At 42.8% G+C, this 72,089-nt stretch overlaps 1 protein-coding gene across 1 annotated transcript; it reads left to right on the top strand.

Annotated features, from left to right (window-relative positions):
- The first annotated feature begins 13,786 nt into the window (after positions 1-13,786).
- On the top strand, positions 13,787-60,709 carry LOC140204541 (interleukin-20 receptor subunit alpha-like). The gene is made up of 8 exons (XM_072271253.1): positions 13,787-13,850; positions 19,472-19,572; positions 20,609-20,738; positions 28,408-28,583; positions 48,344-48,522; positions 56,011-56,173; positions 57,924-58,057; positions 58,911-60,709. Exons 2-8 carry the CDS (start codon positions 19,521-19,523, stop codon positions 59,742-59,744), a joined length of 1,668 nt encoding a protein of 555 aa, XP_072127354.1. The 5' UTR covers positions 13,787-13,850; positions 19,472-19,520; the 3' UTR covers positions 59,745-60,709.
- The last annotated feature ends 11,380 nt before the right edge of the window (positions 60,710-72,089 follow it).

The raw sequence follows: 72,089 nt of genomic DNA, 5'->3' as shown, positions 1-72,089 counted from the left end.
TCGCGCTAGGTTGCGCTTTAACAAGCTTGTAATCTTTCTGCTCTGACCTGTTTTCGTATTGTGGATTTTGGTTTTTGGATTACTCCCTTGGATTTGGTTGTCCTTGATCACTTCTGTAAGCAATGCTGTAAATATACTGCAGATACTATAAGTATATGGCAAATAGGACAGCCTGGGTCTGCCCTGTCCTTTTCCTATCACAAACAATGTACCACACTGAGGGTGGACTTGTTTTTATGTTGCTTCCCTGACACCCGTAGACTAGAGCCAAAACGGGATTTAACACCCTCACTTCTAACCAGCAAACTCCAAAACCTGGCCCTCTGCAAATGGATCTCTTATTTCTTCACTGGGAGAGCACAGTCAGGTTTGACTGGAAATAACATCTCCTCTTCACTAACAATCAACACTGGTGCACCTCAGAGATGTCTCCTTAGCCCACTGCTCTGCTCACTCTACACCCACAACTGTGTGCCTAGGCACAGCTCAAATACCATCTATAAATTTGCTGATGACACAACTATTGTTGGCAGAATTTCAGGAGGGATACAGGAGCAAGATAGATCAGCTGGTTGAGTGATGTCACAACAACAGTAAGACCAAGGAATTGATTGTGGACTTCAGGAAAGGGGAAGTTGGGGAAACACACAACAGTCCTCAGAGGGATCAGCAATGGAAAAGGTGAACAGCTTCTATTTCCTGGATGTCAACATCTCAGAAGTTCTATTTTGGGTCCAACATATTGATACAATTACAAAGAAGGCACAACAGTGGCTATATTTCATTAGGAGTTGAGGAGACTTGGCATGTCATCAAATGCATGCACAAATTTCTACAGGTGCATGGTGAAAAGCTCTCTAATGAGTTGCATCACCATCTGGTATGGAGGGGCCACTGCACAGGATCAGAAAATGCTGCAGAAAGTTATAAACTCATCCGGCTCCATCATACAGTAGGCACTAGCCTCCCCTGCACTGAGGACAGTTTTTAAAGCCAATGCCTTGTCACGGTCCCGATCGTTAATTCCCTATCTTGCTCCTAATTTCCTTTGATTGTGCCATGGTTCCGACTGTTAATTTCCCAATTGCTTCTAATTCTCTGTGATGACGGCACACCTGGTTTCCATCAAGACCTGCAGCATAAGAACCCCGGTGTTACAACCACTAGTCGCCAGACCGTTGGTTTTGCCTGTGTGGTGATTAACGTTTCCCAGCCGCTTAGAACCGTGTGTTCTAAGTTTTGCTCCAGTTTCAGGGTTTACCTGTGAAACCTGTCTCTCTGTGTCAAGGCTCCGTGTCAAGGTCCCTCCTGTTAGTTGTCCAATGTTCACATCTGCGTAAGCATCCTAACTCAATCTCCGTGCCTGTGTCCTACTCTTGAGTTCGCTTCATTCGCTCATTGCAACAGAACGATCTGGCCACTATGGACCCAGTGGACACCAATAACCTGCAACAAGCCCTCGCCAGCCAGGGCTCCCTACTGGGTCTGCATGATCAACTTCTCCGGGATGTCATGGAGAACCTCCGTTCCCTGTCTGTTAATGTAACCAACATGGGTGACCAGGTGGTCCATGTATCCACTCATTTTACCCCATGCACTCTTGGAACTGTCTAACTATCCCAGACAGCCTGGAGTGGCAACCCCCTACGTGTCAGCAACAGCCCTGCTAAGAGAGCCGCACGTACCTGAACCAGAACACTACGCTGGGGATTTGGGGAAGTGCCGGGCCTTCCTTCTGCAGTGCTCCTTGGTGTTCGAACAACAGTCATCCACGTACTCTACGGATAAGTCAAAGATAGCTTATATCATGGGGTTGTTGTGGGGAAGTGCCTTAGCGTGGGCTACAGCTGTTTGGGATAATCAACCAGATATCTGCTCTTCTTTCCCCACCTTTATCGTGGAAATGAGAAATATCTTTGAAGACCTCGTCCGTGGTGAAGATGACGCTAAGCGTTGACTCACTCTCCGTCAGGGCTTGCGTAGAGTTGCCAAATATTCCGTGGAGTTTCGGATGTTAGTGGCTGACTCGGGGTGGAACGATGAGGCACTCCAAGGGGTATTTCGGAATGGTCTCAGCGACAGGGTAAAGGACGAGTTCGCGGCAAGTGATGACATCGACAGCTTGGATTCCTTGATCTCCCGAGCCACCAGGTTGGACAATCATCTTCGAGAACACCATAGAGAGAAAGCTGGTCATTCACCACCTTTGGCCACTCCACGGCACTCATTACCATCTCCCACCAGCACAAGCCTCTCTTCTCCTCCTGCTCCTAGAATAGTTCCCAGCCCGGCCGTTTCCACCGCCCTAGGAGAGGAACCCATGCAGCTGGGACGGAACCGCCTTCCTCCCACAGAACGACTCTGGAGATTGAGAGCGGGGGAATGTCTCTATTGTGGCCAATCTGGCCACTTCCGTGCTACCTGTCTTCTTCAGCCAAAAGGGAAGACTCACCAGTAGAAAGGAGGACCCTGATGAGCCAGACAACATTCCCTTCCGTTCCCTGAACCCGGATGCGGATCCCAGCTACTTTACGTTACAACCAACAGTCCCTGCCTCTGTCAGCTCTAGTGGACTCTGGCGCTGAGGGAAACCTTCTGGATGAAAACATAGCTTCCCAGGCCGGAATTCCTTGGAAGTTGTTGAGTACCTCTCTGGAAGCCCGGGCACTGGACAGTAGACTTCTGGCCCGAGTCACACACTGCACACCACCCCTGTCTCTTATCCTCTCCAGGAACCATCGGGAGCAGGTATGATTTAACTTAGTTTCCTCTCCCCAAGCTCCTGTAGTCCTTGGGTACCCCTGGTTAAGCCGCCATAATCCCCACATTGACTGGTCCACCGGGAAGGTAGCCAGCTGGAGTCTGTTCTGTCACTCCACTTGTCTACAATCAGCCCTGTCCCCTGTAAAAGTCACCACAACCTCATCTGCCTCTAAAACCCCCGTCTTATCCAAAGTTCCAGCAGAGTATCATGACCTAGGAGAAGTGTTTAGTAAACAACGGGCTCTTTTCCTGCCTCCATACTGCCCTTACGATTATGCAATTGACCTTCTCCCCGGAGCCCCTCTACCCACCAGTCGGCTGTACAACTTGTCCCGGCCAGAAAGGGAAGTAATGGAGGTTTACCTAAATGACTCTCTCGTGGTGGGCATTATCCGACCCTTATCCTCCCCTGTAGGTGCAGGTTTCTTCTTAGTGGGGAAGAAAGACGGTTCACTGCACCCCTGCATTGACTACCGGGGCCTAAATAGCATAACCATAAAGAACAAGTATCCACTGCCCCTTATCAACTCTGCTTTCGAACCCCTTCACAGAGTCACCATCTTCTCCAAATTGGACCTACGAAGTGCATACCATCTGGTCAGGATAAGGGAGGGAGATGAGTGGAGAACAGCTCTTAGCACGCCGCTTGGACAGTTCGAGTACCTGGTCATGACATTTCATCTCACAAATGCCCCTGCCATCTTCCAAGCCCTGATCAACGAGGTACTTAGGGACTTTATTAACCATTTCATTTTTGTTTATTTGGATGACATCTTAATGTTCAGGAACACACCCTCCATGGCAGTCAGGTTCTGCAGAGACTTTAGAAGAACAAACTATTCATTAAGTCAGAGAAGTGTGAGTTCCATGTCCGTTCTGTCAGTGTCCTGGGGTACATCATTGAGAGCGGGCAAGTGAGGACGGATCCCGAAAAGATCCGGCTGGTGGTGGAGTGGCCAAAACCCACGACACTCAAGCAACCCCAGTGATTTCTGGGGTTCGCAAACTTCTACCGTTGTTTCATCAGGGATTACAGCCAGGTGGCAGCGCCCCTTACTCAGCTCAGCTCTCCTACGACCCCCTTTCACTGGGACCCTGAAGCAGACTCAGCCTTCTCAGAGCCGAAGAGGTATTTCACCTCTGCTCCCATCCTGTTCCAAACAGACCCCTCTCACCAATTCATTGTGGAAGTCAATGCCTCCGACTCTGTGGTGAGAGCAGTCAATTCCCAACGCTCCAGCCCAGACCAAAAACTCCATCCCTGCACCTCCTTTTCTCGCAGGCTGTCCCCCACTGAATGGAACTACAACGTAGGGAATCGGGAGTTACTGGCCGTCAAACTCGCTTTGGAGGGGTGGAGGCACTGGCTGGAGAGAGCAGAACATCTTTTTATTGTCTGGACAGATCACAAGAACCTTGCATACATCCAAACCGCCAAACGCCTGATTTTCTGCCAAGCCCGTTGGGCATTATTTTTTGGCTGTTTCAGATTCACACTCACCTGTCGTCCGGGGTCCAAGAATGTGAAGCCCATTGCTCTCTTCCATCAATACATCTCCGACGAGGGCCTTCCCAACCCCGAGACCTTCCTTCCACCATCCTGTGCAGTGGTTGCCTTCACCTGGGAGATCGAATCCATAGTCAAAGAGGCCCAACGGACTCAACCTGACCCAGGCAACGGACCCCCCAATCACCTCTTCGCGCTTGACTCAGTTCAGTCTCAGGTTCTCCAGTGGGGGCACACGTCTCGTTTCGCCTGCCATCCTGGGTTCGATCAGACTCTGTCCCTTCTGAAGAGACACTTCTGGTGGCCCTCCATGGATGCTGACACCCGTTCCTTCATCTCTGCCTGTTCTGTTTGTGCCCACAGAAAAACCTCCCACCGACCACCTGCTGGGTTGCTTCATCCCCTACCTGTCCCTGGCCGCCCTTGGTCTCACATTGCTCTGGATTTCATTACGGGACTACCCCCTTCACATGGGAACATGGCCAAACTCACCGTGGTGGACCACATCTCCAAAGCTGTGTACTTCGTAGCCCTTCCCAAACTCCCTACAGCCCGTGAGACAGCTGACCTCCTTGTCTTCCACCTTCATGGAATTCCCTCTGACATTATTTCCGACTGGGGCCCCCAATTCATCTCTCAAGTCTGGAGACCCTTTTGTCAAGCCCTTGGCGCCTCAGTGAGTCTGTCTTCCGGCTTCCATCTGCAGACTAACGGTCAAACAGAATGAGCAAACCAGGATTTGGAAGCAGCACTGTGCTGCGTAACCACCAACAACCCACATTTCTGGAGTACCTATCTCATTTGGGTCGAGTACACCCACAACTCCCTGGTCAGCACCACCACTGGAATGTCTCCCTTCAAATGCTCTCTTGGTAACCAACTCCCTCTGTTTCCCGCACTTGAAGATGACATTGCTGTGCCTTCTCTTCAGGCCCATCTCTGCTGGTGCCACATCACCATCAAATTTCTGCACCAAATTATCGGCCTGGGCAGAAAGTTTGGCTCTCATCAAAAGACATCCCCTCACGAATGAACCCAAGAAACTCGCCCCTCGCTATCTGGGACCATTCGAGATTGAGGGTGTCATCAACCCCTCGGTGGTCAGACTCAAACTGCCTGGATCCATGCACATTCATCCCACATTCCACATCTCCCAATTGAAACCTGTATCTGTCAGCCCTTTGTGCCCTCCAGCCGAACCCCCTCCACCCACCCGGATCATTGACGACCACCCAGCATACACTGTCAGCGAATACTGGATGTGCGCCGCCAAGGCAGAGGCCTCCAGTACCTGGTCGATTCGGAGGGATACGGCCTGGAGGAACACTCCTGGATTCCCCGCTCCTTCATCCTGGACCCTTCCCTCATCCGTGATTTCCATCGAGACAATCCAGACAAGCCTGGTGGTTCGCCTGGAGCCTCCCATTGAGGGGGCTACTATCACAGTCCCGATTGTTAATTCCCTATCTAGCTCCTAATTTTCTTTGATTGTGCCATGGTTCCGACCGTTAATTTCCTATTTACTTCTAATTCTCTCTGATGACGGCACTCCTGGTTTCCATCAAGACCTGCAGCATAAGAACCCCGGTGTTAAAAACAACTAGTCACCAGATCGTTGGTTTAGTCTGTGTGGTGATTAACGTTTCCTGGCCACCTAGAACCGTGTGTTCTAAGTTTTGCTCCAGTTTCAGGGTTTACCTATGAACCCCGTCTCTCTGTGTCAAGGCTCCGTGTCAAGACTCCATGTTAAGGTTCCTCCTGTTAGCTGTCCAACATTCACATCGTCCAACGTAAGCATCCTAACACAATTTCCGTAACTGTGTCCTACTCTTGGGTTTGCTTCATTTCCTCTTTGCAACATCCCTAAAGAAAGTGGCATCCATCATTAAGACTCCCATCACCCAGGACATGCCCTCTTTCCATTGCTACCATCAAGGAGGAGGTACAGGAGCCTGAAGACAAACACTCAATGTTTCAGCAACAACTTCTTTCTTTCTGCCATCAGATTTCTGAATAGATAATGATACCACGAACACTATCTTTGCTCTCTTTTTGTGCTACTTAATTACAGTAATTTAGTTTTTATATGTTTCTTATTGCTGTTTATAATTTAAAACATAATGTATTACAATGTACTGCTGCCGTAAAACAACAAATTTCATGACTTTTACCAGTGAGATTAGATCTGATCTTGATTCAGTTCTGGGCGATGAATTTAAGTGTAGTGTGACATAGATGTTTCTGACATCTTAATTTGGATAAAAGTCATTTCGAAAAAACAGCTGATTTCAGCAAGGGAGATGAAAAACTGCAGGTGACAGACATCTAAAACAAAATCAGAAAATGTTGTGCCAATATCTCAAAAATTTTTTTGTTTTCTCTTGAAGTGGAGTACATGCCCGCCTAAACCTGCCAGGCAAGGCTTCCTGCTCTGCATTTTTCATCTCCTGAATTCTTTTGTCCACATTCTTTTGCCTATATCCTCATTCACTATCTGCTCCCTTTCAGTTATTATCCAGATAAACAGTAAACAAATTTCTGACGAAGGGTTCCGGCCCGAAACGTCGACTCATCTTTTCCACTGATGCTGCCCGACCTGCTGAGTTCAACCAGTGTGCTGTAAGCAAAGTTATTTCCATGGCCATACTGATTTTAGGCTAAGAGAGATTAATCTATCCCATCATTCTGCTTGCATTTCCATCAAGACTCCTGTATCCTCCCTCCCTGCTTTTCCCAATTTTCCTGCTACCCACTTTGATAAGGTAGCCAATTAATCTATTAACTAGCACATCCTGGGATGAGGGAGGAAACCCATGCAGTTAAGTTCCACCTGGAGTTCACCCTAGGACAAGATTGAATCTAGGACTCTGGAGATCTGAGACAGCAATGCTAACCATTGCACCACATTGATCTTGCATCTATTCAGTCGAGAACTGTAGGAATAATGGATACTCAACTGACATCGCTTTCTTCTAAACACTGGCGTATCAGCCAATCTATGTATTTTCTTCTCATTATGAGCCCACCACGCCCAGAGGTGTTTTCAATTAAACTGTTTTTCATTCCATCTATCGCATGTATGAAGACCACACCTGAACGCACTATTCCAAATGGGGTTTACCCAGGCCATTGCACAAGGAAACAGCCAATAATTCAAAGATGTGCTCAAAGACACCTTGGGTAAAAGTGATTACTCAGTCTGGAGAGCTAGCATTCAAAAAGTGATGTGAGGACCTAATGTCCGTACATCAGGTGCATTCAGAATCTGGGTGTTGTCACGAACCCCGTGACAGGAATAAAGAACCAGCAGCGATAGAAAACACTTTGGAGTCCAGTATTGCTATTAACTAATAATATTTATTAGTAACTATGCAACACAGTAATATAAATGTAAATAAATCAAACAGGTTAGCAATGATTATATATGTAAGTAAGTATATCAGTAAGTGTGGAAATATATGTATAAAAAACCAAGCTTCTTCCAGTCTAGGAGTCAAAAGATACAGTCTTCCAATGATGAGTAAAGTTCAGTTCAATTCAGTTCGTGGTATTGAGTTGAGTAGTGATGGAGAGAGAGAGAGAGAGAGAGAGAGAGAGATTTGAGCTTTCAGGTGAGCTGACGCCATCGATCTTCTCGTTATCCTTCAAAATCCTTTCAAAGTCACTGACTGTGACTTTAACAAAAGGGACTGGTTTTCTGTGGTGGAGCTATCCCCCAGGCGAGGGTGGACACATGGACAACTCCCCACCAGTCAACCCTTTTCCTCTTTCCACTGCAAGAGCGATGGATCGATCTGCCTGATTGATCCTCCAAAACCCACTTTTCCTGCGGGCACAACAATGCTCATTCAGTGTCCAGATCATCTGTCTGAGGTTTGTATCATCTGACCTCCTATTTTATCTCACCGGACTGGGTACCACCTGTCATTCAAATAATCCCTCCTTCCTTTGTCTGTGTAAGAAATGCAAGCAGGCAAAAAGTCCTTGAAGAAAGTACCGACAACCTGCCTTCGGTCACCATAGCAACTTTCGAGCTGCTCGGTGCTGTCTCCAACTCCAGCAGAAACCCAACAGTTAACCAGTGCCTTAAAGTGACAGTCCAATCAGTTAATCTTCAACTCTCTCTCTCTTTTCAAAAGCACAGTTAATAGGGGTACTTCAGGATCCCCTCACAGTGTATATAACAGAAGGAGGGCACCACCTCAAATTAGCCACCCATTCACCTTACCAGGCATGGGGTAACAATGGGGCAGCATGGTTGCATAGCGGTCAGTGTGACCAGTGGCTGGGGTTCAACCCCTGCTGTTATATGTAAGGAGTTTGTTTGTTCTCCCCATGACCATGTGGGGTTCCTCCAGGTGCTCTGGTTTCCTCCCACATTCCAAAGACATACAGGTTAGGATTAGTAAGTTGCGGGCATGCTATGTTGGCTCTAGAGCATGGCAACACTTGTGGTCTGCCCCCGGCACATCCTTGGATTGTGTTGGCTGCTGATGAGCATTTCACTATGTTTTAATGTGTACGTGACAAATAAAGCCTATTTTAGTCTTTATTGCCTGCATCTGCTACAGGAAAAGCTTTTGATTCCCCCTTTGGTCCTGTTTGTCACCTCAGAACTCTCAAAGCCAACCGGAAGAAAGCCATCCTCAAATAAAATGCTGGAGGAATTCAATGCGTCAGACACCAGGTGTGGACTGAAATGCACAGTGATTTTTCATTCAACTAAAGGGGGTGATTGGGCATGTTTTGGAATGTTACGACTGGCATCATTATACTTGCAACTATTCCACTACTTCACAGTGTACCAAACAGAAACCACCATTATATAAACTATCATACATAAACTTTGATTACGAAGCTCCCAAGCATGAATTATGTAAAAAAAACCTTGAGTGTAAAGTAATAGAACTGGAATGGTTGGAATGTTTTAAAGGTAGAACTTACTTCAGTAATATGATGACTTTCATAGCATATCGCCACACCTTTGTATGATTTATGTTCCTTGAAGATGGTTAATTATGATAAAACTTAAACACATATCTTCAATTTCAACACTATCCTGGACAAGTGTTTAATACTGGCTTTCCCTAATAAAGATTATTTTAGGCAAATACCTGTGATTAGATGTGGATAAATAAGCAAGATTGCACAAATCTTTTGTTGTGCTTACAGTTTGCACTTCTAGACTTTTAATTAACATGTAAATCTTGAGGTCACTCAAACACTTACTGCATCAAAGTCAGTTGGGCTCAAGCAACTTTTCCAGTTGAAACCACTGTCCTGATTCATAATCCTTTATGCTCAGAAAACTATTAACTACCTCTAGATGTTGGTTAAGCTCAAACATGCTATCCTTGCATGTGATGGTGTGATGGTTGATTTAACCTCATTACATTTTATTCCGAAACTGGTTCTCTCTCTACCCCACTCACTTTCAAACTGAAGTGAGTCTAAACAGGTTTTGTACTAGATCATGAAGAGTATAACCATATAACAATTACAGCACGGAAACAGGCCATCCCGGCCCTTCTAGTCCATGCCGAACTCTTACTCTCACCTAGTCCCACCGACCTACACTCAGCCCATAACCCTCCATTCCTTTCCTGTCCATATAGTTGACCAATTTAACTTTAAACGACAACACCGAACCTGCCTCAACCACTCTTGAATTAGTAGAATGGATTGAATCTGCATTCTACTAATTCAAGAGTACCACAGACTGAAAAAGAAATCAATTAGTTTGCCAGAACATGGGAGCTTTTATTAACAGGTAATTTTGGCAGATATAAAGATATTTGGTGGTAGGGATCAATTGAAGATGGCGGAAGTTGCAAACAATGATGTGCCGATGTGAAGGCTCATGGGGTGATAGGTGAGGACAAGAAGAACTCTATTCCTGTCCAGGCAGTGGGAAGATGTGGTGTGGGTGGATATTGGGGAAAGGGAGGAGACGTGGGTGAGGGCACTATCAATAGTGGATATGGGAAACCTCGTTCTTTGAAAAAGGAGGATATCTCTGATGTTTTAGAAAGGAAAGCCTCATCCTGGAACAGATGCAGGAGAGATGAAGAAACTGAGGTATGAGGATAGCATTTTCAGAGGAGACAAGTTGGGAAGAGGTATTGTCAAGATAGCCAAGGGAATCTGTGGGTTTATTAAAGATATCAGTTGACATGGAGACAGAGATCAAGAAAGGGGACAGAATTGACAAAGTTCAAAGTAAGTTTTTCATCAAGGTACATAAATGTCACCATGAACAGCCCTGAGATTTTTTTTCTTGTGGGCATCCTCAATAAATCCAATAAAGATAGTAGAATCAATGAAGGACTGAAACAATTGCATGAACAATCAGTGTCCAAAAGACAACAAACTGCAAATACAAAATGAAAGAGGAAAAAATAATAATAATAAAATAAGCAATAAATATCAAGAACATGAGATGAAGAACCTTTGAAAGTAAATCCATAGGTTGTGGGAAAAGTTCAGTGATGGGACAGGTAAGTTGAGTGAAGTTATTCTCATTGGTTCAAGTGCCTGATGGTTGAGGGGTAATGACTGTCCCTGAACCTGGTGGTGTGAGTCCTGAGGCTCCTGTACCCTATGCCTGATGACAGCAGCAAGAAGAGAGCACGACCTGGGTTGCAGGGGTCCCTGATGATGGATGCTGCTTTCCTGCACCAAGGCTCTGTGTAGGTGTGTTAAATAGGGGGGAGGGTTTTACCCATGATGTTCTGAGCTGTATCCACTATTTTTTGTAGATTTTCCATTCAAGGACATTAGTGTTTCCAGATGAGGCTGTGATGCAGCTAGTAAATATACTTTTCACCACACATCTATAGAAGTTTATCAAAGTTTTTGATGTCATGCCAAATCTTCGCAAATGATAACACTGAGGAATTTAAAGTTGCTGACCCTCTCGGTCTCTGATTCCCCAGTGAGGAACGGCTCATGGACCTCTGGTTTCCTCCTCCTGAAGTCAATAATCAGCTCCTTGGTCTTCCTGGTGTTATGACACCACTCAGCCAGATTTTCAATCTCCTTCCTATACACTGATTCATCACCACCTCTGATTCAGCCTGCAACAGTGGTGTCATAAGCAAACTTAAATATGGCATTGGAGCTATGCTTAGCCACACAATCATCAGTGTAAAGTGAGTACAGCAGGGGTCTAAGCACACAGCCTTGTGGTGCAGCAGTGCTGATGAAGATTGTGGAGGAGATGTTGTTGCTAATCCAAACTGACTGGGTGCTGCAAGTGAGGAAATCAAGGATCCAATTGTACAAGTAGGTGTTGAGGCCAAGGTCTTGAAGCTTTTTGATTAATATTGAAGGGATTGTAATATTGAATGCTGAGCTGCAGTCAATAAAGAGCATCCTGATATGTGCACCTTTGCTGACAAGATGTTCCAGGGTTGAGTGAAAAGCAAATGAAATGGCATCTGCTGTGGGCCTATTGTACCAGCAGGCAAATTGGAGCAGATCCAAGTCACTTCTTCGGTGTCTGAATTGGACCAAGTGAATTTAAGGGCAGGTTGGAAATTGGAGGCAAAGTTGATGAAACTGATGAGCTCAGTATGGGTGCATGATACAGCAGCAGTTCAGTCATTAATTGTATCACAGAAACAGTTGGGGAGCATTACCATGGAAGGCTTGGAACATGGACTGTTCCAAGTAGCAGATAAAAAGGCAGGCATTACTGGGGCCCATGTGGATGCCTATGGCAACACGTTGAGTCTGGAGAAGGTGGGAGGAGCCAAAGGAGAAATTGTTGTGGATAAAGACTAGTTCCACCAGATGGAGAGAGTGGTGGCGGAGGGAAACTGGTCGGTTCTATTGTCAAAAAAGAAGAAGAGGCTTTAAGGGCTTTTTGATGGGGTATAGAAGTGTATAGAGACTGGACATCTATAATAAACATGAAACAATCAGGACCAGGGAATTGAGAGTTATTGAGGAGATCGAGAGATATGAAGTGGGAAGGGACTGAGCAACGTGGGATAAAATGTAGTTGAGCCTATGTGATAGGTGAGTCAGGAGCAGGCAGAAAGAATGGCCCTACCCAGACAGTCAGGTTTGTGGATCCTGGGCAGAGGATAGAAAAATCAGTGCAGGGTAAGGGAACTATGAGGCTGGTGGCAGTGAACGGGAGATCACCAGAATTAACGAGGTTGGTGATGGTTCTCAGTGGAGTCCTTTTCTAGGGATAAGCAAGAGGGTGTGTCTGAGACTTGTTGCCTAGGCTCACTAAGTTAGCCTTCAACCTGATGCCATGAACATTGATTTCTCCAACCTCAGATAATTTTTCTGCTTCCCCTTTCTTGCTTCTTTAATTCCCCAGTCTGCCTCCCTACCTCTTCTCGCCTGCCCATCACCTCCCCCAGGTGCTCCCTCTTTCCCTTTCTTCCATGGTCCACTCTGCAGACCTATCAAATTCCTTCATATCCAGCCCCTAACCTTTTTCATCTATCACCTCCTAGCTTCTTACTTCATTCCTCCCCCCCCCCACTTCTCCACTCACCTGGCTTCACCTATCATCTTCTAGTTATACTCCTTCCCCTTCCCCCTATTATCTGCTTCTGGCTTTTTCCCGCTCTCTTTCTAGTCCTGATGAAGGATCTCTGCCCGGTAAGTCTACTGTTTGTTTATTTCCAAGGACGTCCTCGGACCTGCAGAGCACCTGAGCATTTTGTGTTTGCGATGCTCGAGATTTCCAGCCTCTGCTTTATTGTTTTTAAGCAAATGGGCAAGTAGTTGAACTTGTTTTCATTGTAGTGAAACCGTGCTTGTGATCACCTGCTGCAAGAGTGAAATAAATTTAGCTTCAGAAATTGACATCAAAGAAACGAAAATCACCACAGGAGTGTTTTTGAGTATTAAGATTTACATATCTAGGATGGGGTAATATTGTGGCGAGCATTTGGTCCATAATGACAGACGAGGAAGCTCGTTAACGCAGCAACCATTTTACTGTGATAAACACGAAACAGAGAGTGCACTTTGACCCAGAGAGTGAACCCAAACAGTCTTTGAGTGAGTTTTTACGGCACCCGAATAGTCTCACACAGACGGGGAGGTGACCATCACCCACAGCGGTTACAGTTATGGGGACCCACAAATGCACAAGCAAATAACTGTATAGCGGCTATACTATAGCCCAAGCTAAAATGTAACAATAAATGAACTGGAACTTCCCACCACAATCCCTCAAAAGCATTTTAACACAAGAACAATGAACAGTACTGGTCATTAGAAATGCAGGGGCGGGCTATCGACCACGTCCTCCGAGCGTCACACTGTACCTCTTCCTAGAGATACCGCCTGGCCCGCTGCGTTTACCAGCAACTTTTGTGTGTTGTTGTTCAATATCATTGTTATTTCTATTCCGCCAAGGTGCCGCCTCCAGGTGCTTTGGGGCAAAGATGAGACTTCTGATTGGTATCCAGGAAATGGGACAGCAAGTATTAACAACATGCACGAAGGCGTATCTATTCACGGAAATGTGCAGCGGGAGGATATTAATATCTACTCGAGACTGAAAACAGCGGCGGTCCTCATTTGCCAGAAAGTAACGCTGAATTTAAAGGTAAGGTACAACTCTGGAGGTTAAGGAAGAAGTACGTGTGATGGATTTATTCCAGCGTTGTATAGGGGAATTTTACATCTTCAGGAGAAATTCAGCGTTACGTTTTGTTAAGGGAATAGAAAGATAATAAAAGACACCGCAGTCGTTGTAACAAAATAATTCGGACAATTGTCTCATGTTCGCTGCTGCTTTATTGCTGTGGCAGAATGAAAGAACATCAGTAAAAGTAAGTTATATACTCTTTCTTAGATTTAAAATATATCCATTGATTTTCAAATTCTACTTTCTCGTGCCCTTCTAAATGTCATTCGATTAGTTCCACATGGAAATAATGCTCAGTTCTGAATTTGTTCAGAAATCAAATTATGGAGAATTGCTAAGTATAATACATCTGGACAACATGCATCCTCGTACACTCCCACTTCCAAATTTGTCGGCCAACTAAAAGAAAAGAGCTTGTTAAATGTTGTTTAAAGCTTTCATTCAATATTGCAAACGTTTCATAGACTAATGGAGCCACGCAGCAACTTGGCCCATGCCCTACTCTATCTTCCATGACTGAAGTACTAAAAACAAATTGACTTGTATTATTATAAAGTGAATTAACAGAAGAAGCACATTGCCCTCCAATCTAACATCATTCTTTGTTGTGCAGTACTTATGCAACAAAATAAGTTATATTTTGGTCTTGTGCCAATATGTATATGGAAACAAATACAATCTTTGCTGCATCAAACCAGTAGGAGTAATCATTTCCTAAGTGATCTGGTTGCTCTGTTTCCTAACCCATTATTTTCTGGGACAGTATGTTCATTGTTTTCAACTTTCACCTGTTGCCAGTTCTCTGAAATGTTCACCAGTATTTCCTCTAACAAGTGGCATTTTTTTTTAAAACCTTCACATTAAAAGTGTGTGATGCTGTGAGGAGAGAAAATTGTACTAGGAAGCATAGGCTCAAAGAACTTGGGAGGCATGGTAGTGGTCAGGACAATGCTTTACAGTACCAGACTTGGGTTCAATTCCCACTGCTTCCTCCCACAGTCCAAAGACCTACCATTTGGTAGGTTAATTGGTTATTGTAAATTTCCTATGATTAGGCTAGCATTAAATCAGGGGATTGCTGGGTGACGCGGCTCAAAATGCTAGAAGGGCCTATTCTGCACTGTATCTCAATAAATAAATTTCTTGTTGTGTTGCAAAAAGGCTACCATTTAAACAGCACCTGCAACAAACTCTTTCCCAAGGTAGTGGAGTCACTGGAGTCTGCTCTTACGATTTAGATATTTCACACACTATCACTTCCACACATTATAATACTTTTGAGATGTTATAGAATGTAGATAGGAAAATAGTTTGGACTTTATTGATCTTGCAAACTATGTACGATGCTATAGATATATAATACTAATCACAGTACTTCTTCAACCTCTAAAGTGTATTCCATAAGAACAAAAAGTATTTTGATCATAGCAGTCTCAATTTTACTTGTCTCGATAATGGTTGATAATTAGAATACAGATGTCGCTTGTTTTAAAACAGTAAAATTATGTATAAGCACTTCTTGAGCTTCTAGCTGGGTACAGGTATTGATTATAACTGATATTTGAATGACAAAGTCTGCCATCTTCAGGGATCCCCGTACCTGGCTGGAAACCGGAGAAGAGTTTATTCGTTATATACACTGGGAAAGCACTAGAACCTTTTTCAACTGTAAAAATAGTTTTAAAAAATGCTGAGGGGATTCCTGTTAATGATGGAAAAGGGGGGAAAACAACAGATACAGGATATCTAAAATAAAAGCATAAAATGCAGGAAATACTCAATCAATGGCAATATCTCTGAGATAGAGTTCACATTGATGGCCTTTCATCAAAATGAAGCAAACTTGGAGCAAACGTGTTTTATTTTGCAGAAAGAGGATGAGTGGAGATAGCTAAGGGAATATCTATGATGGACAGTAGCTTGCTATTGCTAAATTATTTTAGTTTTTTGATGGACAGCCAACTCAGAAGCAACTTTCTTTGGGTGAATACCAAGAGGTATCATTGACGGGAACAATTATCAGTGACAGGACCAGGGAAAGAGTGTCAAGGAGAGAGACAAAAAAACACAAGTGAGAAAGGGAAAAATATTGGTAATGGAAGAGTAACAAAAGGCCATAATAACCTGGTTAACCGTACATGAGATAAAATTCAGTCGACAGAGAGAAAAAAATATACAGACACACTGATCGGGTGCATGAAGATCCTACTTCACTTCACATAAATTCAAAAGATTATCAACTGTTTACCAATGGCCTAAAATATTGTCACAGCCCTATAATGCAGACATCAAAATACGTAAGTATAACTAAAATTTATAAAGTAGAAGAATGGAAGTGTAACAGAATGTAAATTAATCAGCAGGATCAAAACAAAACACTTTCCTCTGGTAACCTAGCATCAATAACATCTATTGAAATGGAGAAAAATATAAAGTCAGATGACAGAGAAGGCAACTGTGGTTTTATTTGGAAATGGTGATGAACGTATCAGATGTCTTTTGATGAAGAACTTGATAGCGTAAATCCATTCATTTTTAGAAATTACTTGTCACTCTGTGGCATTTTAGAGCATTTTATGTCTGCTTTTCAAGTAAAATAGGTTTTTTTTAGTTTAAGTTCAGAATCTACATTTGTAGATATAGAAAATATGGAATCAAGAACAAGTACAGATTTCAGTAGATGAATATAAATTTGAACCAATCAGGTGAACACCTCTTTTAAAATAGCAGACACAATCCTTGTGGAAAACAGTATTGACATGGACCTATCCATTTACCAGCTCTTGACCCATAGCCTTCTATCTCTTGATAATTACTTCTGAAATGTTATGAGAGTTCCTATCTCTATCCCTATCAGCCTGTGTGTGTTTCTGTTCCCAGTTATTCTACCTTTAAGTCCCATATCTTAATCCAAAACACTGCAGTTTCAGACGTGTTTGATCTAAAGAAAGGTTTCTTTCTACTAGAGCCTTTCATAATTCCTCGTTTAGATCCCTTTTCAGCCTCCTTGGCTCCAATCTCTCTTCATAAGTACATCCTAATTAATTTCTTCTTAACATTCCAGTGAATCTCCTCTATACCCACTCCCGTGCATTCACTACCTTCTATAGTGTGGTGACCAAAACATAGTTCTCCACCTCTGCCCTAACCATGAAGTACTAAAGTGTACATTACATTGCCTATATTATGCTGCTGCCGTTTAGGGCAGTAATGAAGTTCCTCCATCTGTCTGTAGGAGGAATCTTCATTGCTGTTTCCGTAACAAGTTTTCGATCAGTCAGAGTTGATAGCCCTGAGCTGAACCCCCAAAACTGTAGGACCAGTGGACTACCCATATTTAGGCTTCTACTCTTTGACCTGTTTGACAAGAGTAACTCTATCAAAAGCCAAAGCACAAGGCCCTGATTCTAGCCAACAAAGCTCTCCAGGTCATTAAGGCATGCAAACTTCAAAACCATAACAAGGTTATGTCCTCTTGGAGGATTGCCAGTATAACATTTTACATCTTTGTTTTTATTTGAACACTAAAGTATCTGTTTCTTTAATATGGTCTGTGCTCATTTTAGGCCCCACCAGAAAGTGCTGGAAATAAAATTGACTGGATGTGAGACTTGTCCAGATATGTTCAGGAAGTTGTTTTACTCAATGGAATGAGGAGCAAAATTCTCTGTAGCCAAACATACTGATGGGCAAATGCAAATTTTGTTGGTTAGCTGAGCTTCTTTCTGATAACATGTTTACTCTGTTATAACTTTGGAAACAAACTAAACACGGCTTTCAAAATAAGAATAAATGCAAATGTTGCAACACAGCATAACTAAATCAGTGGCTGTTGCCATCCACCATTGTGTGACCATTTTAATTATGACAGTCTCACTGTGATGATATAAAATAAATTTCTTCATCATCATTCTCTATTTTACTTCCAGAACCTGCCAGTCTAATCATTTTAAATGAAGTTCGCAAAGCAGGAAGCACCATTGTTTACCTCAAATGTGGTCAAACTAATTTGCTTTTTTTAAAAAAAGAATTTGTAATAGAAGGAAAACATTTTTCAAAATGTTTTTGAAGTTTATAAAAATATTTGAACATTTGAATTTTACAGATTGTACTTAAAGTACATACTTTTGTGGGGTTAGGGAGCAGTGGGATGATAAGGCATCTGGTGTAAAGAAAGCTATTGGTAAAAATCTACAATTTTAATTCTCAGAAATGATCAGCTCATCTTCTTTTGGCTTCATTTATGTGCAGCTAACATTGGGAAAATATACCAAGTGTTTCTGGACAAAGCAACTTGCCAACTACCAGTTGGTAGATTAATGATACATATCTTGGATATGCCTCCTTGTGCAACTGGATCCTCAATTTCCTCACTTGCAGACCCTAGTCAGTTCAGATTGGCAACAGCATCTCCTCCATAAACTTCATCAGTACAGGTGCTTTACACTTATGACTGTGTGGCTAAGCACAATACCAATGCCATACTTAAGTTTGCTGATGACACCACTGTCATAGGCCAAATCAAAGGTGGTAACAAATCAGCACACGAGAGAGATTGAAAATCTAGCTGAGTGATACCCCAGTAACGGCCTCTTACTTAATGTCAGCAAGACCAAGAAGCTGATTATTGACTTCTGGAGGAGGAAACCGGAAGTCCGTGAGCCAGTACTTATTAGGGGAGAGGGTCAGCAACTTTAAATTCCTCAGCATTAACATTTCAGAGAACCTGTCCTGTAGCACTGTCACAAGAAAACAGTATCCATCATCAGGGACCTCCACCACCCAGGCCATACTTCTTGCTGCTGTCATCAGGAAGAAGGTACAGAAGCCTCAGGACTCTCACCATTAGGTTCAGGAACAGTTATTGCCCCTCAACAATGCCTCTTGAACCAGAGAGGATAACTTCACTCAACTTCACTTGCCCTATCACTGAATTGTTCCCACAATCTATGGACTTGCTTTCAAGTGCTGTTCATCTTACGTTTTCAATGTTTATTGCTTTCTTTCCCCCTCTTTTTGTACTTGTACAGTTTATTGTCTTTTGCGCACTGGTTGTCTGTCCTGTTGGTGCGGTTTCTCATTGTTTCTATTATGGTTATTGGACTTACTGAGTGTACATGCAAGAAAATGAATCTCAGGGTTGTATATGTGACGTATGTGTACTTGGATAAAAAATTTACTTTGAACTTTAAAGTTTGAATTTACATTGCAGCATGTTTAACTGAACACTGGTGCTTGCTTGAATTAATACCTGCCATAGCCACATGATTCTGTAACTGCTGAATCCATAATAATTACCATTCTTAAAAGAAAATTATAAGTAAAATCGAATTCTGCAAATTTATGCAACATGAACCAGTCTACATTATATTCATATATAATTTAATTTGCATGTTTCAAACATCATTGGGGCTTGGATACTCTGACCTAAATAGTCTACGGAAAAACTGGAGAGGATCTAGTGAAGTAAGTCCAAATTGCTTCCTAGTCTTCCATCTCCTGTAGTTTTGTAAAACAGTTTCATACTGCAAAAATTCAAATGCAAGCCCCAACAATTATTTCTCTCATTCATTCCAAAGGCTTTAAGATGTCAATGAAGAACAGTCAGCTTTATGGGACTCTAGCAGGATGATTAAATCAGTGGTTTGGGTACTGATATTCATGAATCTCTGTTTAAATGGTAAGTTTGAATTGTTCATATTATTTTAATAATTCAACTTCTGTTCAACTAAAGGGCAATCATACTGTTCAACCTTTCATATTTGTTTTAATATCTGCCTTTTCTTCTTTGCCTCTGGTGTTTCATGTTCCATTCCAGACTAGTATGTTCAGTCTGAGATATTCATCCCTGATCAGAAAGCTGCTTAAAGTGTGTTTTTAAAAAGATGGAGACACAAAAGACTCGGGCATCTGCATTCTTTCCACAATTGCTATCTTGAGTTTCTGGTTGCAAGCTACTTTGACTCATCTCCTCGTTCATTTACTGACCTGTTTGTCCTCGGCCTCGTCCACTGCCAGGGTGAGGCCAATCACAAAGTATAGGGGCAGCACCTTATATTCCACCTGGGTAGTCTACAAACCAAAGGTATGATCACTGAACTTGCCAATTCAGATAACCTGCACCCCTCTGTCCCTTCTCTCCTGTTCCACTCGGGTCCACTCACGTAACCTCACTCTACTAAAGCCTTTCACCCTACAAGCCCTTGTTACCATTTCTTTCCTCTTCTCTACCTGGTTTCATCTACCTATCATCCACACACTCAACCCTCTGTGTCTCCCATCCCCTTCCCCTGTTGCTCTCATCTGCCCACCATCAATTCCTTGTCTGGTTCCACTTACCCCCTACCTATCTTATCAAATCCCACAGTCTGCAGTCCCCTGTTGGCTCCACTTATCTTTTCCCATCTCTGTCACTATCTCCACCTCGTCCTGGCTTCATCAGTCCATTAACTATTCCTCACCTAGATCCACCTATCACTTGCCAGCTGCTGCTTCTTCCCTCCCACTCACTTCTTTGTACTGGCTCCCTCCCCTTTATACTCCTTGATTCAGGATTTTGACTTGAAACATCACCCATATCTTTGCCTCCATAGCTGCTGCCTGGCTCGATGAGTTCCTTCAGCAGTTTGTTTTATGCTTTGTGGTAAAAATTTGTATACTGTGAAATATGCATTGACTTTTTGTATTGATAATCTTATCATGCATTTACTCTTTAGTTTTCAGTCAGCTGGAAGCGCCACAGAATGTGAGTTTAATTTCAGAAAACTTTTGGTATATTGTGACATGGAAACCAGGAGCTGAGTCACCCCCAGACACACGATACACAGTTGAGGCCTGCAACTTGAAGTAAGCACCAGTTTCTATATTAATTATTTTTTTTAGATTATGAGAACACTCAGTCCACTTTTATTGTCATTTAGAAATGCATACATGCATTAAGAAATGATACAATGTTCCTCCGGAGTGATATCACAGAAAACAAGACAGACCAAAGACTAACACTGACAGAACCACATAATTATAACATATCGTTACAGCAGTGCAAAGCAATACCATAATTTGATGAAGAACAATCCATAGGCACAGTAAAAAAAAAATTGTCTCAAAGTCCCTGAGTCAATCGACTCCCGAGTCTCCGATAGCGGCAGCAAAAGGGAGAAACTCCCTGCCATAAACCACCAGGCACCGTCAACTTGCCGATACCTTGGAAGCAGCCAACCCCAGCTGACCCTGAGTCCATCCGTTGGAAAACTCCGAGCTGCCCATCAGCCTCTCCGATACAACCTTCCGAGCACCATCCTCTGCCGAGCACCTTCGACCTCTCCCCGATGGCTGAAACACGCAAAGCCGAGGAATTCAAGGCCTTCAGCTCCAGAGATTCCGGTTACCACCACAGTAGCAGCGGTAGCAAAGCAGACATTTCAGAAGTTTTCCAGATGTTCCGCTACGCAGTCACGTCTGTCTCCATCAAATCAGAATTGTGCATGGGTCCCCTACTTGACAGATAACAGATATTCATCACCGGAGAGGCCGTGCAGAACTACTCTGGTGAATGCTTTACATTTTCGTAGGTGGTCGTCAGTGGTGTAGGTATCAGTGCTAAGATACTTCTTGCCCATTTATGGTTGCTACTGAAGTTGCTGCTGGGATTTAAATTATGTCACTCATTTAGTTATAAGATTACAAGAGGTTTAGATAGAGTAGACAGCAGGTATCTTTCAACCGGTGTTGAAATAGTAGAGTGAAAGCATTTGGATGAGAGTAAGTATATTCCAAAGAGATATGTGGGGCAAGTTGGTTTTTTTTAGATAGAGCGGTAGGTGCCTGGAATACACTACCAGGGGTTGTAGTGGGGGCAAATACAATAAAGGCATTTAAGAGGATCTTAGGCAGAGAATATGCAGAGAATAAAGAAATATAGACTTGTGTAGGCAGAAGGAATCATTTAGTTAGGCTTTTAATTACTAGTTTAATTAGTTTGACACAGCATTGTGGGCTGAAGGGCCGTTTCCTATTCTGTACTGTTCTGTGTTCGATCTTGTGGAGAACAGAACCAAAATCAGGTTTAATATCACTGGCATAATTTGTGAAATTTGTTAACTTTGCTGCAGCAGTACAATGCAATATATGATAAATATCACACCATCGATCACCAACCTTATCAGCTCTGGGGATCTCCCATCCACTGCTACCAACCTCATAGTTCCCACACCCTGCACTTTCAATTTCGACCTCCTACCAAAGATCCACAAACCTGCCTGTCCAGGCAGACCGGTTGTCTCAGTTTGCTCCTGCCCCACTGAACTCATTTCTGCATACCTCGACACTGTTTTATCCCCCCTTGTTCAATCCCTTCCCATCTACGTTCATGACACTTCTCACGCTCTGAAATTTTTCGATGATTTTGAGGTCCCTGGCCTCCACTGCCTTATTTTCACCATGAATGTCTAGTCCCTATACTGTATACCTCCATCCCCCACCAGGAAGGTCTCAAAGCTCTCTGCTTCTTTTTAGATTCCAGACCTAACCAGTTCCTCTCTACCACCACTCTGCTCCATCTAGCGGAATTAGTCCTTACTCTTAATAATTTCTCCTTTGGCTCCTCCCACTTCCTCCAAACTAAAGGTGTAGCCATGGGCACCCATATGGACCCCAGCTATGCCTGCCTTTTTGTTGGCTTTGTGGAACAGTCCATGTTCCAATCCTATACTGGTATCTGTCCCCCACTTTTCCTTTGCTACATCGACAACTGCATTGGCACTGCTTCCTGCACACATGCTGAGCTCGTTGACTTCATTAACTGTGCCTCCAACTTTCACCCTGCCCTCAAGTTTACCTGGTCCATTTCCGACACCTCTCTCCCCTTTCTAGATCTTTCTTTCTCTATCTCTGGAGACAACTTATCTACTGATGTCTACTATAAGCCTACGGACTCTCACAGCTACCTGGACTATTCCTCTTTCCACTCTATTTCTTGCAAAAATGCCATCCCCTTCTCGCAATTCCTCTGTCTCCGCCACATCTGCTTTCAGGATGAGGCTTTTCATTCCAGGACGAAGGAGATGTCTTCCTTTTTTAAAGAATGGGCTTCCCTTCCTCCACCATCAATTCTGCTCTCAAACGCATCTCTCCTATTTCATGCACATCTGCTCTCCCCCCATCCTCCTGCCACCCCACTAGGGATAGGGTTCCCCTTGTCCTCACCTACCACCCCACCAGCCTCCAGGTCGAACATCTAATCCTCTGTAACTTCCACCACCCACCACTAAGCGCATCTTTCCCTCCCCCCCCCCCCACCCACTTTCTGCTTTCTGCAGGGATCGCTCCCTACGCGACTCCCTTGTCCCTTCGTCCCCCCCATCCCTTCCCACTGATCTCCCTCCTGGCACTTATCCTTGTAAGTGGAACAAGTGCTACACATGCCCTTACACTTCCTCCCTTACCACCATTCAGGGCCCCAGACAGTCCTTCCAGGTGAGGCGGCACTTCACCTGTGAGTCTGCTGGTGTGATATACTGCGTCCAGTGCTCCCGATGTGGCCTTCTGTATATTGGCAAGACCAGACACAGACTGGGAGACCGTTTCACTGAACACCTCCGCTGTGTCTGCCAGAGAAAGCTGGATCTCCCAGTGGCCACCCATTTTAATTCCACATCCCAATCCCATTCTGATACGTCAATCCATGGCCTCCTCTACTGTCAAGATGAAGCCACACTTAGGTTGGAGGAACAACACCTTATATTCCGTCTGGGTAGCCTCCAACCTGATGGCATGAACATCGATTTCTCTAACTTCCGTTAATGCCCCTCCTCCCCTTCTTACCCCATCTCTTATTTATTTATTATTCCCCCCTTTTTTTTTCTCTCTGTGTCCCTCTCACTATCACTCCTAGTCTGCTCTCCATCTTCCTCTGGGCTCCCCTCCCCCTTTCTTTCTCCTTGGCCTCCTGTCCCATGATTCTCCCCCTTCTCCAGCTCTGTGTCTCTTTTGCCAATCAACTTTCCAGCTGTTAGCTTAATCCCCCCCCCCATCTTTTCCTATCATTTCGGATCTCCCCAGTCCCCTCCCACTTTCAAATCTCTTACTATCTTTTCTTTCAGTTAGTCCTGACGAAGGGTCTCAGCCCTAAACGTCGACTTTACTTCTTGATGCTTACTTGATGCTGCCTGGCCTGCTGCGTTCCATCAGCATTTTGTGGTGTGTTGCTATGATAAATATATTTTTAAAAATGAATTACAGTAAGTGTGTCTAATATATATATATATATAGTGTGTGTATTAAATTGTTAAAATAAGTAGTGCAAAAACAGAAATTTAAAAAAAAACTGATGAGTTTGTGTTCATGGGTTCAATGTCCATTTATAAATTGGATAGCAGAGGGGAAGAAGCTGTTTCTGAATCGCTGAGTTTGTGCCTTCAGACTTCTGTACTTAAAACATGAGTTGAGGCTGTATTGCTAAATAAACTAAAGGAACAGTTGCAATTCATCACATAAAACCCAATATGTGCCATTGGTGGATGGGTTAGGGTTAGTCTTTATAGTTGGGTTGCTGATCAATACCACAACACATTTTCTGCTTCTCTTCTGTGTTGTGAATATTCAACACACCAGTTTTTATGTGCCTCTTGTGTTCCATTGGCCTTTCTGGAACTTTGATGCTCATCTTGATAATATTCAACCAAGAAAGCAAAAAGAAAAGGCTCAAAAGACATACATAGGGCAAAAAAATGTAGGTGAGGGGAGTTATACCCGGCAATCCTCAGCAATTACATCGTTATTTGATGATAGTAATGCCAGCAAGCTCAATAAAGTATCCATCAGACAAATATAAATGGCGACATTTCCTCCTCATTAATACCTACCACCTTCCTTGGCCAGTGACTCGCTTCTTCTCCGTAACAACATTTGGAATGAGAAAGGACATTGAATGCACTGTGGGTGAGGGATTTGAATGTACAATGTCACGTGGCTTGTAACTCCACCACTTATCTAATTGAAAGATCCCTGAAGGGGAAGGTGGCCATACTGCGCTCTGTGTCTCATCCTGAGAGAAGCAGGACAAAGAATGAAACTACCTGGTCTTTCTATCATTTGGCTATGTGTGACAGATGCATGTCTTTCGCATTAGGTTCAACTGGTACATTTAATGTCAAAGAAATGTATACAATATACATCCTGATTTTTTTCTTCTTTGCAAAGATCCATGAAAACAGAGGAGTGCCCCAAAGAATGAATGACAGTTAAATGTTAGAACCCCAAAGACCACCCCCAGCTCCCCCCTCCTACACACAAGCAACAGCAAGGCAACAACCCACCCCACCAGCAAAAAGCATTGGCGTCTCCCATCGAGCACTCAAGCTGCAGCAAAGCATCAATAAAGACACAGACCTGCAGTACCCCAAAGAATATTCGTTCACCCGGTAATTCAACATACCACAGTCTTTCCCTCTTTCCCTAAAAGAGGAAAAAGTGACAGGTGCTGCACAATTCTTGTGGATAAAGCACCATTTGTACCACCAAGCAGGCCCTCCATTATGTTGTGTAGCTAATACAATAGACTCAGGACAGAGCTTACAGCTCAAAACTGAGAATCCCTGAAGCAAGGCAGGCCAGCAATGACAAAATAGAAGTACATTATCAGAATTTGAAGTCTCATGGCTTGGTGTCTCCCTCACTATCGAAGCAGAGGTTCAGCTCTAGTTCAGTCAGAAATGCATAAGAGAGTGCTGAGGGTAGCTCCAGGCATAACAAAAAATAAAGTTCAGACCTGGTGATACTGCAACCCAAATCTATGTGAATATTGAAAAACTTCCGTCAGACAGAAGTACTGTTCTCAACCAGCAGCAAAGTGCTGGGTGATGGCATGGACAGAGCTGTCCGCACCAATAACTAACATGTTCAGCTTGGACCTCTCAAGGAATAGAAACAGAAAACCATGTGCCACAGTAGGTAGTGGTTAGCATGGTGCAGTTACAGCTCGGGGCAGCAGAGTTTGGAGTTCATTTCTGACGTCCTCTGAAGAGATGTTTACACATTCCGATCTGCATGAGTGTGTCTTTCCTCCAGAAGCTCCGTTTTATTCCCGTAGTCCAAAGACCGACCGGTTAATTGGTCATTGTATATTGTCCTGTGATTAAACTCGGGTAAAATTGGTAGGTTGTTGGGTAGCGGGGCTCGAAGGGTCGGAGATGCCTATTCCATGCTCAATGAATAAATTCTGTAAACATTCAGTGGACTATGCAACATCCATAGTTATAGAAACAGAGTTGATGTTTGAAGACAATGACCATCAACAGTACTGAAAATGAAAATTTAAAAAAGCAGATGCTGGAAATCTAAGATTTAAAAAAAAATAAAACGGCTATTAATACTGAGCAGGTCAGGCTACTACCTGTGAGAAGAGAAGCAAGATAACATGTCGGATCAAAACCCTCCATCAGAACAACCCGAACACTAGCTTTGTTTCTCTTCCCACAACCCATACCTGCACAGCAAGATCCAGACAGCATTCAGACATGGTGTGGTAGGTGGCAAGCAACATTTTGCCAAACAATGTCCACCTCCACAAAAAGAGAGTCTAACCACTCAACATTCAATTGCATGTTCTTACCAAGTCTTCTGCCATCCATATTGAACTTAACTCAATTAGACCAGCCAAATACGGTATGTACTAAAGCTTCAAGAACATGATTTAGGCACAGCATCCTGTGCTAAGTTACCCATCTCCTCATTTCCCAAACCTTTGCGCCATTAAACAAGGTGTGTGTGATGGAAAATTTGCAACTTTCCTAGATAAGTACAACTCAATAACATTCAGGAAGCTTGATGCAAAAGGCTAATTTTCATGGAATTTATACCCCTAACAATCTGTCAGTTTTTGTGTGAGGGAGGAATTGGTGGGGGAGGTTGGGTTTGTGAGTTCTGTTTCTGTTTCTATTTCATGTAGGGGACGGGTGTTGATGACTTTTCTTTCGACATCTTCCATGGATTTTCTGTATTTCATGGCTATCTGGAGAAGACAGATCTCAGTTGCATTCTACATACATACTTCTATAATAAAATAAACCTTTTGACAAAAAACTTGACCTTGATTATGAACTTGAACTCGCAATACAATATCAAGCAACCATTGGAATGGTATCCCATTCTACACCCTAAATATTCAGTTCCCCACCATGGGTAGCTGAATTATGTATCCTGTGTAAAATACCCTTGCCCAGACTACCCCAGCAGCAACTTTCAAATTAATGACCTCCATCATCAAGAAGGACAAATGCTTCCTGTGCAAGAGAACATGCCACCCATAAGTCCTGTCCAGTTTCCACAGCATCCTAACTTGGAAAGAGATAGTCTTTCCTCCATTTTATCAATACTGTAAATGCATACTTTTGTGTGTCATTGCGCCTGTCATTTACCAGTTGGAGCCTCTTGCCCAATGCTGCAGAGATATTTGTATCCAATGGCAGAACCCTCGGTGTGTTATTGAACAGAAACATCTGTGGGTGTAGGTATGTGGTTCCTAGAAAGTGGCAACACAGTTAGACTAAGCAGAAAAAAAGTGTACAGTATACTTGCATTCATTAACTGTGGGCGGGAGTACAAGAGTTGAGATGTCTTATTACTCTTGTTGAAACCATTGGTTAGATGGCAGTTGGAGTATTGTATGTAGTTCTGGTCACCATATTATAGGAAGGATGTGATTAAGCTAGAGAAGATGCAGTAAAGATTCACGTGGATGTTGCCTAGAGTGGAGGACTTGAGTGGGAAGGAAGGATTAGATAGAACGGGGCTAAGCAGAAGAGGCTGAAGAATTTAAAAGAAGTTTATAAACTTATCAGGGTGTATATAGGGTAGGTTGTAGCCTTTTTCCCAGGGTAGGGGGTCTAAAGCTAGAAGTTTAAGGTTAGAGGGGAAAGATTCAAAGGAGATGTGAGGCAAGTTTTTTACTCAGAGGATGGTGGGTATATCGAATGAGCTTGTAGCAGGAGCAGTAGAAGCAGGTGTATTTACAATGTTTGAAGGATGTTTAGACAGGTACATGGAAAAGAAAGGTTTAAAGACATCGGCAAATGGGACTAACTTGGAGACACATCTTGGTCTGTGTGGAGGAGGGCTAAAGGCTTGCTTCCATGTTGGATGGTTCTATTACTCGATATGCCTTTATATTAGGGCCTAAGTAGGGGTCTATAAGTGCTTATTCGGTAGGATCTGCTATCTTATCGCCCTTTACTGAATGAGGCCACAGGAGCATGATAAGATTCTGTAGTTGGCTGAAACAAAAATACTCATGTCTGTATTGTTTTGTAAACGTTCAATGATGCATTTAAATGAGTCTGTTATAAATAATCAGTCTGATAACATTGCACCTGTCTCTTTCATTTAAATGAAAATTGGTCAGTTTACTGTGTGTAGGTTTTATCTGAAATTTTTGGCAGTCTGTCCACAGAAGTCTCAAGTGGTTCTGATGCATTGCAGTATGATTCACCCATTTATTCTTTTATTTTGTTTAAAACAGTGCTAAAGGGATATTCACTCCAGTGAAAAAATGCACCAACATTACAAAGCTGTCATGTGACCTATCGCAGAGGTTCAAGTCTTTTTCCAGCCTTTACTGGGTTCGTGTTAAGAGTGTCACAAACCAGACTGAATCTACGTGGATGGAATCGAATGAGCTTCTGCCCAACCGTGACAGTGAGTGCACAACCATTTTGCTTTTGGCTCTGTGATAATTTAGCAAAAGCTCCATACCATCAATTTTGATTCCAAGAAATGGTTCCTTAGTTGGGAGCGCTCTTGCTCCTCAGCCGAATGTGGACAGTTTGCATCTCACTGTAGAGACCTGAGCATGCTATTTAGGTTGATATTCCTTGCAGCACTTCCAGTTGTACTTTGGAAGAGGGATAAGCATGTTCTTTTGTGGTGGATGTAATAGAGTCAAGGCATCCTTTTAAAGAAAAACGAAATAGGGTAGTAATTGCTGCCAACCGTCAGTTTCATAATAGAGCAGGGGTTCCCAGCCTGGGGTCCACAAACCCCTCAGTTATTGGTAAGGGTTGATGGCATAAAAAAGGTTGGGAACTCTTGTGTTCTTTATACGTACTGTGGGTTACTCATAAAGACACATATTCTGGAAGAACATAACTGGAACTTTTATTTAACAGCAAACAGCAACCACGTCTAACATACAAGCTTCTTGATCATACTGTCAGTTCTGTGTGTGCTTCAAACTCTGCTACGTGACACATAACAACACACATCAAAGTTGCTGGTGAATGCAGCAGGCCAGGCAGCATCTCTAGGAAGAGGTACAGTCGATGTTTCAGTCCGAGGTCCTGACGAAGGGTCTCGGCCTGAAATGTCGACTGTACCTCTTCCTAGAGATGCTGCCTGGCCTGCTGCGTTCACCAGCAACTTTGGTGTGTGTTGCTTGAATTTCCAGCATCTGCAGAATTCCTGTTGTTTAGTTGACACATAATATCGCCACATCTTCCTTAAAAAGAAAAACAATTAGCAACATTAATCAAAACAAATGCATAATTTAACATGTCTGTATTAGTCTCTCTGGTGGTTTATGAACACGAGTAGACATTTTAAGTGGTTCACACAGTTCTTGTGTTTCATTGTTATTTTCATGTTTTGTCTGGTCTGCATCAGTTAACTGAAACTCCGAAGTTGGCTCTTTCTTGAGGTCTTTGTGATTTCTTCTTAACACTGCTCCTTCTTCTGTTTGGACCGTGTATGATCTGGGTTGTACTTCTTCAAGCACTGTAGCTTTCTGTGTCCATGTGTTCATTTTGTCTTGTATCCTCACTTCACCTCCTTGGTGCAGTTCAGGTAATGGACGAGAACATCTGTCAAAGTATGTTTTCTGCTTTGCTTTGTGTTCATCTTTCCATCTTTTCACTTGTTCACTTTCCTCTGTTCTCAGAAGGCTCTCATCTATTGGCAGATTGGATCTCAAACAGCGTCCCAGCAAGAGCTGAGCAGGTGAAAGTCCACATTCAAATGGAGTGCAACGATAGGCTAGCAAAGCTTTATAAAAATCACCTCCACTATCTTTTCGCAAACATGAGGAAATCTGCAGATGCTGGAATTTCAAGCAACACACATAATTGCTGGTGAACGCAGCAGGCCAGGAGGGTCTCGGCCCGAAACGTCAACTGTACCTCTTCCTATAGATGCTGCCTAGCCTGCTGCATTCACCAGCAATTTTTATGTGTGTTGCTCCACTATCTTTTGCTTTGTGCATCAGTTTCTTGGTAGTTCCTACCGACTTCTCAACTAATCCGTTGGACTGAGGGGAAAAATGGACTAGATGTTGTATGAACAAAGCCCCATTCCTGTACAAAATGTCTCAATCATTCACCGTTGAATTGTGGACCATTGTCTCTGAAAACTTCGTCAGGAACACCACGTCTGGAAAAAACTGATTTCATGTAATTACATTCTCTGCTATTGTTCTGCCCAAACCACACACCTCAGAATACACCGAGTAGTAATTTTTTTATTAATAGATAATCTTTGTTGTCAGTTACAAACAGATCAATGCCTACCTTCTGATAAGGTCTCTGAGGACTAGGATGTGGATGCAGTGGCTTCTTACGGTTGCTAGGTTGGTACTTAGATTAGATTAGATTATTTAAAGCATATTCGACAAGAAGACACCAATTCCACAATTTCTTGATTCATCCTGGGCAAAAACATCACTTCCCACACCCTTCTCTTCCACTTTTCAATGCCTAGGTGGCCGTCATGGATTTTCCCAAGCATTTCCTTTCAGGGACTTTTAGGAATTATAATTCTGCTACCTTTGTACAATATCCCATCCACAACAGAAAGTTCTGATCTGTGGTTCCAATATTCTTGTACTTCTGAGGTACAGTCATGCCTATTATCTGGCCATCCATCCATCACCACTTGTATTACTTGACTGAAAATTTTATCCTTCTCTGTCTCAAGACGCAGCAGTTCCAACTGTTTAGGAGCAACAGGTACAGTTTCTATGACCGCATCAGTAAATACCTGAACATCAATAACGTTCCTGTGACTGTCTTTTGTTGTTGGATCCACAGCTCTGGAAAGTATGTCAGCCGTGTACATGAATTTTCCAGGTATGTATGACACATTCAGCGCATATCTTTGCAATTTGATCATCATTCGCTGAATTCGCAAAGGACAGTCACTTAAAGGTTTGTTAAACAATGCAATCAAATGATCGATTTCAACATCAATAGATTGCCCTGACACAAACTGATGAAATCTCTCACAAGCAAACATAATACTGAGCAATTCTTTTTCAATTTGGGCGTATCTTGTTTCTGGATGAGATAATATGCCACTGGTAGTCATTCCCGATCATGTTTCTGGAGTAATACTGCCCCTAAGCCTGCTTGAGATGCATCACATGAGATTTTGATGAGTCTCTCAGTATCATAGAATTTCAACGCAGGTTCTTTGGTGAGCACTTTCTTGAGATTTTGCCGTGCCCTCTCCTGTTCATGATTCCAGCTCCATTCATTTTTCTTTTCTGTTAGCTGTCTCAATGGAGCAAGTTGTTCCAAAAAATTGGGTATGAATTTTCCCATGTAGTTGACCATTCCCATAAACCTTTGAACATCCTTTTTACATTGCGCTCTTGGCATGTTCTCAATAGCAGAGACCTTCAATGGATCAGAACGCACACCCTCTTTGCTGATGATATCACCCACAAATGTAAGTTCATTCAACTCCAGGTTTGCCTTGCGTGTTGCCTCTAAGACTTGTCTAAGTCTGGCATCGTGCTCTTGTTTAGATGATCCCCAAACAATAATATGGTCCATAGAGGTATCTACGCCCTGAATGTGCTCATACAGCATGTGAATAGTTTAATGGTACACTTCAGGAGCTGATACAATTCCAAATGGAAGCATAAAAAAACGGTTCCGGGCAATAGGAGTGTTAAAGGTACACAACTTTGAACTCGGTTCATCTAGTTTAAGTTGCCAGAATCCAGAGGATGCAACTAATTTACTAAAGTACTTTATATTAGCAAACTGTGACATAATTTCTTCACGAGTAGGCAATTTGAAATGCTCTCTTTTAGTGGTCCGATTCAAGGCTCTTGGACCTAAGCAAATCCTGAGTTTTCCATTTTTCTTATCAACAATGACAAGCAAATTGACCCATTCAGTCAGTTCATCAATTTTTTGTATGACCTCTAACAGCTCCATTCTGTCAAGCTCTGTTTTCAGTTGATCACATAATGTAAAAGGTACTTTTCTACATGGATGTACTATGGGTGGCACTGTGTTGTCAATTTTAGTCGTGTGCTCTCCTGGAAGACAACCAAGCCCTTTGAACAAGTCCTCATACTCTTTCATCAAGTCACTGTATTCTGACTGTGTGTCACTACCCAGGACTAATACTCTTTTCACCAAATTCAGTCTCTCACAGGCAGATAAACCATGTATTGACTGTACATCCTTAGGCACAACCACAAGTGCAGGAGTGTGCACCATAACTTTGTGTGATACTTTTGCCACACATGTTCCTTTAACTGGAATGTCTGTACCTGAATACCCAGTCACTTTCATATTTGTCTGATGTAACTTTGGTCTTGGCTTTAATGCATCAAACTCAGATTCTGCAAGAACATTTACTTGTGCTCCAATATCCAATTTAAACAGAATAATGTTTTGGTTCACCTGCAATGGCATAGTCCACCCATTCTTACTTTGTTTGTTTTCACAAAGCACATCTATGTAAAACTCCTCATGTTCATTTTCAAGCACTGCATTTAATTGTTTTATTTCCTTTCTACTTCTGCAACAGCGTGAAAATTGATCAATCTTACCACAGTTGTTGCACAGTTTCCGATACGCTGGACACATTTTAGGTTGGTGCTGCCGCCCGCAGCGATCACAAAGTTTTTTTTCTTTCAAACGACGTGTTCTCTGTTGGTTTCGTAGTCGCTTCATTATTTTTTCTAACATGTTTGCGATTATTCACAGCATGTATGCTGCAGTTCTCAATAAAAAGCTCTTTAGCCTGCGGCTTTACGGTTTCCGAAGCTTTGCAGAGAATCAAATCTTTTTCCAAATTTACGTCTGGTCCTCTTAAGAGTCTTTTTCTCAGAGCATTATCCAGAATGCCGCAAACAATTCTGTCTTTAACGAGAGGGTCCGTCAGCTCTGCAAACTCGTATGTGTTACTGTGGTTTCTCAATTCCGTAACAAATTGATCAATCGTTTGACCAGCTTTCTGTTTGCATGTAAAGAATTTATACCGTTCATACATCACATTGCGCTTTGGTATGCAAAATGACTCAAACTTGTCGATTATCACTTTTAGATTCAAATTATCTCCATCTTCAAAAGTAAAATGGTTATAAACCTCAATTCCGGCATCCCTAATCATGTGGAGTAGAATTGCAGCTTTCGTTTTCTCCGTTTTATTATCTGCTCCGATCACCGATAAATAAATTTCAAAATGCTGTTTAAATCTTTTCCAGTTTTCAACCACATCTCTAGTCAGCTGAAGCGTCGATAGGGGTTGCAAAACTTATATTCTTAAAGCTGTTGGCAAACAATGAAAAAGTTAGCACTTTTTTTCCCGATTATCTTCGCTTCTCCCGTGTTAGCAAAACAAATTATTCTTCCAGTCCGACTTCTGACACCATGTTGTTTCTTTATACATACCGTGGGTTACTCATATAGACACACATTCTGGAAGAACGTAACTAGAACTTTTATTTAACAGCAAACAGCAACCAAGTCTCACATACAAGCTTCTCGATCATTCTAAAAACGCAAACAACAGGAATTCTGCAGATGCTGGAAATTCAAGCAACACACGTCAAAGTTGCTGGTGAACGCAGCAGGCCAGGCAGCAGCTCTAGGAAGAGGTACAGTCAACGTTTCGGGCCGAGACCCTTCGTCATGACTAACTGAAGGAAGAGTTAGTAAGAGATTTGAGAGGGAGAGGGGGAGATCCAAAATGATAGGAGAAGACAGGAGAGGGAGGGATGGAGCCAAGAGCTGGACAGGTGATTGGCAAAGGGGATATGAGAGGATCATGGGACAAGAGGTCCAGGGAGAAAGACAAGGGGTGGAGGGGGGGAACCCAGAGGATGGGCAAGGGGTATAGTCAGAGGGACAGAGGGAGAAAAAGGAGAGTGAGAGAAAGAATGTGTGTATAAAAATAAATAACGGATGGGGTACGAGGAGGAGGTGGGGCATTAGCGGAAGTTAGAGAAGCATGGTGGAGTTAGCATCATACTAAGGGGATGATCTTCAGCAACTGGGACTGGAAATCTCGTCAGAATTGATGGAAAGATGAATGCTGCTAAATATAGTGAGATCCTGGATGAAAACCTGCTAGCCTTTGCCAGAAAGCTTAAACTGGGGAGGAAGCTCATCTTTCAGCAGGACAATGACCCAAAGTCCACTGCCAGAGAAACCATGGAGTGGCTTCAAATGAAGAGAATTCATCTCCCCAACAAATGTAGCACAGCTTGAGCAATTTTGCACAATAGCGACTTATCCAGAAAAAAAAATGAATGACTATAATAGCCATGAGAGGTGGTTCAACTAAGTACTGAGCAAGGGGAGGATGAATACTTTTGAACTGCTGACATTTCAGCTTTTGAATTTTTAGTTATTCATGCTTTACAATTTTCCCTGCTTTTTGGGCTGTACTGTTGAAAAAAGTAGCATATGATTCACAAATATATATTCTCAGTTAAATTGATCAAAATCCATGGTTATAATATTTATTCATGTGAACAAGTGATTGGGGGATGCAGTTAAATTCCCTGGAAACTTTTAATACTTGTTTCATGAATGAATGTCTCTACGGATTTTAAGTTACCTGAAAAGCATACGTTGGACTTTAAAGGCAAATCTGATATGTAATTGTAAAGTCCAGTGCTAGATAACCAACTTGCTTTCACTTGCTTTTACACAGTGCTTTTGACGTAATCTAAAGTCCCGGGGTAGTCCACAGTTACAGCATCTGATAGACACTGACATGCAGATAATGAACAAGGCAAAATCCAAATCAAATTCTGCTTTAATTATCATTCAACTATGCATGGATACAGCTGAGCAAAACAGTGTTCCTCTGGGGCCAAGGTACAAATCATAAACAGCACATTCAAAATAGTAAGGACACACATAGTCATGCAAAAACACGCATATTTAACCCAAGTCCCTGAGTGATATGTCCTGCAAGTTGATGGTGTAGTTTCTGCCAGTGTGCAGACAAGCATATGCACATAATCCAGCCTGTCTTTCCACTGATCGTATTTATATGCTGAATCCTCGATCTAATCGGTGTGAGCATGTACTGCATGAACACATACAGAAGGAAGAGACGTATGAGATGGAATTTTCATTTAATTTCTGCAGTACATTATTCAAAAGGCAGCAAGAGCAGCAGGGTAACAATGGCAGTGCAAAAAGCAAAATACAGAGCAGGAAATTGGCTATTGCAGCCATAGAAATTCTGTAAGAACCAATACAGTTCTGTAGAACCAATACTATTCTCAGTCCTGATGAAGGGGCTCAGCCCAAAATGTCGACTGTTCACTCTTTTCCATAGATGCTGCCTGGCCTACTGAGTTCCTCCAGCATTTTGTGTGTTTTGCCTTGATTTCCAGCATCCGCAGATTTTCTCTTGTTTGCAATACCGTTCTTCAGTTGTTAGAGCCATTAAAAAGAAAGGATACCAGAGTGGGTATAGGATTACTTCAATCATCATTTTCTTTCTTTTTCAATCTTTTTATTAATTTCAAAACATAGAAACAAAACATAGCAATAATACAAATAGTAGGAGATATATTGTTACACTTAAAAAAGTAATTGCAAAACCAAATAGTGTAAATTAACAAAGCTCCCAATCATATAGAACTAACAACGGATAATACAAAGCAAAAAAAAACTGGAAAAAAAACATGAAAAAGAAAAAAAAAAAAACAAAAAAAAACATCATTTTCAGTGATTGGTTTTCGGATATAATGGTAAGCATACGTAAATATGCTTGTGGGTCTGAGCTCACTCATATAAACCCACAGGCATATTTATGTTGAAAGATAAATTTCATTGGAGAAACCTGTTTATATTCTCAATGATTGGAAGTGAGCCGCTTGAAATTCCGGTTTGGCCACATTCTGATATTTTATTTTCAATCGTCATTCAGAAGGCATTGCTTGAATGTATGCCACAGATACTGCAGAAAGTAAACGTCCTTTGGGTGCAGCTGTCTTTCTTGATGTTGACAGTAACATCGTAAAACAAAAATCTATGGTTTTCTCAGGGGAGGAACACTGTGTAAAACAGATTGTGGCTGTGCCTGTGTTATTTACTTAGGATCGCATAAGTGGTTATTGTTAAGTCTGATGCAGCAATCTGCATATTCAGAAATATCATTGGCTGATTTGTAGTTCATTACAATCTACAAAATCATCACAAGTTCAATGACCATGAACAAGGGAGACTACAACGGGATGAGGGAGGAGTTGGCTAACATGGATTGGAAGCACAGGCTATTTGGTACGACAGTCGAGGGACAGTGGTTTTCACAGTGCTCAACAAAAGTATATTCCAGTCAAAAGTAAGGACAGTAAGTGTGGGGAGAGCCAGTCTTGGATAACTAAGGAAATAAAAAATAGTAGCAAATTAAAAGCTTGTGTACAAAGTCGCAAAGAGTTGTGGGAGACTGGAGGACTGCGAAAACTTTGAAAAGCACCAAAGAACAACTAAACAAGAAATAAGGGAAGATAGAGTATGAAAGTAAATTAGCACAAAATATAAAAACAGATAGCAAAGGTTTTTATAAATATATATGCGGAAGAGGGTTGCTAAAGTCAATGTAGCTCCCTTGGAAGACGAGAAGGAGAAGCTGATATTGGGTGGTAAGGAAATGGCTGAGGCTTTGAACGACTATTTTGTGTCAGTCTTCACGGTGGATGACACGCCTAATATGCCAGAAAAGGATGTTATGGACGAAATGGGAGGTGAGAACCTCGATAGAATCACTGTCACTAAAGAGCTAGTAATGAGCAAAATAGAGAGACTGAAGGTAGATAAGGCCCCTGGTCCTGATGGGATGCATCCCGGGGTGCTGAGGGAATTGGTGGAGGTTATAGTAGACGCGTGGGTAATCATTTATCAAAGCTCTCTAGACTCTGGGCAGGTCCCGGTGGAATGGAAGACAGCAAATGTCACGCCACTTTTTAAAAAAGGATGTAGGCAAGACGGGCAACTATAGGCCAGTTAGCTTAACATCTGTAGTCGAGAAAATGCTTGAAGCTGTCACTAAGGAAGGAATAGCGAAACATTTAGAAAGGAGTGGTTCCATTAGACAGATGCAGCGTGGACTCAGAAAGGGCAGGTCCTGTTTGACAAACTTACTGGAGTTCTTTGAGGACATATTGAGTGCAGCAGATAGAGAGAAACAGGTGGATGTTGTATTCTTGGATTTCCAGAGGCCGTTCGATAAGGTGCCATACAAAAGACTTAATAAATAAGATAAGGATGGATAGAGTCGGAGAAAATGTATTGGCATGAATAGTGGATTGGTTAACCAATAGAAGGCAGAGAGTTGGTATAAATGGGTGTTTCTCCGGTTGGCTGTTGGTGGTGAGTGGGGTGCTGCAGGGGCTGGTGCTGGGCCCACAGCTGTTTACCATTTACATTGATGATTTGGAAGAGGGGACTGAGTGTAGCGTAGCGAAATTTGCAGATGACACTAAACTGAGTGGAAAAACAAATTGTACAGAGGATATGAAGGGTCTGCAGAGGGATATAGATAGGTTAAATGAGTGGGCCAAGGTCGGCAGATCGAAAGCAACGTTGGTAAATGTGAGATCATCCACCTTGGAAGAAATAATAGAAGAGCAGATTATTATTTAAATGGTGAAAGATTGCAGCATGCTGTTGTGCAGAGGGGCTTGGGAGCGCTTGTTCATGAATCGCAAAAAGTTGGCTCGCAGGTACAACAGGTTATTAAGAAGGCAAATGGAATGTTGGCCTTCATTGCTAGAGGGACTGAATTCAAGAGCAGGGAGGTCATGCTGCAACTATACAGGGCACTGGTGAGACTGCACCTGTAGTACTGTGTGCAGTTCTGGTCTCCATACTTGAGGAGGGATATACTGGCTTTGGAGGCAGTGCAGAGGAGGTTCACCAGGTTGATTCCAGAGATGAAGGGGTTAACCTATGAGGAGAAATTGAGTAGCTTGAGATTATACTTTCTGAAATTCAGAAGAATGAGAGGGGATCTTATAGAAACATACAAAATTTTGAAAGGGATAGATAAGGTAGAAGTAGGAAAGTTGTTTCCATTGGTAGGTGAGACTAGAACTAGGGGACATTGCCTCAAGATTCAGGGGAGAAGATTTAGGACGGACATGAGGAGAAACTGTTTTTTCCAGAGAGTGGTGAATCTGTGGAATTCTCTGCCCAGGGAAGCAGTTGAGGCTTCTTCACTAAATATATTTAAGATACAGTTAGATAGGTTTTTACATAGGGGAATTAAGGGTTATGGGGAAAAGGCAGGTAGATAGAGCTGAGTTTACGGACAGATCAGCCACTATCTTATTGAGTGGCGGGGAAGGCTCAATGGGCCGGATGGCCTACTCCTGCTCCTATTTCTTATGTTCTTATGTAATCTACAGAGCATTGCAATTCACTCTAAGGATTCTGATTTGAAATATAACCTACAAAATAAGAAACTGGCTTGGATCCATAGTGGAGTTCATCTTGATGTGCATGCAGTCAACACAGTTCTTTTGAAGTACTGGCACTGTTGTAGTGGCTTCATTCCTTATTGTCCACTGATTGCTATGGTGGATGTGCATATTTGTGAGGTTTACAGTTGTCATCACAGTTTTTTTCTGATAAAAACAGTACATGTACACATTGAGAAACCATCGTTGTACAGTAATCAGTTTCCATACTATTTGTAATGCAATGGAAACAATTATTATTAATTAATGGACTTAGCAAAGAGCTTACACAGTTACCAAGTGGGTTCTTGGCTCAAACTTCAAAGGAGTATGAAGAGCTGTGCTGTGATTCTGGCCCTGTGATGTAGTACTTTTATTTCATCACCACAGAATTTACAGAGACGATGCATGCTAAGCCTGCTGCTCTGGTCTCTACGCTCATGACTGTGTGGCTAGGTACAGATTAAAGGCCAATGACAACTGTTTTCAGCAGAATCTCAGATGGTGATGAGGAAGCATAGAGGAGTTAGAAAGATCGGCTGGTTGAATGCTATCCCAATTACAATATTGGACTGAGCTTCAGTTATTACAAGGAATTGACTGTGGACCATGAAGGTGAAGTTGGGAGAATACACTAGTCCTCGTGGAGGGATCAACAGTAGAAAGAGTTAGCAGTTTCGAGATCCTGGGTATCAACATCTCAGAGGTTCTGTCTGGGGCCCAAGATATTGATGCAATCATGAAGAAGGCATGCCAGTGGCTCATTATGAGTTTGAGGAGATTTGGGATGTCACCAAGACTCTAGCAAATTTCTACAGATGTACCGTGAAGATCATTCTAACCGGTTGCATCTCTGGCTGGAGTGTAATCTCAGGAGTTTGTAGGCTCAGCCTGCTCCATCATGGGCACTAGTATCCCCACCTTTGAGAACATCTTCAGATGGAACTGCATCCATCATGATGGACACTCATCATTCAGGACGTGCCCTCTTCTCATCAGTACTATCAGGGAGGAGGTACGGGAGCCTGAAGGTGCACACTCAACATTTTAGAAACAGCTTCTTCCCCTAAGCTGTCAAATTTCTGAACAGTCCATGACCACTACGTCTCTATTTTGCTGTCTTTTTTGCAAAAATATATATATTTATATTTCTCATTGTAACATACAGTGATGTTTATGCACTGCATTTTACTGCTGTCAAACAGCAACCAATTCCAATACAATTATTAGTGACAATGAGCCTGATTCTGATCCTGACTTCCCAGGCTGTGTGTACTTTCAAACTTTGAACTCAGATCATTCTTGAAGGATGAGGTTTGAAGATACAAGTCAAATACAATTTTATTTCTTAAACACCATTACTATACAGTTTGTTAGAGTAATACTGTCAACTTCAAAATCATGTTTTCCTGAAACACCGCAGAGATCAATTTGACTGGATTTCTGTTGTCTCAAGGTGTTTTACAAATTCCACCCTAATGAACTCTGTCTCAATCAATCCCTCTGGGAAAAATCCTGTTAAAGTAGCAGGGAGCATGGTGTCACCTGAATCTGCTGAGTGTTTTCCATAAGTTATGTTCTTTGTGATTTTTAGCCACAAAAGATTTTTAGTGAATCATTGCTTTGATGTGTTACGAACTGTAACGTTTTAGAAACAAACCAGCAGCAATGGAGTTCACACTGGAGTCTGGTTTCAATGTTAAAACCACTATCTTTATTAATATCTACTTATAATATAGCAACTTAACCAAGATAAACAAAAGTTAAGTGTTATGTGTCTGTGTGTGTAAATATAACTCCCAAACTATTGCGCTCGGGGGAACAAGGCTTGGAGTCTTGAGATGGTACAGTATGGAAGTTCAGTTCACCCACGGAATAAATGGTAAAAGAGAGACATTTGTGATCTAAGGTAAATGTAGAGAGAAGGAAATTATGTCGAATTCCACAGGTTCCACGATGGTAATTGATAAATATCATTTGTCGAAGATCCTCTGTCGAGCCATTCCTAACCCACATACGAATGACCAGAGTGATCTGTCACAGGGATGTCGTCTTCAAGGGGTTACCACATAACATACCCAAGCAAGGGTTAACTTCGAGTGGTCCCACAGGACATTCCTTAATCCACTCCTATAGATTATACAAAGTGACAGCCACACATTCAATGTGCACTGGATCAATGATCAACCCACCCTTGTGGGTATAGCAGAGTTCCAAATCCCCAGCTCCATTAAAGTGGTGCTGCTACCCTTTTCCACATCTCTCCCTCTCCCCCTCCCCCTCCCCTGTCTGCCCTTCTTTTAAAGGTAAACAAGCTGTGAGTCAATCAGTGAACAACCTCATACTCCTGCCTCACTGAAGCGCTCTTTTAAAGTGACAGTCCACAGTAAACAAAGCCTATGTGTTCGTAACAGGTGCTTGTGTGGGTGCTTTCAAAGAACAAGCTTGACACAATTTGCTGATGTCCAGGCAAGAAGTTTGGCACATTTATGGGAGAATTCAGCTTCGGCTGTACTCCTGAGCCCTCTCAATCATGGCACAGAATCGTTCCTTTTGTACATGGTATTTCAGGACAAGACAATACAATTTCACCAAAAAGGAAATGATGGAAATGTGGAGGGAACAAAATGACACTTGCTGTCCATGGATGCACATACCCATAAGACTGGCCTCAAAATGGATGCTTGTTAGGCAATGCAGATGTACAGGTCCAAAAAGCTTGTTTCAATGCTGTATGACTCTATAACGTGTAACAGTTTATTTATTATCTATGAGCCAATCTGGATAGGGAAAGGAGTGATTGCTTACTTTTGCCTCTTTCATCATGTACAATCAGACCCCCACTCCCTGACCCCCTCCTCAAGACCCATTGGTCTCATAGTCAGGTCTCATCATTCAGTTACTTCTGATCTCCATTTCTTCCTGTTACTTTAGCAATGGCAGCTCTGCCATCTGTTGGTGAGGTTTTGGGTGCTTTAGAGATAGCTTTCGAGACCCCCGTCTCTTATCTCACTACAGCCTGTTGAGCTTCAGCCTGCTGGTTGTTACCTTCTAGTTCATTGCTACTGAGACACTTTAGCTTTCATGAAGAGACAAACAAGAGGATACTTACACTGGGGACATTATCTCATCTCGCGCTGCTCTCCTGCCTTTAGCAGGCAACAGAACTTTCCGAGTATTATTCCTTGACTGCCCATGTTGGTGGTGCCCTTCTCATCATGCCCAACTAGATAGGCTCTTAGATGGGTACACAGAGCTTACAGAAATAGAGGGTTATGTGCTAGGGAAATTCTAGGCAGTTTCTGGAGTAGGTTGCATGGTCAGCACAACACTGTGGGCTGAAGGGCCTGTAATGTGCTGTAGATTTCTGTTTCCATGTTTACTGATAGTGTTAAAGAAATGCTTTGAGAATAGCAGCATTCTCCTGACCTAGTCTGAGCAGACAAATCCAAATATTTTTCCTGTTGACAAAATGTCAAGTCATATGCACCAATATGATGAGGTATAGGTACAATGGAAAAAGGTGCTTGCATCGCAGTCACATTGTTTCGGACAACACACAGAACATACTGTAAGTTATACATAAATTATACAAGGCAGCCAAGAGGAAAAAAGTGAACAAGATATTAGTGATGGGTGCATGGTAGTGCAATTCTGTCCATTACTAAGTTAGGGTTTGGATTTGTGCAGGTCAGTTTAAGAACCTGGTGATTGTAGGAAAAGTGGCTGTCTTGAACCAGGAGAGGTCTTCTGAGATGTTGTCACCCAGGAACTTGAAACTTCTCACCCTTTTCACCACTGATGCCTTGATGAGGATTGGTGTTTATTCCCTTGACTTCCCCTTTCTGAATTCCAAAACCTAATTGGTCTTACTGAAGCTGATCTACCTTGCTCTTGTATGCCTCCTGATGACCCCCACCCCCAGCTTCTGTCCCTTCTGCTCCACCCTTCCTCCAACTCCTCTCCTCCACCCAATCTTCTCCATCCCCCTCTCTGCAACCCCTCTCCAGCCCACTCTTCCAATCCCCTCTCCTCCAATCCTTTCTCCTCGACCGCCTCTTCTCCATCCCACATCCCTCTCTCCTACGCATCCCCTGCTTGATGTGTTGAGTTCCTCAGCATTGTGTGTGTGTGTGTTAAATTGTTTATTGTGGTTTTGTCAAGTATTTTGTTGTGACATTGTGAATCATGATGACGTCTTAAAATCTTATTTGTATTCTGTATTACAGGGGTGGAAGATGTAGGTTCTGTTATTATTCCATATTTCTGAAATCAGTGGTATATTGTTTTCCGTGCAACAGAGATTGTGTTTGATTAGCTAGAGCTTTCTCAATGGTTGACAGGTCATTCAGTTCATTGCCTTTATGTGACCTTTATTAGATGCAGTACCGTCACGGACTGTTAGAATGAGTTGTTTTAATATTGTCGCATTGATAAATTTAGTCTTCATATACAAGGATATAGCAAGTAAACATTGTATCATGGTATATTTAGGAAGAAGATTAACTGTTTTACAAATAAGCTGAAGCATGGAAATTTATCTATGAAAAATAGAAGTCTTCTTTTACCTTTTGGAAATAATTTATAATACTTCAGAGGAAGGAGAGTTCAGCCACAGAAGAGCCACTGCTGCCTACTATCAGTGTAATGCAGGGGGTCCCCAACCTTTTTTGCACTGCGGACCGGTTTAATATTGACAATATTCTTGTGGACTAGCTGACCGGGGTGGGGGGGGGGGGAGGGTGTTCAAGTAAGGTTAAACTCACCTCAACATGTCTTTTACAGTTAAGGTTGCCAACTTTAAGGGACAAAAGTAGCAGTCAAATCCCGGGACACTTGAGTTTACCCCGAGAAAGACTGCTATGACCATGAAGCCTTGCGTGGGCACCTGTGCGCGCATGCGTGACGTGCGCATGTGCGTACATGCTGATTTTTTTTTTCCACAAATCAGTTTTGGCTTAATCTTCCCGACTATACTGTACATACATTATTCCTACTTTATATAGGCTGTGTATTTATCATATCATTCCTGCTTTTATTATATGTTAGTGATATTTTAAGTTTTATGTGTTATTTGATATGATTTGGTAGGTTATTTTTTGGGTTTGGGAATGCTCAAAAATTTTTCCCATATAAATGAATGGTAATTGCTTCTTCTTTTACGCCATTTCAGCACAAGTGGTTTCATAGGAATGCTCTACCTTAGCGGGGGAAATACGGGAGGAGGGCGGTCCCATATGGGACAAACCGATTTAGCCCGATATACGGGATGTCCCGGCAAATACAGGACAGTTGGCAACCCTATCATTAAGTTCAACAGTGCGTGACAGGGAATGAGAAAAAGGGGCAGCTGACTCATATTGTTTCCTCACGGCCTGGTAGCACATGCTTCTTTCGGCCCAGTACCAGTCCGCGGCCCGTCGGTTGAGGACCGCTGGTGTAATGGACTCAATGCTGACCTTGGGTGCAGTCTGCATGGAGAATGTGCATTCTCCCTCTGACCATAATGGTTTCCTTTGGGTGATCTTTCTTTGCATATTCCAAAGGTAGATGTATGCTCTTAGTTTAACTGGCCAGTGATAAGACCATAAGACGTAGGAGCAGAATTAGGCCATATGGCCCATCGAGTCCGCTCTGCCATTTTGTCATGGCTGATCCTTTTATTCTTTCCTCAGCCCCACTCCTTGGCCTTCTCCCTGTAACCTTTGATGCAGTGTCCAATCAAAAACCTATCAAGCTCTGTCTTAAATACACCAAATGACCTGGCCTCCACAGCTTCCTGTGGTAAAAAATTTCACAAATTCGCCACCATCTGACTGAAGACATTTGTCAGCATCTCTGTTTTAAATGGACAGCCCTCTATCCTGAGGCCGTGCCCTCTTGTCCTAGAGTCGCCCACCATGGGAAACATCCTCTCCACATCTACTCTGTCTAGACCTTTCACAAATTGAAAGGTTTCAAAGAGTTCCCCCTCTCATCCGTATAAATTCCAGCAAGTACAGACCCAGAGCCGTCAAATGTTTTTTGTATGATAACCTTTTCATTCCTGGAATCATCCTTGGGAACCTCCTGTGAACACTCTCCAATGCCAACACATCTTTTCTTGGATGAGGAGCCCAAAACTGTTCACAATATTCAAGCTGAGGCCTCACCAGTGCCTTATAAAGCCTCAGTATCACATCCTTGCTCTTGTATTCTAGACCTCTTGAAATGAATGCTAACATGAGATTTGCCTTCCTCACCACTGACTCTACCAGCAAGTTAACCTTTCGGGTGTTCTGCACAAGGACTCCCAAGTTCCTTTGCCTCTCAGATTTTTGGATTTTCTCCCCGTTTAGAAAATAGTCTGCACATTTATTTCTACTACCAAAGCGCTTGACCATGTATTTTCCAACAGTGTATTTCATTTGCCACTTTCTTGCTTATTCTCCTAATCTGTCTAAGTCCTTCTGCAGCCCACCTGTTTTCTCAACATATCCTGCCCCTCCACCAATCTCCATATCATCTGCAAACTTGGCAACAAAGACATCTATTCCATCAACAAAATCATTGATATACCGCATAAAAAAGCAGTACCATACCAACCCCTGTGGAACACTAGTCACTGGCAGCCAACCAGAAAAGGATCCTTTAATTCCCACTCGCTGCCTCCTACTAATCAGCTAACGCTCTAAGCCAGTTACTTTCCTGTAATACCACGGACCCTTCATGTGTGGCACCTGTCAAAGGCCTTCTGAAAGCCCAAATATACAACATCCACTGCATCCCCCTTTATCTATCCTACTTGTAATCTCCTCACAGAATTCCAACAGATGTGTCAGGGAAGACTTACCCTCAAGGAAACCATGCTGACTTTGTAATATCTTGTCCTGTGTCACCAAGTACTCCATAACCTCATACTCAACAATTTACTCCAACATCTTACCAACCACTCAGGTCAGGCTAACTGGTCTATAATTTCCTTTCTGCTGCCTTCCTCCTTTCTTTAAGAATGGAGTGACATTTGCAATTTTCAGTCCTCTGGCACCACACCAGAGTCCAATGATTTTTGAAAAATCGTTTCTAATGCCTACACAATCTCTACCGCTACCGCTTTCAGAACCCTAGGGTGCAGTTCATCTGGTCCGGGTCAGTTATGTACCTTTAGGTCTTTCAGCTTTTTGAGCACCTTCTCCCTTGTAATAGTAACTGCACCCACTTCTCTTCCTTCACACACTACAACATCTAGCACACTGCTAGTGTCTTCCACAGTGAAGACTGATGCAACATACTCATTTAGTCATCTGCCATCTTCTTGTCCCCCATTATTATTTCTCCAGCCTCATTTTCTAGCAGTCCTATACCACTTTCATCTCTCTTTTATTTTTTCACATACTTGAAAAAACTTTTTCTAGCCACCTTGATATTTGCTAGCTTGCTTTCATACTTCATCTTTTCCCTTCCCTCCTAATGATTCTTTTAGTCAATCTCTAAAGGTTTTAACAGCTTCCCAATCCTCTATCTTCCTGCTAATTTCTGCTTTGTTGTAAACTCTCTCTTTTGCTTTTACTAGCTTTGACTTCCCTTGTCAGCCACGGTTATACTATTTTGCCATTTGAGTATTTCTTCATTTTTGGAATAAATCTATCCTGCACCTTCCTCATTTTCCCAGAAACTCACGCCATTGCTGCTCTGCTGTCATCACTGCCAACTTCTCTTTCCAATTTACTTTGGCCAGCTCCTCTCTCTCGTACGACTGTAATTTCCTTTACTCCACTGAAATATTGCTACATCAGACTTTACTTTCTCCCTATCAGATTTCAAGTTGAACTCAATCATATTGCATTCACTGACCCCTTAGGGTTCTTTTACCTTCAGCTCCCTAATTGCCTCTGGTTCATTACATCACACCTAATCCAGTATAGCTGATCCCCTAGTAGGCCAATGACAAACTGCTCTAAAAAGTCATCTCGTAGGCATTCAACAAGCTCACGCTTGAGATCCTTTACCAACCTGATTTTCCCAATCAACCTGCACGTTGAAATCGCCCATGACGATCATAACATGGCCCTTTTGACACGTCCTTACTATTTCCCATTGTAATATGTGGTCCACATTCTAGTTGCTGCTGGGAGACCTGTATATAAGTGCCATCAGGGTCCTTTTACCCTTGCGGTTTCTTAACTTAACCCTCAAGGATTCAACATCTTCTGATCCCATGTTACATCTTTCTACCGATTTGATGCCATTCTTTACCAGCAGAGCCATACCAGCCCCTCTGCCTACCCTCCTATCCCTCTGATGCAACATGTGACCTTGAATATTTAGCTCCCTTTAGCCATGATTTAGTGATGGCCACAACTTCATACCTGGCAATGTGTAAAAGTGCAACAAATCATCCACCTTGTTTCTTTTACTCCATACATTGAGATATAACCTTTTGAGTACTGTATTTGCTACCCTTTTTGATTCTGCATCCCTAATGTACTGATACTCATCCTGCTGGCTGCAATTTTGTCCTATCGTCGCCTGCCCTTCCTGCATGCTATCTTTGCTTTTTTTACCATCCATCCTATCCTAAAGTCCCTTCACTCTGGTTCCCACCCCCTGCCAAATTAGCTTAAACCCTCCCCAACAGCTCTAACAAATCTGCCTAGGAAACATTGGTCCCAATCTGGTTCAGGTGCAACCTGTCCCTTTTGTACAGGTCATACTTCCCCCAGAAGAGATCCCAGTAATCCAAGAATATGAAGCCTTGTCCCCTACACCTGCTTCACAGCCACACATTTAGCTGCCAAATCATTCTGTTTCTACCTTCCCTGGCACATGGCACAGTTAGCAATTTGGAAATTACTACCTTGGTGGTCCTGCTTCTCAGGGTTCTGCCTCGCCTTCTAAATTCTCTCCTGAGGACCTCTTTGCTTTTCTTCCTAAGTAATTGATGCCAATACGTGCCAAGACATCTGGCTGCTCTCCCTCCCCTTCCAAAATGCTGTGGATACAGTCCTAGGCCTCTCAGACCCTGACACCTGGGAGGCAACATACCTAACATATTAATTGCCCCAGGTGTGTAGGTAAGTGGTAGAAACCGCGATGAATTGCTGTGAATATGAAGAGAGTAAACATGGGGTCAACATGACATTAGAGTAAATGGGTGGTTGATCGTTGGAGTGGGCTCAGTGGGACAGGGCGCCAGCTTCTGTGCAGTAAACCTCTATGACTCTAATCTGTACTGAAGCATCTGTATTACTGTCTACTCAAGGTCAGTTAGGTAGATATTGAAAGAAGAAAATCATATATCTAATTAAAAGAGATGTAAGATCCACTTACATGTCCAACTGATGTTTAAATTAAATAAAATTAAAGGCATCCATTAGTCTTGCGAGACCATGGATCTGCGCCTAGAAAGTCTTCAGTCTCCAGGTCGCAGGTCTGGGCAAGGCTGTATGGAAGACCAGCAGTTGCCCATGCTGCAAGTCTCCCCTCTCCACGACACCAATGTTGTCCAAGGAAAGGGCATTAGGACCCATACAGCTTGGCACCAGTGTCGTCGTAGAGCAATGTGTGATTAAGTGCCTTGCTCGGGACACAACATGTTCCCTCAGCTGGGGCTCGAACTCACGACCTTCAGGTCGCTAGTCCAAAGCCTTAACCACTTGGCCACGTGCCCACTCAGCTGATGTTTAAACGGATGTTTAATATGCTGAAATTTTTAAAATGTCTATCTTCTCGTTACGTTTCTAAAGTTTGCTTCAATTTCATGCAGCCATCTTGGGTCCCCCAGATATTCGTGTGAAGAGCAATATCCAAACCATTGAAGTTACGCTTGACATGCCTCTGACACCACACAAGCAAGGAGCCAATAAACTAAAGACATTGAAGGATATTGATCCACATTTGATTTATATTGTTATTTTAACTGGCAAAGATGGAAAACAGTATATGGTAAGTATGAATATTTTACTTAAACCATTCTGGTAAGATTAATAGTATCAAAGATAATATTGTATTGAGAATACAATGTATAAAGTTATGATATTTTTATCATCCATACACATATTTTACTTAACTACTTCTAAAAAAAATAGCCATTATTAAAACAATCTGTTCTCTTAAAATCAGAGCCAACTTAGCACCACCACATGTAAATGTTTGCTTTCTTTCCTACAGCTAGAATAAAGCTGATCCACACAGATGATGAACTGCACAACATGTGAGTTCATCTCTTAATTACTGCCCATTGGTAAATGATCAGCTGTAACCTGACTGAATGCCATTGCATTTTCAAGTGTTTGCATAGTCCATTCTTGTTCTCATGTCCCCGAGTAAATAAAGAAATAACCCCACTGTTCAAGATAGAGAGAAAATGGGCCACAATCTAATTAGCCTGATCCGAGTCGCTGAGAAAATATTGATATGTGTGATGTATCTATTTTAAGGGGGATTGTAACCAGCAAAATAGATAGAGGAGAACTAATGGACATGGGGCATTTGGACTTCCAGATAAAAAGAGGTTTTCTAATGAAATTAAAGCACATAGGACTGGGAATAATATACCTGTGTGGGCTAAGTATTACATTATGGACAGAAAATCAAGTTGAAAAAAACTTAATTTTCAGAAGTGATTAGTGAGGTACAGCAATAATAGTGATTGGGACTTGGCAGTTCAAAATTCCTATCAATGAATAGCTTCCAGCACTGTTACATAGAACATTACAGTACAGGCTCTGCTAGCCTTGTAACCTGCTCTACGACCAATCAAACCCTTTCTTCCTATATAGCCCTCCATTTATTTCTCATCCATATGCCTATCTAAGAGTTTTTTAAATGCTCGTAATGTATCTGCCTCTATCACAATCCCTGGTGGGCATTCCACATACCCACAACTCTGTGTGTAAAGATCTTAACCTCTCACTCCCCCCCCCCCCATTCCTTCCTCTAATCGCCATAACATTATGCCCCCTTGTACTACCATTTCTGCCCTAAGAAAAACTCTCAGCTATGCTTCGTCATCTTGTACACTTCTATCAAATTACTTCTCATCCTTCTTTGCTCCAAAGAGAATAGCCCTAGTTCACTCTGTCTAACTTCTTAAGATATGCCCTCTAGTCCAGAGAGCATCCTGGTAAATCTCCTCTGCACCACTCTAAAGCTCCCACAACATTCCATTAATAAGATTACCAGAACTAAATATGGGCATGGAACCTTTTGTTCCACCACACTGTTAAGAATGCCGTTCATCTTCATTGAGCTTTCAAATTCAACCTTCCAAAGTGAATCACTTCACACTTTTTCAGGTTGAACTCCATCTGCCACTTCTCAGCCCTTCTCTGTATCCTGTCAATGTCCCATAGCAACCTACAACAACCCTCCATATATCCTCAACTCCACAACCCGTTGTGTCTCCTGCAAAACTATGAACACACCTTTCCACTTCTTCATCCAACTCATTTATAAAGATCAAAAAGAGCAGGGGTCCCCGAACAGATCCCTGCAGAGCACCACTGATCACCGACCTCCAGGCACAATATGCTCCATCTACAAACACCCCTCTGCCTTCTATGGGTAAGCCAGTTCTGTATCTATACAGTCACGTTTCCCTGGATGTCATGCTTCCTGACTTTCTGAATGAGCCCACCATGGAGCATCTCATCAAGTGCCTTATTAAAATCCACATACACCACATTCACTGCTCTGCTTTCATCGATGTTCTTTGTCACATCCTCAAAGAATTCAGTCAGGCTCGTGAGGCATGGCATGACATGACCTTCACAAAGCCATGCTGGCTATCGCTAATCAGACTATGCTTCTCTAAATACTCAAAAATCATATTTCTAAGAATCCTCTCCAATAATTTGTCCACCACTGAAGTAAGACTCATTGGTCTGTTATTCCCAGAGTTATCCCTTCTCTGCTTCCTGATCAGAGGAATACATTTCCTATCCTCTACCCTTCTGGTACTACTTCTGAGGCCAGTAAAGATACAAAGGTCATCACTAAGAGTGCAACGATCTCTTCCCTTGCTTCCCATGGTAAGCTGGGGTATATTCTGTCTGGCCCAGGGGACTTATCTATCCCAATGTTTTTCAAAAGTTCAAGCACATTTTCTTTCTTAATATCAATATGTTCTAGCATACCAGCCTCACAGTCATCAAGGTCCCCCTCACTAATGAATGCTGAAGCAAAGTATTCATTATGGACAACCTCTACCTCCTCCAACTCCAGGCATATGTTTCTTCTACTATCCCTGATTGCTCCTACCATCACTTTGGCCATCCTCCTGTTCTTCACGTGTGTAGGACAGTGAGAGTTACAACACCTGATCTGTTTCATTACCTGGCACCAAATCCAAAGTGGCCTCTCCTCTCGTCTGCCTATTTATGTATTGTATCAGGAATCCTTCCTGGACACACTTAAGATAGTCCGCCCCATCAAAACCTTTTGAAGTAAGGAAGTGCTAATCAATATTAGGGCATTTGAAGACCCCGTGACAACAACCCTGTTATTATTGAAACTTTCCAAAATCTGCCTTCAAATCTGTTCCTTAGTGTCACTGTTGCTATTGGGCAGTCTATAGAATGCTTCCAATAGAGTGATTGCTCCCTTTCTGTTTCTGACTTCCACACTCCCTGGCACAGTAAACAATTCGTCCATGATGTCATCCTTTTCCACAGCGACAATACTGTCCCTGATTAGCAATGCCACTTTCCCACCTCCTTTGTCCTCCCTCTTTGCTCCTTTTGAAACATCTAAACTCCAGAACATTTAGCAGCCACTCCTGTTATTTTGACAGCCAAATCACTGTAATGTCCACAAGATCACAGTTATTTGTATTGACCCATGCTGTCAGTTCATCACCCTTGTTACTGATAGTTCTCACATTAAAATAGATATACTTCAACCTATCCCGCTGACTACAGTTTTAAACCTATCTTTCCTCACAGATTCTGTACATGCTGCATCTTCCTGTACACTGACTGCCTTATCATTGGACCTATCACTCTGGTTCCCATTCCCTTGCCAAACTAGATTCAACCCTCCCCAACAGGTCTAGCAAATCCACCCACAAGGATATTAGTCCCCCTCGAGTTCAGATGTAACCTGTCCTTTTTTTGTACCTTCCTCAGAAGAGATCCCAATGATCCAGAAATCTGAAATCCTATCCCTCTGCTCAGATTCCTCAACCATGCATTAATCTGCCATATCATCCTATTCTGACACTCACTGGTGTATGGCACAAGCAGAAATCCAGAAATTACTACTTTTGAAATCCTACTTTTCAGCTTTCTATATTCTCTCTTCAGGACCTCATCCCTTTGCCTAATTATGTTGCTGATATCAATATGTACCACACCTTCTGGCTGCTCACCTTCCCTCTTTAGAATGCTACGGACCGGATCTACGATATCACTAGCCTTGGCACCTGGGAGGCAACATATCATCCAGGCATCTTTTTCACATCCACAGAATCTCCTGTCTGCTCCTCTAACTGTTGAATCCCCTGTCACCATACGATCATAAAAAAAAGGAGCAGAGTCAGACCGTTTGGCCCATCGAGTGTGCTTTGCCATTTCATCATGGCTGATCCAATTTTCATCTCAGCCCCAACACTATAGCGCTCCTCTTTTTCCGCTCCCCTTCTGAGCCACAGAGCCAGAAAAACAAGAAATTGAAAGGTGCTAGTGTTCAGATGAACCTGTGTATCCTAGTACACAAATCACTGTGCATTGACATACAGATACAACTTATTTGGAAGACAGATGTTATGTTGACCTTTATTATGAAAAGGAATATATGGCTCACTTACAGAACAGGAAAATTTAGTAATGGGAATAAAGCAATGGGATTGGAATTAAATCTAATACTTTGTACTATAAACTATAAAAAGTATATCACTAATGCCTGTTGTTTCACAGATTTCATACGTCAGTCCTGATCTTGGGTATCTGGGTGTAGCACATATCCTTTCTATGACTCAGTGGTTTCTTCCCAAGTTTAAGACTTTTGTTGTCAATAGGCATGCATAGGCATATAACTGCCATGAAAAGTGGCTTTATGCGGCAGCAGTATGGTATATTACAAACATAAGACAACATAAATGTAAGTGATCATAGATTATCCATAATTCAAATTGACACAAAAGTAATCAACAAAATAAATTTACTGTATCAACATTAGTATAAGACCGACAGAGTGAAAAAGAAATACATTCTGAGGTAGTGTTGTGGTTTCTCAGGTTACTTCAAGAACCCAATGACATTGGGAAAGAAGCTGCTGTTGAACTTTGATCTTTAAGATAGCACCAGCAAGCACCGTGACCAATGGCAGACATCCCACCTCTCCCGGAAGTTCCAGGAGTCTCCCGCATATTAATAGTGGCTCCCTGATGCCCGCAAATTATATACAATATCACGGAAATCAATTTTTTTGAGAGCGAGCACGCGAGCAAGAGAGACAGAAAGCAAGCGAGAGAGAAAGCAAGCGAGAGAGCGCGAGAGCGACCACTAGAGAGAGAGAGAGAGAGAGAAAGCAAGCAAGAGCGTCAGCGAGAGAGCGCGCGAGCGACCACGAGAGAGAGAGAGAGAGAGAGAGAGAGCGAGCGAGAGAGAAAGCAAGCGAGAGGGAGCGCACAAGATAAAGCGAGAGTGCGCCATGGCAGAGTGTTCCAAAAAAAAAAGAAAATATAAAATGTACGTTAGCCCAGACTACCCCAAAGTGTACCCCTGCCTAATAGAGGTCAAAATAATGACAGTGTAGCTCGCTGCACTGTTAGCAACAGCAACTTTTCTATTGCCCATGGTGGGTTAAGAATGTAAAAGACATGCTGAGGTGAGTTTAACAGGTGTCATTTATTCATTAGTGTAACTAACGTTATTTAAACTAGCTGGCTAGCTGCTAAAGTGCTACTCTATTGCAGACATCCCACCACTCCTAGAAGTTCCAGGAGTCTCCCGCAAATTGATGATGCTACCTCCCTGAAATGAGTTTTTGCAGGGTGGGATGTCTGCATTGGTGGTGTCCTGCAGGCAGTTCACAAAGCTACTTCTTTCAAATAAGATTTTGCCACTACACTGCATGCAGCTGGAACCTGTGATTTGCATTTTGATGTTGTGTTTTTGGGCCTACTGAGCAAGTGGACGCTTTACTCTCTCTGAGGGCATTTGGTAAAGTTGAGAGTGTAGTATGTGGCTTGATGGCCTGTTAACCTGGAGGCCTACATGTGGGTCATGAGCTCATAATTGATTCCATTGCTTCTCCCTGATTGAGGAGTCACGCAAAGTTGGAGTTGATCAAGACTGGCATGTGTTCAGCGTCATCTGTCGTGTTTGACCTGTTTTCCTCTCCCTCCAGCTGGCTGCTGTCGTAGGAAAGTGCAGGAGTGTTGGGATTGATTGACAAGGCTGTGGACCCATTCTGGGTTTTTTGAGGTTCATGTTGCATGTGTTTCTGGATTCTGGTTACTCCTTTTTTGCTGTTTTTGAGTAGTTGAACGGGGTGATCAATGCGGACCGAGGGACTTTATCACAGAATAGTTCTGCAGCCTACGCTCAGCTAGAGGTGTGGCGCTGAACTGACCTAAACTGAATACTACTGGATTCCTAGTTTGATGTTTGATATTCTATGTGTTGTTCACTCACTTTTTGCTGTTAGTGAAATTTGTTCTCTGTTTGTGTAATGGGTGTTTGCTGTTTTCTTTGAATGGTTTCCATGGTGCTTCTCTGTTTTGTGGCCATCTGAGGGAGGATGAATTTCAGGGTTGTATTCAGTATACATACTTAATAATAAATGCACTTTGAATCTTTGAGGTATGGATCTTTAGACTCCCATACCTTCTGTCTGATGGCAGCATTGAGAAATGGGCATGGCTCTGATATGGGATCTGGATAATGGATGTTGCCTTTTGAGGCATCACCTTGAGTAGATGTCACTGATGTTGGGGAAAGCTGTACCAGTGCTGACAATGGCTTGGCCCATTACTCTCTATAATCTCTTGCATTCCTAGGTATTAGATTTTCCAATACCAAGCCATGATGCATCAGTCAGAATGCTTTCCATTATCCATCTGTCGAACTTTGTCAAAGTTCTTGATTTCATACCAAACTTTTCTTAAAATTCTAAGAAAGTAAAGAAGCTGACAAGCCTTCTCCATGGCTGCATCCATGCGCTGGGACAGGATAGGTTCTCTGAGATGTTGACACCCAGGAACTTGAAGTTGCTCACCTTTCTCACTGCAAATCCTTCAGTGAGGATTGGTGTGTGTTGACTTGAGTTACCCTTCCATAAAGTCCACCATCAGTTCCTTGGTCTTGCTGACATTGATTGCAAGGTTGCTGCTGAAGAACAACACTCTTCTCTTAGCGCTCCCATATGCTGCCTCACACCACCTGTGATTCTGCAAACAGTGGTGCGTTTGGCAAATTTGTAGATGGCATTGGAGTTATGCTGGGCCACACATCTGGAGATACTTTATAGAGAGTAGAGAGCAGTGGGCTTAGCATGCAGCCCTGAGATGCTCGTGTGCTGCTGGTCGGTAAGGAGGAGGTGATGATTCTGATACCCAAAGATATGATGGCACATCAGTTGCCTCCTGAACATTATCTCTTTGTGTATGTTACTGGCAGACAAAGTCAAAAGGGAATTGATGGGTATATGGGAAACAATATAGGTCACAGGGAAATAAAGGGTTAATGGATCTACTGGGGGAGCTGACATGGACATGATGGGCTGAATTGCCTCCTGTGACATTAAAACTAAAATGGTTGAGCATAGATTTATGAGGGGGAAATTATGTTTTATAGCTTTTTGAGATATTTATTAGAGTAAATGAGCAAACTCGAAGGGTTGAATTTCTTCTTTTTAAGTCTTAGGGTCAGTTGATCAGGTCAGGTCAGATCAGCACAAGGAGACAGTAATTTCTGTTAATAAAGGAGTATCTGACTGATGCAGTTCATGTTTGTCCAGTTACCATGTCTTCAATGATTTCTGCTTTGACCCACCTCTACCCTGATAGTTTGAAGATATTTTACTGTTCATGGTCAGCAGGGCATGAATACCTGCACCACTCAACACACTTTCTCACATCTTTAGATATCTGAGAACAATTGGAGCTTATTATATATGTGTGAAAAGCCCCTTCATTATTTGTCATTGATCTTGGTTGACCAAAATTGCACCTTGATGAATAGATAAAGTACTTTTTTTTTCACTGTTTACTGTTACAAACTACTCTGAACGTTAACTGTGATCATAGAAAAAAGGTCTGCAATGACCTCTATTACTGTACTTGCTGCACCTGGCAATTAAATAAATTATTTTGCAGTTTTGCTGTGTATATTAATATTTACATTGCATTCTGAAATCAGTTTATGAAATGATGTATCTTAGTTATACATCTTTCTGTTCAGTAGTTAATGGTTGTGTTTTTCCCAACAGACTGCTAAACTCGAACCTGATAAACTGGGGAAAGGATATTATCTCTTTGAAAATCTAAAACCCAACTTTACATATTGTGTTGTAGCAAGGTTTGAATCATTACTTAACATTCACTTAAAGGATTCTAAAAATATTTGCATAACTACCTCACTGCAAAATACAGGTAACTAACCTTAATGCTACATTTTAAAAATTTAATTGAATAATTATTTTCAATATTACTTTCCCCTTTTAGAATTATTCTGCTACCAAATAACTGCTAGTTTTGCATTTAATGATGTAATTTTTTTTGCATGTGAAGTGATTCTTTTACATAAAAATTAACATGTGAAGGTTAATTGGGGATCTACCACAGCAACTGGAAAAACTGAGATTTTCACCCTTGCTTCCTCTGTGTGATTTCTAAATAACATGCTGAGGACACTGAAAATGAGCAGCAGAGTCTATTGATGCACGTTACTTGTGGAGACACCACCTGAGGCTGCTTTTGGGTAATTCAAAGGGAGCTCTTTGGAAGTCCAAGTCTAGTATAGGGAAATCAACTTCAGAGACAAAAGAGACAGCAGATCCTGGAATTTATACCAATAAACAGGAGGCGGGAGCGACTAACTGGGTTGAGTGGCATTTAGGGGGGGGTGAGGGTTGAGATAGACAGTTGATGTTTCAGATTGAGACGTTTCATCTGAGCTGATGAGCGGAACAGAGTTATGTAACTGCTAGTTTGGAGGCTGTGAAGCAATATGATCTGTGATGTTATTGAGACAGTGGCCTGATGATCATTGGTAGGTAGGGTCACAGTCAAGGGACAGGTATGAGGATGTATGAGAATGCTTCCCAGCCCAGTCAAGACAAAGGGTCTTGACCTGAGGCATCAATTATCCACTCTTTCCCCCCCCCCCACACACACACACACAGATGTTACTCAACTACTGAGTTCCTCCAGCTCCTTGTTTGTTGTTTTTTTAAGTCCCTTTCCAGCTGTCACATGGAGACCTCGTCCCCACCGCAGCAGCAAACCCAACAGCCATCATAAGACTGTCACCTAGTCTTTTCTCTCATTCACTGATCACTCATCCAGCTAAAATCCTGCGATTGTTCACCCAGCAGAACCCTAAACCCACTGCCAATGATCACAGCACTCCCACTTGACAGCCCTGCCTCCAGTTGGCAATTTCTCTGCTGCATCAGGACTGAGAATGTAGAGTATAAAGAGGTGCGGGGGGATATAGGAGCTGGTAGGTGATCGGTGGATCCAGATGCGGAGGGGGATGTTGGGCCAATGGAGCCAGTGGGGGGATGAGAGAGTAGAGGTAGTTTCCAACATTGGAACGTGATAAGCAGAGACAACAAAGGGCTGCAGATCAGATTCTGGAATTTGATAAGGAAGGTGATAATTAGAACCAGATAAGGAATAATGGGGCACTTGGAACCTTATTTAAACTCCACATACACATACAAGGGGGTAATGATCGAACTAATCCTTGGAACTGTGAGGCAGCAGCTCTACTCGTTGTGTAATTGGGCCATACAAATCTTTAGTGTAGGATCTGGTTGGGTCAGGCAGCGTCTATGGAGGGAAATAAGCAATTGACGTTTCAGGCTATGACCCTTCATCAGGACCATAATGGGTCTCGGACTGAAATGTCAACTGTTTACTTCTTCCCATAGGTGCTGCATGACCTACTGAGTTTCTCCAGCATTTTGAGTGTTTTGCTCAATGTTTCCAGCATCTGCAGAATTTCTGGTGTCTCAAAACTTCACTGAACCCAAATTAACTATGAACAACTCCACCTATTTGTGTTGTTATGAAGGATGTAGATAACTTATGAGACTTAAAATGTAAGTGACTTCCATGATGATTTGCCTGAGCAGAGGTCTTAAACCTGGTTTCTGCCTGTTCTCTTCCTTGATAGATATACTGTGGATTGCACCCTTGATAGCTGCAGCTGTTTTCATTTTGGGTGTGATTGGAGTTGGTTTTATGATTTGCATACTGAAAGAGTTTACCTGTCTACACTTGGTCCAGACACCACTTCCCAAATCATTGGTATGTAAATCACTTTTACTCTACCTGGCTGTGTAGTTACATTTTGGACTTTTCCAAAATAGCACTAAGTGGTTGCAGCGCTGCATCACAAAGTTTATCCAATGTGTTAACTAACCTGAAAAATAGCAAGAGTCCAGGCTGGGGGTTCTGAAATAGCTCCACAGTGAAGCAGTACTACAAGCTGCTAAAGAGACTCTGATTCCATGTTGACTATCCTTTGCTGCACGGGTGTCTTCTTGGATGTGAGAAGAATTGCAAGGCTTGACTTGCCACCTGCAGTTTGTTGCTGAGACTTGCTTGTGGGTAGCTTATTTGGAGCACATAAGAGGGAACCGGTTATGTCAGTAAGGTTATGGCAGTTGAAGAAGAGAATACCTTTAGGAGAAGTGAATTGGTGGAAAGACAGGAAGTATGATGAATTACTAAACCAAAAGACAATATATTTGAATTACAGACAGTGGCAATGACATACAAATAACTATCCAAACTCTTCGAAATCACACAGCCCAGGGAATTCTGATATCTTTAATTATGATGGAGAAGCCCCAGAAAAAAGATCAGATCCATAGTTTGAACTCCATAGGTTTCCTATTCTAGTTCTCCTCCCAGACACTCACTGACCCCATTTGCTTTCAGGCTGATTTCCCTGTCGCAGTCCAGGCATGGTCTGATTTCCTTCTGCTCAAGGTGGAGGTCAGGGGATGGAGATACAGAAGGATCATACACCATGGCCACATGATCTGCTGAACACTAGATTGCTAAACCGGATTACTTTTGTTCTTTTTTGAGGTTTAAGCCTGTTGAACAAGGATGCTAAATAATGTTTAAAACTAATGTCTCTTTATTTGAATAGGTCATACTTTCTCAGGATTTGCATGTGAATCTGCAATGCCAAGAGCCTGATGAAAATCCAGAAGATGATCATATCTCATTCATTACACAGGATGATCACTCAAGTGATTATTACCGGAAAAGTCAGAGAGTAGAACTTGCTGCTTCATTCACTGATGATATGAATGAACATGTTTGTTACCAAAGTAATGGCTTGAAGTGTGAGGGTTATGAGTGTAACAGCCTATTGCAAAGAAAAGATAGTTGCACAGACAGTGACAATGTGAGGCTTCCTTCCTCCTTACAAGCATCTACAGAAAATAAGGATTGTGCAAACTATACACAAAACTTAAGTCCTGGAGTCCCAGAATCCTTTCATTTACAGTACCAACAGTTTTCAGGTGTACAAAATACCAACAAGGCAAGCAGCAATAATACCACTGAAGGTGCTGCAGCACCAGAAGCAGTACACCATTTTGGTACAGTTCAGGAAACTAAAATGGAGATCACAGATGTGGAGTTTTGGAACTGTTCCGATGTTCCTTTAAGTTCAGTAAAACTTTCCATCAATGATGATGCAGAGAAGGATAATTTGGAAGTTGACTCATGTGCAGATGGAACATCTGATCATCTGAGTGCTGATGGCCTGTTCACCTTATCTACCTCTCGTTTGACAGCAGCTATTAATCCTCCTCAGAATGACATCCAGGTATATCAAGCACAATCTATAAAACTACCTCAATCTGCAGATAACTGCAACTTTCAGAACATGATCCCAAATCCCTGCACTCAGATTTATGAACCAACATGGATGAAGCACTTTGGATATGAAGCGCAAAACTTGAAGAAAAGTTGAGATGTGTTATTTGGAATGAAAATGATCTGTGCCATTTTGTTATGTATGCACTTTTCCCATGAAGTTGTTTTGCTTTTAAATCCAGTCCAATAAGGACTTTCCCCTCCCTTCCACCTTTTTAAGCATCAAGTCTTTGCACAACTACAGTTGTCTCGTCAAATAAATGACAGATATTTGACAGTTGTAAAAGCAAGGGTATAATGTTGAGACTTTATAAAGCACTGTTGAGGCCTTACTTGAAGTATTGTGAGCAGTTTTGAGGCCATTCTCTAGAAAGGATGTGTTGACACTGGAGAGGGTTCAAAGGAGGTTCACGAAAATGATTCCAGAATTTAAAGGCTTGTCAAATGAAGTGTGTTTAATGGCTATGGACCTGTATTCACTAGAATTCAGAAGAATGAGGAGTGATCTAATTGAAACCAATCCTTTTAGAACAGAGATGAGGAGGAATTTCTTTAACTAGAGAGTGGTTAATCTGTGGAATTCATTACCACAGGTAGCTGTGGAGCCCACGTCTTTGTGTATATTTAAGGCAGAGGTTGATAGATTCTTGATTGGTCATGGCATGAAGGGATAAAGGAAGAAGATAGGAGATTAGGGCTGAAAGGAACAATAGATCAGAGATGATGAAATCGCAGAGCAGATTCGATAGGCCAAATGGCCTTATTCTGCTCCTATATGTTTTGGTCTTAAGGTCTTTACAACCAGTAACACCATATTCCACATTCCTTTACTGCATTTAGTTGTCTTCACCCCAACCAAAGGTGTTCCTGAGAGTCTGGATGATGCATTCCTAACCCCATTGAGAACAAATTAAAATTAACATTAACATACGACCATAAGACAAAGGAGCAGAAGTCGGCCATTCGGCCCATGGAGTCTGCTCCGCTATTTTATCATGAGCTGATCCATTTTCCCATTTAGTCCCACTCCCTCGCCTTCTCACCATAACCTTTGATGCCTTGGCTACTCAGATACCTATCAATCTCTGCCTTAAATACACCCAATGACTTGGCCTCCACTACTGCCCGTGGCAACAAATTCCATAGATTCACCACCCTCTGACTAAAAAAATTTCTTCGCATTTCTGTTCTGAAAGGGCGCCCTTCAATCCTTAAGTCATGCCCCCGGTACTAGACTCCTCCATCATAGGAAACAACTTTGCCACATCCACTCTGTCCATGCCTTTCAACATTCAAAATGTTTCTATGAGGTCTCCCCTCATTCTTCTAAACTCCAAGGAATGCAGTCCAAGAGCGGACAAACGTTCCTCATATGTTAACCCTCTCAATCCCAGAATCATTCTAGTGATTCTTCTCTGTACCCTCTCCAACGTTAGCACATCCTTTCTTAAATAAGGAGAACAAACCTGCCCACAGTACTCCAAGTGAGGTCTCACCAGGGCCTTATAGAGCATCAACATCACACCTCTGCTCCTATACTCTATTCCTCTAGAAATGAATGCCAACATTGCATTCGCCTTGTTCACCACCGACTCAACCTGGAGGTTACCCTTAAGGGTATCCTGTACGAGGACTCCCAAGTCCCGTTGCATCTCAGAACTTTGAATTCTTTCCCCATTTAAATAATAGTCTGCCTGTTTATTTCTTCTGCCAAAGTTCATAACCATACACTTTCCAACATTGTATTTCATTTGCCACTTCTTTGCCCATTCTTCCAATCTATCCAAGTCTTTCTGCAGACTCTCTGTTTCCTCAGCACTACCGGCCCCTCTACCTATCTTGGTATCGTCAGCAAACTTAGCCACAAAGCCATCTATTCCATAATCCAAATTGTTGATGTACAATGTAAAAAGAAGCGGCCCTAACATGGACCCCTGTGGAACACCACTGGTAAGCGGCAACCAACCAGCATAGGATCCCTTTATTCCCACTCTCTGTTTCCTGCCAATCAGCCAACGCTCTATCCACATATGTAACTTTCCGGTAATTCCATGGGCTCTTATCTTGTTATGTAACCTCTTGTGTGTCACCTTGTCAAAGGCCTTCTGAAAATCCAAGTATACAACATCCACTGCATCTCCCTTGTCTAGCCTACTTGTAATTTCCTCGAAAAATTGTAATAGGTTTGTCAGGCAGGATTTTCCTTTAAGGAATCCATGCTGAGTTCTGCCTATCTTGTCATATGCCTCCAGGTGCTCTGTAACCTCATCCTTGAAAATCAACTCCAACAACTTTCCAACCACCGATGTCAAGCTAACAGGTCTATAATTTCCTTTTTGCTTCCTTGCCCCCTTCTTAAATAGTGGAGTGACATTTGCGATCTTCCAGTCTTCTGGAACCATGCCAGAATCTATCAACTTTTGAAAGATCATCGCTAATGCCTCCGCAATCTCCACAGCTACTTCCTTCAGAACACAAGGATGCATTCCATCTGGTCCAAGAGATTTATCTACCTTTAGACTATTCAGCTTCCTGAGTACTTTCTCTGTCGTAATTGTGACTGCGCACACTTCTCCTCCCTGCCACCCTTGAGTGTCCGGTATACTGCTGATGTCTTCCTCAGTGAAGACTGATGCAAAATATTCGTTCAGTTCCTCTGGCATCTCCTTATCTCCCATTACAATTTCTCCAGCATCGTTTTCTATCAGTCCTATATCTACTCTCACCTGTCTTTTACTCTTTATATACTTGAAAAAGCTTTTAGTATCCTCTTTGATATTATTTGCTAGCTTCCTTTCATTGCTAATCTTTTCCCTCTTAATGACCTTCTTAGTTTCCTTTTGTAAGCTTTTAAAAACTTCCCAATCCTCTGTCTTCCCACTAATTTTTGCTTCTTTGTATGCCCGCTCCTTTGCTTTAACTTTGTCTTTGACTTCTCTCGTCAACCACAATCGCATCCTTTTTCCATTTGAAAATTTCTTCTTTTTTGGAATATTCCTGTCTTGCACCTTCCTCACTTCTTGCATAAACTCCAGCCACTGCTGCTCTGCTGTCCTTCCCACCAGTGTCCCTTTCCAGTCAACTTTGGCCAGTTCCTCTCTCATGCCACTATAATTCCCTTTACTCCACTGAAATACTGACACATCAGATTTCGGCTTCTTTTTTTCAAATTTCACAGTGAACTCAATCATGTTATGATCACTGCCTCCTAAGGGTTCCTTCAGCTCAATCTCTCTAATCACCTCCGGTTCATTACACAGTACCCAATCCAGTACAGCCAATCCCCGTGGGCTCAACAACAAGCTGTTCTAAAAAGTCATCTTGCAGACATTCTACAAATTCTCTCTCTTGAGATCCAGTGCCGACCTGATTTTCCCAATCCACTCGCATGTTAAAATCCCCCACAATTATCATAGCACTGCCCTTCTGACAAGCCTTTTCTATTTCCTGTTGTAATTTGTAGTCCACATCACTGCAGCTGTTTGGAGGCCTATAAATAACGGCTATCAGGGTCCTCTTATCCCTATGATTTCTTAGCTCAACCCATAAATATTCTACACCTTCTGATCCTATATCACCTCTTTCTAATGATTTAATATCATTTCCTACCAATAAAGCCATGCCTCCCCCTCTGCCTACCTTTCTATCCTTCTGATACACCGTGTATCCTTGGACGTTCAGCTCCCAGAGACATGCATCCTTTAGCCACATCTCAGTGATGGCCACAATATGATACCTGCCAATCTGTAGTTGTACAACAAGATCATCCACCTTATTCCTTATGCTACGTGCATTTAAGTATAACACCTTAAGACCAGTATTTGGTTCTTTTCGCTTTGATTTCACTGCATCTTTATTGCACTGCAACTCATCCCAATGGCTACAAACTTGCCCCATCACCTGCCTGTCTTTCCTGACATCTTTACTGCGGATAGAATGTCCCATGGTTAGCAAAGAGATAAATTAAAAAAGGCAACTTCTTTTCTGAAAATTAAAATAGTTCAAAAGTAAATAGTAAAGTAATTTTATGAAGAAAATGTGGTGGATTTTATTTTGTTATGACAGTGCTAGCACCTTAAAGTCTTTTAAGAAATCACTTTTAGAGTATTCAGTAACATAAACTGGATATGAATGGTCCTGCATTGGAAACTGGTGCAGGAGTAAAGCATACTGCTCTGCCATTCAATAAGCAAAAACACAAAATATCCAATGCTAGAAATATAAAATTAAATTGAAGGCAGCATCTGTGGAGAGAAGAAAGCAAAGTTAACATTTCAGTTTGATAACCTTCCAAATTGCAAATACTAGTTATCTGAGATTGCTGAATCCAATGTTCATGATGTGGTCTCCTCTATATTGGAGAAACCAAGTGTAGACTAGGCAATTGTTTTGCAGAGTACCCATGCTCTGTCCTCAACAACCATTGTGAGCTTCCAGTTACCTGTCATTTTAACCCTTCTTCCCACACCTACATCAATCTGTCTGTTGTTGGCCTTCTCCATTGCTATGTAGGGGGAAAATGCAAGCTTAAGCAACTTATTATGTTACACTTGGGTAGCTTTACAACTTAGTGGTATGAATATTGAGTGGCAGTGGAATGGAGAATTAATGTGACCTGCACTTGAAAGCTGAGGGACCATCCTATGGCACTCAGCAAAGATGTTCCACAAACCTAACTTGTATTTTGATTTCTTCAGTAAGCACTGAAAGCAGTATGCTAAATTGAAAGAAATGCAAATGATTTATTTCTTCACAGGGAAGCAGTGTTTTTCAATCCCAGAATAGTGGGAAGCAAAGATATAAAAGGGCAGGTATTTCACTTAAATTCTCCAATGGAGAGACATTAGTTTGGGAGTGTGACGGATTGTTAGAATGAATGGGAAACAGCAATATTAATTTGTTACAGAAGGGATAGAAATCAGAAATATCTGGAGTGATATGAGCATAGTTCATTGTAAGTAGCAGAGCAAGGTGAGAAGATAAATAAGCAAGCTGAAGGGATCCAGCCTTCATAAAGAAAGTGTATAAGAGCAAAGAAGTCATGATAAGCCTTTATAAAACACCAACATATTGTCTTCAGTCCTAGGCAACATACTTTATGTATTCAAAAGACATATAGAGCATAGATATAGGAGTTGGAGAGAAACTATCCTCTAATGAAAAGGTCAATGACTCAAAGACAAAGAAGGAAGGTGACTGACAAAAGAAGTTAAAGTATTAAATGGAAAGCTGGTTTATACAGTGAATGGTTGTGGTCACGAACGCACTGCTGAATGTATGGTAGAAGCAATTTCAGTTGTAGTATTCAAAAGGGAAATAGATAAGTATCTGAAAGGAAAGTACTATGGGGAGCAGGTAACTCTTCAATTATCCAGATAATACTGTGCTGAAACAGTATGGACTTAATGGACAGAATAGACTCTTTTATACCTCAAGCATTCAGTGATGCTGGCATTTGGTGAAGATTGCAGATAATGTGAAAGCTTATACCTTGGCTATATTTATAAGAGTTGTAAATACATTAGATCAGCTTTTGTGTTTTTTTTTTAAATTTTCCAAAATGGGGAAAGCAGTGTAAATTAAAGGATGTGGACAACAATCCTTACTTTAAGGTTGTCATATAACTAAATGCTCTTTGGACCGTCAATCATATGACATAATCCTAAGGAGTTGGTGAAGAACTCTTGAATAAAGTTTATGAGTTGAGTTCTTGTTTGAGTTCATTGTATTTCACATGCACAAGTCTGTGCACATTGCACTAAATTTTATTAATAGTTAATAACTCATTCAGCATGGATAATTCACAGCCACTGATGTGCTCTACTATTGGAGGTTGTCTGGAGCTTTCAATGTCCATGGCTGAAATAATAATAGTAAATACTTTATTGATCCCGAGTGGGGAATTCTTTTGTTACAGCAACAACATTTAAAAACACACTTAGCAGTGCGCAGATGTAACTAATAGAGTACAGAATAATAATATACACAATAGTAATTTACCAATGTGCAATAACAATTTATGAAATAATAGAATAGAGGCTATTGTACTCTGTGTGCTCTCCTGTTGCTCAGAGATGAAGTGTTATATACGCTTATTGCATTGGGTAGGAAGGATTTTCTGTAACAATCCTTGTGACAGCGGAGCTGAATAAATCTGTTTGAAAGGATGCTCCGCTGCTTATTCAGTAGGTCACGGAGAGCGTGTACCAAATTGTCCATAATGGTTAACAGTTTGTTTAGTGACCTCCTTTCCACCACTAACTCAAGAGAGTCCAGGTTGTAGCCAAGGACAGATCCAGCCCTTCTGATGAGTTTATTTGTTTATTTAGTCTTTTTGCATCACCAGCACTGATGCTGCTCACCCAACACAAAGCCACAAAGTAGACTTCTACCTGATAGAACAAGCCTCCACATTCTCCCCTATCAGCCTGAACCACACCTATCTTTGGTAACATACATCAAAGTTGCTGGTGAATGCAACAGGCCAGGCAGCATCTGTAGGAAGAGGTGCAGTCGACGTTTCAGGCCGAGACCCTTCGTCAGGACTAACTGAAGGAAGAGTGAGTAAGGGATTTGAAAGTTGGAGGGGGAGGGGGAGATCCAAAATGATAGGAGAAGACAGGAGGGGGTGGGATAGAGCCAAGAGCTGGACAGGTGATAGGCAAAAGGGGATACGAGAGGATCATAGGACAGGAGGTCCGGGAAGAAAGACAAGGGGGGGGGGTTCTGTAGGAAGAGGTGCAGTCGACATTTCAGTTCTGTAGGAAGAACTATCTTTGGTGATGGTTCTGTACAGACCACTGGCTAAATACAGTGTGTGGATCAGTTCATCCCTGACTTGTGTACCTGTACATTACAGCAGGGATATCAGAAGAGAGCTGGGGGGCAGGTGCTAGGAAATGTTGACTTATTGCTGCTGTAGACACAACTGAACCTGCTGAGTGCAAAACCTGAGGCCACCTTATGTTGTAATGAGGAGTGAGAACAGTGGCAGCTTTGGGGAGCAGTATTGGAAGAAATTCCATGTTAACACTCAGTTGGTGAAGGTTTGCACTGTAAGCCTCAAATGATTGATTTTTTGGTTGTCTATTAGATCCAACAATGACAGTGAAACACCTACCGGAGAGTTTTTAAAGTGGACAACCCATCGCAGCCCATTTCTACTCCTTTGACCTCAGAAGTTGAGGTCCAGTGGTACGAGTAGCCATCCCAACTGGGGTCTTCCTTAGTTGCTTCTTCAGTGTCTTGTCATGGCCTTTGCTTTCCATGAAGTGTTGCAAAACCAACTTCCTGGCCATTGGATCTCACTGTCGATCTCATCCACCCAGTCCACTGGGGCTGACTTCGCATGCTGGAACAGGCGTGTTCCTATCTCACTGGGATATGAGGCCCATCAGCTATCCCCACCTGATTGAGCCCACTTGTCAAAGCAGTGTACCGGGTTGTGGCAGCTGTCACATCCAAACAGCTACTTGGAGCCACAGATGAGAGCTGAGTATCTGGTCGGTCTTAAGATGAGCAGCTGCCCCAGAGGTACTGCTTCTCCCTGAACATGCCATACAACTCAAAAACCATTCAGCAAATCCAGGATTGTAGAACTTAGATACACACATGTGTGGACACAACCAACCATTCCACCATGTCTTCTACTGCCATTACTCATTGTTTGCTCACTCACACTGCTGAGTCTCGCTCTCACCTCTGCTCTATCATGCCCATGTGTTGACATTGTGAATCGTGTCCACACTGTCCTGTAGGATAGTGTGAAAAGGAGAAGATACTTTTCTCGGCACATGGAAGACAGACCATCCCTAGCTCCTCTTCATAGAGATCTGCAGGAGTTTGTACTGGTGATCACAGATTTGTGTTATTATGTCACTAAGCTCTTATCATTGCAAATCAGAGATGATTCCACTTGACTAATACCCCCTTTCCCTTCTGTCAGTGTGGGAAGGAAGGCACTAACAAGGAACAAGGAAGGCACTAGATCATTGCATTTTGCTTCACTGCAAAGGTGCTGGCTAGCTTAAAGTTACCTGTTCATATAGTTATGAACATCTGCTACCAGCAGCTGCAGCCAGGAGGAAAGAAACAAATATGTTCATTCCTTGTTGAAGGGTCTCAGACAGAAATGTCAGCTCTTTATTCCTCTCCATAGATGCTGCCTGCCCTGTTGAGATCCTCCAGAATTTTTGTGTGTTACTCTGGATTTCCATATCTGCAGAATATCTTGAGTTTATGGCAAGGTCTCACACCAGTTTTTCATCTGAAGATCCATATACATCTGGATGCACTGAATGCATTTATTCTCTGACTTACCAGAAAATGCTGACCAGAGATGTAAAGGACCATAATAATATCATTCCTCAAATTTTTGAAGAGCGAACTTTGTCAAGGGGGAAATGGTGGGAACATCTTTGCCAGCTGCTATTGTCTCATCCATGATACGGTGTTTAATAGAATAGATTTACACTTTCATGGAAAAAGATATCCAAAGTATGTGTGAATCATGGAACCTCAGTCCCTTTCTTCAGAACTCAGCTTTGAGCCAGTCTGGGTCAAAAAGACAGCAGCACGATGTAGAATACTGCCAATGTGACATTGAGATTGACTGCTAACATGGGGTGGTGGGGTTGGTTTGGGAGTTGCATGCTTTCTTCCAGCAGATTTCAAAGCTGCCAGCATCACAGCTCAGGAGTATGGTAGTGGTTCTGTGAACCCCGAATCTGACATCTTCCCCCAGTGGAGACTTTGTACTCCATCTTTGACACTGAAGGGGGGCATTAACATTGAAGACATGTGGGAGGGGTTTGGCTCAAATATGGCTGATAAAACATAGCTTGTAACTGCTTAGCAATTGGGTTTCATCTTTTCCTCTGCTAGGGTAGGACACAAACTCACAACTGTGGTTCAGACTTTGTCTGCTGGCTGCTAAATTAACCATTAAGTTGCTGTAGTCTCCATACTCTGAATACTGTTTGGTCCCAGCTTTCACTTCACCATGTGACCAAACTCTTACCATTACTCAAGATGTGCTACTAATAGCCCCATCAGATCCTTTACGAAGTATCCAGAAATGTTTAGAAACAGTGTAGAGGTAATATATACCAGGAATTGAATCAGGGGGGTTCTAACAGGTGCATGAAAAGCTGCCAATTCGCATATCCCTGCGGCACTGATCACGAAGAAGTCAGCCAGACTTTAATGGAAACCTTTCTATAACATTCATGGAGAAATGGCAGAAAATGTTGCCATGGAGCTTGGGGAAAAATCACAGGAAGTGTAATTTCTATGTGTGTGAGCGTGTGTGTGTTTGTGTGTGGTTGGGGGGGGTGTCCCTAATCATGTCCCATGCCACAGGGGGGTGTCCCTAATCAAATCCCGTGCCACAGAGCACCCAATGCCATTGTAAAGTGAGGCATGGTAATGAGTCAGTGATCAGACGGCGCAGATCTGATGTGTATACTGTCAAAAGGTTGCAACCATAATCAAACAGCTAGTGATGAGGCTTTTGACACCCTGAAAATTGTTGACTGGGTTCTCTCTCTCCCTAATAAAGGGACAGAGAGGTGTCTCCCTTTCACATCAAGATGGGAGACCAACAAAGACAAGTGTGTCTCCCCCTCTCTCTCATCCCCCCCTTTCTCGTCCCCCTCTCTCTCGTCCCCTTCTCTCTCTCGTCCCCCCTCACTCTCACTCTCTCTCTCAATCTCTCGTCCCTCTCTCTCTCTCTCTCTCGCTCGCTCTCATCCCTCCCTTCTCTCACTCGCTCATCCCCCTCTCTCTTTCTCTCACTCTCTTGTCCTTCCCTCTCTCTCTCCTCACCCCTCTCTCTCTCTCGGTCGTCCCCCCCTCTCGGTCGTTCCCCCCATCTCTCAGTCGTCCCCCCTCTCTCTCACTCTCTCTCTCAATTTCTCGTCCCTCTCTCTCTCTCTGTCTCTCTCTCGTCTCTGACTCTCTCTCGTCTCTCTCTCTCTCTCTCTCTCTTTCATCCCTCCCCTCTCTCACTCTCTCATCCCCCCTCTCTTTCTCTCACTCTCTTGTCCTTCCCTCTCTCTCTCCTCACCCCTCTCTCTCTCTCGGTCGTCCCCCCCTCTCGGTCATTCCCCCCATCTCCCAGTCGTCCCCCCTCTCTCTCACTCTCTCTCTCAATTTCTCGTCCCTCTCTCTCTCTCTGTCTCTCTCTCGTCTCTCTCTCTCTCTCTCTTTCGTCCCTCCCCTCTCTCACTCTCATCCCCCCTCTCTTTCTCTCACTCTCTTGTCCTTCCCTCTCTCTCTCCGCACCCCGCTCTCTCTCTCTCTCTCTCTCACTCTCCCATCCCCCTCCTCTCTCGTCCAACCCTCTCTCTCTCGTCCCCCCTCTCTCTCTCATCCCTCCCTCTCTCTCGTTCCCCCCCTCGTCCCCCCTCTCTCGCCCTCCTCTCTCTCATTCTCTCCTCCCCCTCCCTCTCTCTCTCTCTCTCTCATCCCCTCGCTCTCTCTCTCTCGTCTCCCCCCTCGTCCCCCCTCTCTCTTGTCCCCCCTTCGTCACCCCTCTCTCTCTCTCGTCCCCCCCCTCATCCCCCCTCTCTCTGGTCGCCCCTCTCTCTCTCGTCCCCCCCCTCGCCCCCCCCTCGTCACGCCTCTCTCTCTCGTCCTCCCTCATCCCCTCTCTCTCTCGTCCCCCCTTGGTCCACCCTCTCTCTCTTGTCCCCCCTCTCTCTCATCCCTCTCTCTCTCTCTTGTCCCCCCCTCTCTCTCGTCCCCCTCTCTCTCTCGTCCACCCCTCGTCCCCCCTCTCTCTCGTCCCCCCTCATTTCCCCCCTCTCTCGTCCACCCCTCATCCCCCCTCTCTCTCTCATCTCCCCCTTGTCACCCCTCTCTCTCACTCGTCACCTCTCTCGTCCCTCCTCAGCCCCCTCTCTCTCTCGCCCCCCTCTCATCCCCTCTCTCTCTCGTCCCCCCTCTCTCGTCACCCCTCTCTCTCGTCCCCCCCTCATCCCCCTCTCTCTCTCGTCCACCCCTCGTCCCCCTCTCTCTTGTCCACCCCTCATACCCCCTCTCTCCCTCATCCCCCTCTCTCTCGTCCCCCCTCATTTCCCCTCTCTCTCGTCCACCCCTCATCTCTCCCCCTCTCTCTCGTCTCCCCCTCGTCCCCTCTCTCTTTCGTCCACCCCTCATCCCCCCTCTCTCTCTCGTCCACCCCTCGTCCCCCCTCTCTCTCTCGGCTGGATAGGTACACAGATAGAAAAGGAATGGTGGAATGTAGGCCAAATGCAAGAAAATGGGAGTAGCTTAGAAAGACACGTTGGTTGGCATGGATGAGTCGGGCTGAATGGAAAGTTTCTGTGCCCTGCAACTCTGAGTCTGATGCAGAAGACAGAAGGAACTCTGTAATGTCTCCAGAATAATGGTATTGCACAATCTACTTAAGTTATGAACACTGATATTTGCAACTAACATTGTTTAAAAACCACTGATGTGGTGACGACTGGTGTGGTGACGACTGGTGTGGTGACTGCTGTAGTGATTTGTCATGTGATTGGAAGGACTTGCTATGTCGTGCCTCCATCAAATATGCATTCTACAAATGGGAAGATACCGGCTACAGTTTCAGGCAAGTGATTAATGGAAATTTTAAACAGTAGAGCTATTGGTGTTAATCACTGAGCAAAGCCAATGGCTTGATGGCTCCAAGACCTAGGTAAGGACTAAAGACAACATAGTTTAGCAACAAGAGAACAATATAGGTCTTCAAGAATAATGCAGAAGGTAGTCTGATATAGTGTCATCTTGGACATAAAAGAAGCAATTCAAACATTGGCCTGTTGCAAACAGCACGCAATCAGCTGAGTGTTTCAATAGTAACCTTTTGACTAGTTTCCTGTTTATGTTCAGTGCTGCCTTCATCAGTTCTTCAGATTTGTTCATAATTATTACTAGTAATTTTATCATTGAGAAGAGTCTTCACACTACTTTGTTTTTTGTTGCAATCAGTTTTCTTCATTGTACTGAGGAATTCTATAGCATCTTTACCATATGACTCTTTCACTGAATGCGTGATATGATGAATTTGTACATTTGAACAAGCGTTGTTATGGAGTAGAAACAATCAGAAAGCCAATCTCATGGAAACCATGCTTACTTTCAAAGTGATTTTTCAAGAGCCATTCAGGCGAAGATACAAATCACTTTATGTGTGTGTTGCAAGACATGGACTCCCATGTGCCCTGCAATTTTAATCATTTCATTCCACAAATTCTGCCTAACCTGCTGAGCATTACCAATATTTTCTGTTTTTATTACAGCCAGCTGTAACCTTAGCCAAATCTATACACATCAAAGAATAAAGGACTGTAGGGGAGTAAATACCACTGCCCATACCCTCACCACAGTATTAAACTGTGTTTCCCTGCATTGTTTCCAATTGACTACAGGATTACCAATCATAAAATGTTAGCAT

The sequence above is a fragment of the Mobula birostris genome, chromosome 10 (assembly GCF_030028105.1).
Source record: "Mobula birostris isolate sMobBir1 chromosome 10, sMobBir1.hap1, whole genome shotgun sequence".
In the NCBI taxonomy this organism is placed as follows: domain Eukaryota; kingdom Metazoa; phylum Chordata; class Chondrichthyes; order Myliobatiformes; family Myliobatidae; genus Mobula; species Mobula birostris.
Note: the sequence above shows the minus strand (reverse complement) of the source record. Positions and strands in the feature narration are given on the sequence as shown.

Excerpts from the sequence above, each read along its gene's own strand:
- LOC140204541 (XM_072271253.1), top strand. The coding sequence starts at position 19,521 with ATGATTAAATCAGTGGTTTGGGTACTGATATTCATGAATCTCTGTTTA. Across the intron at positions 48,523-56,010 it reads AAGATGGAAAACAGTATATG|ACTGCTAAACTCGAACCTGA; the intron begins GTAAGTATGAAT and ends TTTTCCCAACAG. Across the intron at positions 56,174-57,923 it reads TACCTCACTGCAAAATACAG|ATATACTGTGGATTGCACCC; the intron begins GTAACTAACCTT and ends CTTCCTTGATAG.